This window comes from Solanum tuberosum, unplaced genomic scaffold, assembly GCF_000226075.1.
Source record: "Solanum tuberosum cultivar DM 1-3 516 R44 unplaced genomic scaffold, SolTub_3.0 scf00313, whole genome shotgun sequence".
NCBI classification, from domain to species: domain Eukaryota; kingdom Viridiplantae; phylum Streptophyta; class Magnoliopsida; order Solanales; family Solanaceae; genus Solanum; species Solanum tuberosum.
This window is the reverse complement of record NW_006239248.1, coordinates 133523-203869: the sequence shown is the minus strand read 5'-3', so window position 1 is coordinate 203869 and position 70347 is coordinate 133523. Positions and strand designations below refer to the sequence as shown.

The following is a 70347-nucleotide window of genomic DNA, read 5'->3' as shown; positions in this document are numbered from 1 at the left end:
AAAAAGAAGAAAGAAACTTCTTGGAAAAAGAGTTTCAAATGAAAAGAAGCAAAATAAAAAGAAGAAAAATTGAAAGGAAATTATGAATGAAAAAAACAGAATGTTGTGCAGTATGCCATTTGCTTAAATATTTATGGTTAGCAAATTAGTAACATACGAATATGAAAAGATAGATAACGTACATTAGAGTAATTATAATTGAATGACTTTAATTGTTGACTATCTTCAATATTTAAGTGTTTTTTTTTGTATTTTAAAATTGAAAAATGGTCAAAAAAACCACAAAAAAGATAAATATTTTTCTAGCCCTTAGAGGCATGCCACATCAGCGATTCTAGATTCAGATTTATATATATATATAGATGTGGAATTGTACATTGCTCCTAAAATGATAACCAATGTGTATATCTATTCTGTACATGTCATGTTTACTATGTTGTAACTAGGGGTGTACATATGTCGGTTTGGTTTGGATTTTCATTAAAAAATAGCGATTCTAGATTCAGATTTATATATATATATAGATTCTACCTTAAATAAAATATTTCATCGAACGCTCTTATAAACACTCAATTTTATGATTTATTAAGATTAATACATATAATATAATTAAAGAATGTATTTAGTTCAAGTGACTAGCTACCCTCCATTGAACTAAAGGGTTATTTTGTTGGAAATAACTTATTCCATTAATTTCAGGATAAGTTATCCTACCTTGTATACTCTATCGCATTACTATGAATCAAACCACATAAAGTCGGTTTTTTCGGTTTCGGTTCTTTCGATTTTTCGGTTTTTTACAACTATACGGTATTTGCATATCCACTTTGAATTTTAAAGAGAAGGTTCGAAAATATATTTATTCTGATTCAGAATAAATAATTGTATGACTATCTAATACTCCCTCTATTTCATATTATCTGAATCTTTGAATTGTGGACGTTTGAAATTTTTTTCATATTTGCCCTATCTTTTAATAAAGTTTGATATTTTCTAGGAGATAAATTACCCTACTAACAAAATTATACTATTTATGATTTCACAAACCACAATAGTAAAACGTATGATTTAAAGTATATCATTAAATATTTTTCTTGATAAGTATATTATCTCACAAATTCAATTAATAGAGAATAAGAAAAATACCTTAAATCAAATACAGAATAAAATAATATCTATATTTTATTATAAAATTATTATATATTTTATACTTCACGCGAAAGCACCACTGTATTATTATTGACATATATAGTGATATTAAATTGTGAGAATGTGGATGGAAGAAGAAGTCGCCATAAGGAAATGACACATGGGACATTGTTTACCTTGTAAAATGATTTCATTTTCAGGCACATAATTAATTTCAATGCAACGCTACGCAATTCAATGAATTTAGTGATTTGAGCTTTGGGCCCCACACCAATTCAAATTCCTCTTCAGGCGCATTTCACGTGGCCCCATTACTCCACGTCAGACAAATCAGAATCTTCCTCCAACTCTAAATCTCCACGTCAGCTCAACCCCACATACTCTACAAAAATATCCTGTACGAACCCAAGGAAACATCCCTTCCCGAGCCACACAAGAAAATTAAAAAAAGAGAAACTCTTCGCGTACCTAACACCTGTCACTCTTTTTTACCATTCAATCTCTTCTATACGCTGTCGTTTTTATATCATCTCTACCTCTTTTCCATTAAATTTATACTCCCTTCTTAGCTGAACAATTGGTGTTTTTGACTCAGTTTTCTCTCTCTCCATTTTCTCTGTTTTGCGTTGAAGTTGTTGCTGTGGTTTAATTTGTTTTGTCATTTTGGAAAAATATAGAGAAACTATGAAGAATTGTGAACTTTGTAAGGGATTGGCTAGGATGTATTGTGAATCGGATAACGCTAGTTTGTGTTGGGACTGTGATGCGAAGGTTCACTCCGCGAATTTTTTGGCGGCGAGGCATTCTAGGTCTTTGCTATGTCAGGTGTGTCAATCACCGACGGCTTGGTCGGCTGCCGGTGCGAAGCTGGGGAAGACGGTCTCTGTATGTGAGAAGTGTGTGGATGGGTACTACCATAGGGATGAAGTGGAGGAGAGTGAGAGCGTGAATGATGAAGGGAGTGGTACGGAGGACGAGGAAACTGATTATGAAGAGGATGAAGAAGATGAGGACGAAATTGATTCGGAGGGTATTCAGGTTGTTCCGTGGTCAAATACGACGCCTCCACCGCCGGCTAGTTCATCCAGCAGTGAAAATTCATCAAATGGCTGTAGAAACGTCTCTTCAAAGCGAATGCGTGAAGCTGATCCGGATCTTCATTCAGATGTATGAACTTTTCCTACCTTTTCTTATTCTTGTTTTGATATTTCTCCCTTTTTCATGAGTTTTTGAATACTTAAATCTTTGTTATCGTGGTTATAGGACGACAGCGGAAGTTCGTCATGTCACCGGAAAGTTCATACATCGCCGGCGATGGATGCAGACGCCGGAGACGAGGCAGCAGCTATTGTTGACTCATACTCATCAAAAATGAGAACGCCGGCTAAGATCCAGAGAACAGATCGTCTCACGGCTCCTAGATGCACGTCGGTAATAGAGTTTATCAGGAGAAATAATCGGCAGAGGATGAGCTCCGGTGCGGCGATCGCCGAGCTTTGTAGACTCAATAATGACTCAAGGACCATAGATCTGGAAAGCTCAGAGACATCGTAGCCGTCTGAATGACCATTCGTTTCAATCAACATTACGTGGATTCTACTTTACTTACCCTTTACCCCCAAAATCTTTTAGTCGGTTGATATAATTTAGGATAAGAGTTGTTGAATTTGTTCTAGTACTACTAATCTTCTTAGGGATAGGACCATTTGCTAGTATTTTATTTTACTGTATGATGTACTAATATGTTTAGGATTAATATTAAGATGAGAAATGCCTTAAAAACACATTTGTATCAAATATGCATTACATTCTTTTTGTTATTTCTCTTTCCCTTTTATCTGAATCATAATTTATATTAGTAACAAAAATAATCAAGTATATGCTTGTAGAGGGGAATAAACATTTTAAATCAGCAAGTATAGATATTTTTTATAATCCTGGAGTTTAGGCAGTTTGTGCTGAGTTCTGACTAATTTGTATGAGATATCTGCTGCCATTTACCAGTTCTTGGTGTTGAGTAACAAGTCCACCATAGCTTGAACAATTCTACTAAAATGTTATACTCCCTAACCCTTTCCTTTTTACTCTCTGATTCAAAAAAAAATGTCATCGGATTGTAAGTTTCAGAAGTTTTTTTTAAAAAAAAACATTGTGCAAATCTAACAATGCTACGTAAAATAAAATAAGATGAAAAGAGTAATTTTTTTAAAAAAATTTGAACTACAAGATTAAACGTAGTAGTTATTAGTTCTAGAAATTTTTAATGAAATAAGCAAGAAAGGATTTGAGAGGGACCCTTTAACCAGAAGAAACCCAACATGAGTGGTTTGTTAGAAGTATTGGTTGCGCCACTCCTTTTTAAAACCTCTAATTTAGAAATGGTACAGAAAGCTGCAAGGCCACAACAAGTTTGAGGTCATTTTATTCTCCTTTTATATTATTTAATATTTATATTTTAATAAATTAAGAAAAAAATTGGGGTGGCAAGGAAAAGTAGGAAAGAAGATTACAATATGAAAAATCGAACATTCACCAACAAGATAAAATTCAGATAGTCAACTAATTAAAATTTCTTAACGAACGATGGAAATAATAAATTTGAGAATCCATAATTTTTTCGGCAATAAGAAATTGTATGGAGGGAGTGGTTCAAATTCAACAAGAGTGGATGAATGGCTAAAAACTTTAGCAATTACTCAGTATAGTAATATAGATATTCAATATTGCCTGCGTTTGACAAACACCACATATTTTTATTTAATTTTTTGCTTTTAATATAAAAATAAATCATTCATGACTCGTTTTCAAGAAATTAGTGAACCTAATTTGTTCCTCTTTTTTTGGGGCCCACAGTTGATATATTATAATTGAGGCATCTATTCAGAAGATATTTTCATGCCTCTTTTTTTTTTTTTTATTAATATAGTTTGTAAAATATCTGGAGGTTGATAGTGGCCTTAATTTGAGGATTAATGTCCCTAATTTTGAATTATTAAGCAAACTAGTTGTGGCCGGCAATCACATCAACTTGGACAAAGCTAAAAAATTGGAGAAAGTTACTAATCTTTAAGTATATTTTATACTCCAAAATTTATTTTTATTTATTCCGTATTTGATTTGAAATACTCCTTAAAATTTAAGAAACTGTAATTAAAATGATGAAATTATAATAATATAAGTTATGTTGGAATTAGTTATGCTGAGATTATTTCTAATTGAATATTTGGTTTATTGTATTCAAAATAATATGCATTGCATAAATTTATTATTTCCATCGTTCGTTAAGAAATATATTTAATATGCATTGATACTCGTTATTTTCATCGTTCATTAAGAAATAATATGCATTGCATGAATAAATTGATATTATCTTATTATCTAAAGTATAACGAAGTAGTCATTTATAAAAGCGAGATTAGTAACTAAAAATTAAAGTAATTTATATATGTACACGTTAAAAATCAGTTACTTTAAAACCTCACTAAATTGATACTCGTTTAATTAATAACCCTCTTTAAATAATATTTTCTTCCATTTCCGATTTGGCCAATAGAAAAATCATCAATTCCGATAAGATAATATATTTCCAGAAGACCCTTATATAAATAATTAATATTATAAGCGAATAATTCTTTATAATTACAAATATATCTAAGACAATTTAGTCGAATATGACTCTATTGTGTTCTGATTTTTTTTGTTAAAATTTTAATCTAGTTGAAACGTATCATCTTCAACTTTATCACCAACATTATTTTTTTTGATGGTATCCATAATTTCTTCTAAGTTTTGAACCTCTGAACTGAACATTAATCATTTTCACCCATCCAACATGTTATTAACATCTATTTTACTAAGTTAACTGAGATCATTAATCATGACATCAAGTTCATGAAAGACCTTTCCACAAGTGGGTTCATTTAAAATCTCTGAAATTTCATCTCCAAATGAATTTTGCGATGTCAAAACACTCTTTAAATTAATAAATATTAATTTATCAATTAAATAATAACTATAAAATAATAATATTTCATGGTCTCACTTATATTAATTTAGTGAGATTTATTGTAAGTCATTTTTGTTATCATCTAAAGTACTATAGCCAAGTAGTTTTGTCTTGAATTATCGGCCATGAAAATGTGTATGACCAAAGAATGTGGCGGAGTGGATGAGATCCCTCCTCTCTTAATTAGAGGTTTCGGATCCAGGTCTTGAATATGAAAACATCACTGGTAGAGAGTGGGTCTTACCAACGAGAATTCTAATTGTGGATACCGAACATCGAATGAAAAAGAAAAAAAGAAAAACGTGTGTGAAAGAGGGGTAAGATTGTAAAATTCAAATAAATTATATGGCACTAGAGGGCAATTCTAGTTCATTTTGCACTTGTACATTAACTTGTGGCCTAGCGACTAGCGAGGTGTTGGCTTGTATATAGTTTGAGTTACAAGTTCGATATAAAAAATTGTTTGGATTTATTGGAGACTCATCGGAAAAAAAAGTCAACAATTTATATTTTATAATAAAAAGGAATGAAAAAGGTAAAAAGAATTTGTGCCTTTAAAGTTTAAACAACACAAAGTATACAAGAATAATTACAAAAGACTTTCTAGATTTTTATTTCCGTTTTTTCATCGGTAAACAATAATTTTTCTTTTCTAATTTATACTTCCATGTAAATAGAGAAGTTTGTTATTTAAGATAGCTAATAAATAGGAGATCGTTGAATAGTTTGTTACCTTTTCAACTTTTACTTTCGTGTAAATACTAATTTGTTATTTAAGAGAAACTAATAATTAGGATAGTTGGTTATTGTTATTTTATCTTTTTTCTATATATAGATGTATCCTACATAGGAATAAAGTTACAAACATTCAAAACAATTTTTTTTTAAATATTTTACTATCTTTTATATTCTTATTCAAAAATTACCTTTATATTAGCAAAATTACAAATTATAATTTTAATCACATCGCCCTCGAATTTTATCAGTAGTTTAAGATTGTGGAATAACAGAAGACTATGTACAATCACACATGAATTGTCTTTTGCTAGTCCACAATCTTCTACTACTGATAAAATATCTCGTGTGGTTATAAGGCTCCAATAAATTCAACAAAAATCAACAATAAGTAATCATAGAGATAATAATTTCAGTCTATATTTATAGAATCTGTTCATTTAATGTATTATCTAGTTATATAAACTATAGTAGTTTGAAACAACAAGGTGATTACTTACTCATTTAATTAGATTACTAATAATTCAGGTTTACTAGATAAAGAATATGTTATTTTCTTATTATTGTGTAGATATTTTTATATTTGTCGTGTATTAAACTTAAATATTAAGAAACTATTTTTTTTGTATGTAAATAAAAATTCTTGTGTTGGGTGACTCTTTTGAGAGACGAAGAAGAGTCTCCTGGAGAATAATATGTTTATCTTGTGGTGTAGAATTCATCAAACAAATTCAATGAATATGGGTTCTCATATGCTCCGGATCGGAATTTCTTTTATTCTTAATTAGAAGTTTCAAATTGAATGAGTATGAAATATTTTTTGTTAAAAGCATCCTCCTTAGAGGTGAAGTCAAAATTTTAATCTTATGAGTTCTGAGTTTTTTATAAGACAATTTCAAATATTAATAATTGGATTCTAAAATTAATATTTTTTTTATATTTAATAATACATTGAGCAAAAATTTAAACGGAAATGGACCTAATAATATATAAATTTTAATTTTAATCGATAAATTCTAATAGAAATATCAAACATTGAAAAGAAAAAAATAAGTAAGACCACTTGTGGGATATAATAACATAAGTTGATCATATCAAAAGAACTATATATATATCTTGTGGTGTAGAACTCATAAGACAAATAAAGGAGTTGATTTGAAATGGCATTTGTATTTATCTTTTTATTTTTATTATTTAAAAATAATAATTTGTGGCTATATATATAGTTGAAGCACTGTGGAAGATATTATGAGAAAGAGGTTGCCTTGTAAAATACTCTTTAAATTATGACCATCATTTTTATTTTATTATATTATATATGTGTGATTATTATGATCACTCAAACAAGAATCAAGTTTGGACCTACTCTTCAATTATGACAACTATATTTCTTCTTTCTTTTTGACGTTCTCAATAGGAACACTTGGTTCTAGTATAGTCCTTGTATATTACATATGATGATTAATAATGTCTTTTTAATTTCTACAACTTGTCTATTAAATACTCTTAAACCTCATGTCTGCCCTTTTTTGGATGAGTTTATTTTATGTTTGTTTGGAATAAAATTATAGAATAATTTATTTTGAGATTAGTTATTCTTGGATAGTAGTGTTATTTTGATATCACATTAAAGGTGTAATAATAAATATGAGATAACTAATTTCATAATAATTAGTTTTGAGATAACTTGTTCCCAACCAAATGAGTCTTAGATTCTCATTGTATCTCCTTCGATTGGGCACCATTTCACCAAACATGATTGAGAAGAATTAATCTAAATAACCGTGCAATCCTTCCGTATCTAACTCTATTCAGAAAGTAGCTTATAATATTTTCTTAATCAAAATAGAATAACTTTATCACTCACCTCCCTCCTCTTCGCATACTTTGAACTGGATAATTGGAGTATGAATAATATAATATCAGAATTTGACGGTGGATAAACTAAGAATTAAGGAAGACTCTAGCTTTAATACTATAATACTATGTAAAGAAAATGAAATTTGAATTTAACTTTAACCCTAAAAATTAGCCTATTATGTGGATAATTATTCAATACCATCATATGGTTACAATTACTCATTCCCTCAATCAAATTATAATTCATGTCATTACAACTTGAATTTTGACTTATTTTTCTATTTTTCATCCCTCAAAAATGTGGAAAAGGTGGGGAATCAAACAAAGGAATTGATTCTAAAGCTAAAAGCATTTATGCTATTGCCCTGAGAGAGGGACAAGCCCTTATCTGAAAGGGATGTTCATCTTGGTGAAGTTGACACATTTTGTATAAGAGATTGAATTATTTAATTTTATTTTCAAATATTATAAAATTATTTCATCTCTACATATATGGTGAATAAAGTTGGCACATGTTATGCAAATTAAGTAGAACTCCTTATATTATAATGCAATTTTCAGTGAAATAATTTGAACATTCAATTCTAAATCTTAAAGCAATGGATAATTAATAAGGAATATAAAAGACCCATAATTACTAATTTCTCCATTCCAAAACAAATGAATTTCTGGGGTGTGCTTTAAGAAAATTAGTTAATTACATTAGTCAAAGGTAATTTATCAATACTATCCTTTTATTTCTTCCCAAAGTTTTCTTAAAACTAGAGATGTAATTGAAAACCCCATAAAAAAGAAGGGTAATTTTGAAAAAAAATAAAAAATTAATACATTTTTGAAGTTTGAAAAATTCATTCATTTAGAAACATAAAAAGTGTCAGAAATTCATTTATTTAGTAGCGATGAGGGTATTTTTGTAGACACACACAAATAATTACGCAACATAACAATATATTTTTTTTAAATAGCTATAACTTTTGTTTTGTGTATGAAAATCACTTTTGTGTTGTTATGGGAAAAGTGAGAATGCAACTCTCTCTTTTTCTTTTCTTTTGAGTATGAAAACAACTTTTGAAATTGTTATGGAAAAACAGGTGGCAGTGATGAAAAACAGGTGGCAGTGATGACTTATGATAGATTTGTGGTGATAATTTGAAAGTGGAACAAATGTACGTCTGATATATGTTCAACGTATCACACTATATATAAAAGAGAAAAGACATTAAATAACACCTGAACTTGTCCTGAATTTTCATTAAGACACTTTAACTATGCAGACGTCCTATTAGGAGTATATCTTGTATATGTCAATGTATATCATTGTATGTCAAGTGTGTTCATGACATACACATGACATATATGATAACTCCATAATGTCCCAATCCAGAGTAACAACCATAAAATCACGTTTGCCATTCTCCATAAATCATATATGTAATAGTTTACAGTAAAGATTTACTATAATTTACAAGAGAAAAATTGGAGTCGCTATCGGTTAGGCAAAATAACTTATTTATTCCAGACATGTAAATCAAGTTAGAAATAGTACATTAAACGCACAAAAAAAAAATCGCAATGTCTCAAGAAAGATTAATGGCACTCCCGCATAGTTTTTCTAGTTCGTCTTCCAAAACCTTTTGCAGGTTTGCCTTGGTTCGTCTATAGATCCAACCTTGAGAGCTCTGATCCCAGTCAAACCTTGATGGACCGCTGCAACAAAAATGTTTCGTGAACACAATGGAGATCGGATGGGTGTGTGTCTGAATATCGAAACTTAACACAAACCAGAAAGAGCAAATGATTGTAGTATGATATACCAACTTCATCAGTAAAAGCTTAAAGAAAATTTAAAAATGGCATTGAAGTGATACTGCTATAAATATAGGGAAACCAGAGAAACAAGTGAATCTTTTGAATCCACTGGCGAGTGAACATGCTCTTTCGTGGATAAAATAATAATTCACACAGTACGTTTAAATGTTCTTCCGGGTACTTTTAATTTAACTATCTACATCTGGATATTATTTTCATAACAGAAAGCATATTACGGCCATATTGTTACAATTATGTATAGAGCAGAGTACAGGGAAAGCCCCTCAATGATATACACACTCTTTGAACTCAATGAGCCTATAATAATTGTTTGCTGGTCTAAATGTGTAAATATTCGACTCCTCATAGTTGTTTCTTAAATATTGACTACGAATCACAGATTCTTTTTTCCTAAGCATGTTACAGTCTTATATATACGCTTAAGGAAGTACAAGAAATGTTTCCAAGTTGAGGAAAAGAGAGAACAATGAAATTATAGATGGAGGTGGGACAGGGGACGTATTTGCAGACTGCATTGTGTTAGAAGGTTGATTTTTGATATGGTCCACACCAAGATTATATGAAAATAAAAAGATAAACCAAGACACATCAGAAATGCAATTACAAAGAGAGAGAGAGGCATTGGTACCTCACTGGTGAAGACATCCAAATCTGCCTATTTGGCGTCTGTTTGTTTATCACGTAGGTTCCCAGGCTCCCAAGCTTCAGCGTTAAAACCTCATTCTGAGAACAAAATCTAGAATATCAAGACAAATGCAGGACATTGAAAGAAATATATTTTAATGCTATTTTATACTTCTCACCCCATAATCCACATCGAAACCATCAATGTCAACTGAGTCCCCATATTCCTGTCATGTAGAAAAACGATGCAACTGTTAAAACAATCAAAAAATGCAGACTGCTAATCATATGTACAACACAACCCAACTCAAATTTAACTTAGCAGATTGACAAACAATTTTAACAAGAAAAGGAAGTGCGCTGCATGGGGTTAAAATCTCTTCATGGATATGAATGCATGATGCATAACCAATCTTTGGGGTAACATGTTCTTCAACTACTCGACAAAAAGTAGAGCAATTTCAAGCAGCCACTTGGGAAATTCAATCCAAATGACATACATAAGAGATTGCACGTGGATGTTTCAGAATGCTAGTTGACAGACTAATTAACTACCATCATTCTCAATTGGCCATGGAAATGTATTTGGAGAAACAAGGCCCCATTGAAAGTAAAGTGTTTCACATGGTTGGTGGCTCACGAACAGTGCCTACCTCAAGATAACCTTCGGAAAAGAGGAAGGATTATTTGTAGCAGATGTGCACTGTGTGAGAGGCACAATGAGGATGCCAATCATCTTTTTATTCACTGTGCATTCATTAGACAGATCTGGGATTTTGTTCTGAACAACATCGGGGTTAACTGGAAAATGCCAAGGACGACAAGAGAACTGCTCCAGTGTTGGTACTCAAGAAGATTTGGTAAGACAAAGATGATAAACATGAAATATCTCCCTTCGGCAGCATGGTGGACCCTTTGGAAGGAAATGAATGCAAGCATTTTTGAAAGCAAATCAGAATATGTAGTTAGTACTAAGTACAGATGTTTATCCCAACTGTTTTTTTTTTGTGTAACATGGCAATTGCAAATGATATAGAGGCCATGATAGATTTTCTGAGCTCACTACACAAAATGAAATGGAGCGACCCCTTGTAAATTCCCCACGCACCTTCTGGTTGCTGGACTTTTAATACAATACCTTTTTAACGATAGAAAAAGTCCAAGTAATTTTTCTAAGTATCAATAAATTCCTGAGGGTGAGTAGCGCAAGGCTCACGGCTCGATGGATAATAGGCCCACCCATCTAACCTTCTCCACATAAATACCCAAGCTTTTGTTTAAGAGAAGTTCCTGATACTAACTAAACTTTTGAAAACAACAAAGAAGATCCAATACAAACAAACACTAATTTTAGACTGACTAATAAACATCAGCAACCACCTTGAGTATCACAGTGCAACCGCTAAGGCCTAAGATATAGGATCATATACGAGAAAGTCCAACTAAACTTGATACAAATAAAGTTAAACTTAAGTATATTGAATACATCAGTATACCTCCAACTTATCTAGCAAGTCATGGATGGTGGCATTTGCCAGTCTGTGATACTCATCTTCCTGCAGCAGAGACCTGTAAATTTACAAATTTAGTATGACGATACAGACACATTTTCCTCAAAAAAATTCCAACTATGGAAGGACGTTCTAAGAATTACAAACAGAAAACAACCTCCATTGTAGATATTACAGAGAGAGCAACACACACACAGAGGAGAGAGCGAGAGAGAGAGAGAGAGAGGGGGAGGGGGACTAAGACAACGTTAGTTTCTATGCGAGAATCAACGGTACTGTCATAAGACACAAAAATCTAAGTATCAAGCATTGACTATTATGCAGCAAGATGGGAGCTTTAGCAATAAATTGCAAATCCATGGGACAATAGCGCAAATGTTTTATGCTGCTCTTCCTTTAACACGTAGAGAAAAGGTGTACCATTTCAATCTTCCCAAATTTACTTTTCTTTTGTCAAGCTTATCTTTACTTGTCTAGAAATGCAGTATTAGCTTTTCAGACAATATAATTTCCCCCATATAAGATCTATAGGAGCCAGGCAAAACAGTTTCAGACTTATGTGCAGTTATTTGAAGCTTCTGATGACTTCTTCTACTTTTCATCATATTTTTGTTTTACATCCACCTTAGCTTACTTTTACCTCACATTACATCAACCATGCAACACACCCTCAGTCAAAACAAACCAAAATAGCTATTCCTTTATCACGGGCAAGTGTAAATCAAACACTAAACTTCATCTATTACTCTAGTGCTGGACCACGGCTTCAAAAATCAGTACATTGACCTGCAGAATTCTTCTAGACTAATTGTATTACCTACATTCTATCCTCACTTACATTGGAAGTCGAACACATTGGAAAATCAAAGATTCTCTGAGATACAGTATAAAATGAGGACATTAAGCTGCGTAATCAAACTAAAAAACTTCATCTTTGAACATTTATGTGTTTACACCCTTTACAGTGATGCTTAACAATTACACAAAGGAGGCGGAGAGGGGAAATTAGAAGGACACGTGTTTGGTATGATGGGAAATTTTTCCTCAATGAATTTGTGTTCCACGAAAATACTAAAAGTAATTATGCCACTTACCACAGAAATCATTTTCATTTACAAAGATCCTTACTCTTATTCAATCTCACTTACTTCAAACAATGGTAAGACATGGTGGCCGAAGATTAGGATAGGAAGATAGTAGGTAGCTAAGTGTTGTCACATTTTTGTGTGGGAGAGGCAGGAGTCTAGCCCCCTTCTCCTCTCCTCCTTTTTTGAAATATTTTGTAGTTATTGCATAGTTTCTTATTCTTCAATGTACTACTATATGTTGTTGTATTTGCTTTGTATCTTGCCACTTGATTGTCTTATTCCCTTACAAACCTGCATTGGGTACATTTCTATTGAGTCAAGGGTATACGGGAAACAGTCTCTATACCTTCTATACTTCACAAAGGTAGGGGATAAGTCTGCCTACATCCTGCACTTCCCAGACCACACTTATGGGATTACACTGAGTTTGTTCTTGTTGTTTAGACATTGGTTATTGACCTTAACTACCCAAAATATCACCAAAAACTTTACCCTCACAGTAAAATACTCAATTCTCATCAACAGAAGTCCAGTTGGGTTTTTCTCCCCACAAAGAGGTTTGAGGCAGGGAGATCCACTTTCTCCTTTTCTCTTCATACTTGCAATGGAGGGTTTAAGCAGAATGTTAGATAAAGCCAAGCAATTGCAATGGCTGAATGGTTTTGATGTGGGGAGCATGATCACTACAAACATCTCTCATCTGCTTTATGCAGATGACACTGATATTTTGTGAGGCAAATAGGAGTCAAGTTCTTTATTTGAATGGATATTTTGTGAGGCAAACAGGAGTCAAGTTCTCTATTTGAATCTAACCCTTTTGATTTTTGAAGCCCTCTCAGGTTTGCACATCAATATGCTAAAAAGTGTGATCTATCCTGTTAATGAGGTGCTAAACTTGGAGGAATTAGCAGGTATCTTGGGATGTAGTGTGGGTGAATTCCCGGCAACCTATTTGGGGTTGCCATTGGGTGCAAAGTATAAGTCAACAGCTATATGGGGACGAGTTATTGAGAAGTTCGAGAAAAAATTTGCCTCCTGGAAGATGCAGTACCTATCGACAGGGGGCAGACTTACACTGATCAACAGTGTACTTGATAGTATTCCCACATACTATATGCAACTTTTTCCTATTCCTGGCAAAGTGTTGGAACAACTTGACAAGATCAGGAGAGATTTTCTATGGGAAGGGAATAGTGAGAAGCACAAGTATCATCTGGTGGAATGGCCAAAAGTCCTTCTTCCTAAACTACAGGGGGGGTTAGGGATCAAGGATTTGGCGCTGCATAATAAGTGTCTACTTATGAAATGGTTATGGAGATACACACAGGAGGAACATGTTTTATGGAAGGATGTGGTCAGTGCAAAGCATGGGATACAGAGTCATTGGTGCACCAGTCTTTCAAAAGCACCTTATGGGGTCGGAGTCTGGAAACACATATGCAAGCTATGGGAGAAATTTTCTCAGCATAAGCACTTCACAGTGGGGAATGGACTTCATATCAGATTTTGGAAAGACAAATGGCTTCGCAACACAGTTCTGATGGATGATTATCCAAGTCTTTTCAACTTAGCCAGGGATCCAGACTCAACAATTTCTCAAAATAGAGATGGAGCAACCTGGAGCATTATGTTTAGAAGGAATATGCAGGATTGGGAGTTTAATGACCTGATCAAACTACTACAGACTCTACAGAGTTTCTCTCTCAACACTCAGGCAACAGATCAGTTCAAATGGGGTACTACAGGAGACGGGAATTACACAGTGAGTGCAGCCTACAAGCAGTCAAGAGCATTTAATGCAGTCACTGACCACTGGCCATGGAAATTAATTTGGAAAATCAAGCTACCGCCCAAGATCGTCTGTTTTTGCTGGACTGCACTATATGAAGCATGCCTAACTCAAGACAACCTCTATAAAAGGAAACGCATCATTGTGAATGGATGCTACTTATGTCAGAAAGCAGCAGAGAGCAATAGGCACCTTTTTCTGCATTGTACTGTTACAGCAAAATTGTGGAACATGTTTTACTCTTTTTTTGGACTCAGTTGGGTCATGCCACATAGTATCAAAGAAGCTTATGAGAGTTGGTGTTGCTGGAAAGTTGACAGCACCATCAAACAGACTTGGAAGATGATACCTGCAGCAATTTTTTGGAGTATTTGGAGGGAAAGGAACAGAAGATGTTTTGAAGGTCTATCAACTCCTTTACATTCTCTCAAAGCGGAATGCCTTATGTGTCTGTACAGTTGGGTTAATTTGTCCTATGTAGATTCCCTGGATAGTTTTTCAAATTTTGTTGGCTCCTTAGTTTTAGCATAATTGTACTTGAGCCAGCAGACCAACTGTTTTTGCTTCTACTTTTGTAACTAATTTGCATCTTCTTGATGCCTTCAATGGAACATTTACTTCATCAAAAAAAAAAAAAATTTACCCTCACACTCTATCCTACACCTTGCACACTTACCATAAGTGATGCACCTCTCCAGCAAAACACCGGACAGACAATATTTTCCAATGGAGAACACTTTCCTCCACACCAGATGCATCTGTCCCTATTTCTACTTCTAACAATCCTCAAACCGTACACTCAATACTACTCTTCAATCTAATATTCAGGTCTACTAACATCCTAGGGCATGCCCTATTTCGCAACAGAAAAACAACTAAGATCGAACTAGTTTCAAGCAAATTGAAAATTAAGAATTCTAGATATAGGATAATCTCCGTTCTCCAATTGTTCAAGCAAATTCTATAATCACTACAAATAAAAGCAAGTAATCGGAACTAAAATTTGTTAACCTACCGGTAATCAATAGCAGCAGGACCTTCAGAAGCATCTTGGAGAGGTGACGAGCGGGAACAATAGCTTCTAGAAACTTTTGAGAGTAACGATTTGGATATAGTACCCGAAGGTTCTAGAAGATATTTATGCGTAGAAGTAGAAAGAAATGATCTTTGTATTAATGAAGAGGAATTAGGTTTGAGAGCTCTGCATAGCGATTTCCGAAGCAGAAGCAGTTTCCGTGAACAAGAAGACGCCATTTTTGCTCTTTAGACCAGTTTCCAGTTCCTTCGCCATTCTAGTTACTTTACACAAGCTGCCAACAGGCCCAAACTTATTCTTTAAGGTTTAAGCCCATCATTTTATATACTTTTTTGGGCCTTGCACACTTTGTTTCGATGATCGTTAGATATTATTTCTTAATGTAGCGTATTGTTGTTGTATTATATCATATTATACTTTTTAAATAAATATAATGTTTGGATGTATTGTATCGTTTCCCTTTATTATATAATTTCACACATTCATAGTTTGAACAATAAACCTACAAGAAATTATAGGATACGGGGTGAAGCTACTATGAAAAGGTGGAAACAAGAAATAGGTTTTTTCGTCATTATCTAACGATAGATTTAAATGATGTAACATAATAAAATTTAAGTAACAATCAAAACAAACATCGTATTTAAACTAATAATACAATACAACATATAATAACCATCCAAACAAGGTGTCAATGTTCGTCAGGAAAATTATTACTTGGTAAAAATTATCCCCTTTATTAGCCTAATCAAATGGTGAAAAAAATTACACTTTGTTTTAATACCTTTTAATTATCCTAAAAGTATCTCTATCGTTGATTTTTGCAATTATATATATTTGACATTTGACATTTGTTTAACCCAAAAAGAAAAATGTAGATATAGGTTTATGATCATTTTATCCTTACTTATGTCCTAAGAGATAAAAAAAAAATACATTTAACATTTTCTTTATTTATGTGTTATTACCTTATAATTGAAATATTTATAGACTTTAATAACAATTACTATAAAAAAAATGTTTTTTTTTATCTTGAACATGACAGATAATTTAAGAGAGAAAATAGGGAGTAAGAATTGGTTTCCAAACTAAATCTCATTTTTCATCGGTCAAAGCAACCCCAACAAAATAACTGAAACCTCACAAAAATAGTTTCTTTAAACAAAAGAACAACTATAATATATGGTATGTAACAAACTAGACAATTAATTAGTTGATAAAATGAATTCCAAAAGGCCAATTGAAAGAAGAAGTATGCTGTTATTTTTTACATGGAAATGAAAAATGAAAAAGGAGTAACAATTAGTTACTTAGTTGAAAGTTCATCAACCATAGATAGAACTAATCCCTTCAAGAGAAGAATTCATTCAAATCCAACTATATTAGGGACAAGAAGGAAATTTGGTTGTAATCGTCGAGCACAACTTTTAGCCATTGCTCATGAGTTAAGGCATCATCAACAACTATCTCACAAGTCATCATCGAAACAAAAACACAAGGTAATCATATATAGTGAAATGTTCTTTTTTATTTTATAACAAAGAAATTCTACGTCCAATGCATAATGGATATGTACATCTACGTTCTCTACTTAAATATTTCAAACTTTTGATCATGGTTGGATATAGAGGTGGATCGAGAAAAAAAATTGCTCAAGAGTTCAAACTATAAAGAATTAAACACATAAATAAATCACGGAATCCAATATATAGTATATATACATATAACAATAACAACATATTCAGTATAATCTCAGAAGTAGGTCAGAGAAGGATAAGATATCTACACACTTTATCTCTATCTTTATGAGACAAAAATGTTATTTTCGATAAACCTTCGGCTCATATAGTATATATACATAAGAAAGAAAGAAAAGACAAAAAAAGTCTTCTTGGTCGAGCTCGTGGCACCGAGCTTGCCTAGTGCGGGTTACCTCTCCTGTGTGATTTGCAATTTGTTGCGGAGTGAAGTTTTACCTTGTGCGCACTCAAAGGATAGTGGCTACGGATTTCCTTAATTATAAAAAATAAAATAAAAATAAAACTCTGCACATGTAATTTTCCAGTGAAAGGTCAATATTACTTTAGAATTTGAACTATTCCTTTTATATTGTTAATACATATTCATAATCATGTGTTGCGCTCTTATCGCTTAATCAAAAGCACTAGGATCAAGTGAAATGCTTTATTTATTTTGGTTGGTATATATTGTGTATTACTCTTGTTAATATGAGTTATTAAAATTTTGTACAGAAATGGAGATGGACAAAAAGGATTAGATTGTCATTTTCCCGTTTGTTTCATAAAAATGATAAGCAATGGAGGTATGAGAATATTGGAATACAAGGCTGCAAAGGAGCAAAAAAGAGAACAACTAATTTTTGTGTAAGTCTTGCTATTATTATTTTCTATAGTAATAAAAATTATGTGTATTTTGGAAGGGGAAAAAATCATATTGTTGGTCGGTGCAAAGAATTTAAACTTCGACTAATTTATGTCCTTTTTGTTGTGTTATACAGAATAAATTGAAGGGCTTCTTCAAGGACATTTTAGGTGTCTGGCAATTTTGTAAGCAATCGTAAATTTTAGAAATGACAAAATTAGTTCATGAAAACATGATTCATTCATAACGGATTAATAATTTGCTCACTTTGAGATGTTCAAATTTTATCCAATTCGCCTATTTTACATCACCAATCGTGATGATCTAGTATTCTTCCGTTTAATTGAATTTTTGAAAGTTTCTAATTGAAGTAAATTTGATTTTCCTGTGCAAGATATTTCAAATTCATTTTCAGCTATACACATAGTTTTTGACTTTTGTTGCTCGCACTCTTTAAAAGTTTCAACGGATGTACGTCGGGTTATCCAAAAGTAATTACTTTTTGAGAATCCGAAACCAGAAGATCATAGTTAAATGTTTGTGAACTATGGTCCACAAAATATGGTTAGTTTGATTATCAGATTTGAGAAATGCTCCTAAATGAAGTAGTAGATATACTTTTGCTTACTGTTAAACAACTACTTTCATCATCAACAATCAATTTTAAAAGAGTTAATTACTCCAAACACTTCTATATTACTAAGAAAATCCAAAAATTAGGAAATCATCAATCAGATAACAGTATTTTTATTTTTTTTAATATAGCACCATGCGATAAAATATTTTTAATGTGCATGCGTGCTTAAAAGAACATCAATTTGAAACCTCTCTGGAAAAAAAAAAATCTTACATAGATAATTATAAACCGAATAAAAAGAGTCTAAAGGTAAAAATGCCTTTTCCTTGCTCCTTTTCATTGCCGAGATACTGATGTTATGTTTTTGAATTGAAATATATGTACGGAAGCATAGGAGGACCCACTCTCTAGGTGATGTGCACGTACACCCGTTAACTTCGAAAAAGATCATGTATATATATATATATATTTATATGTATATCTATCTTGAGACACTGACAGAAATTAGGATATAACTAACAATGCATATATGAAAAGTATAGGAGTGTCATTGTGATGTTAGTAGGGGTGTACATGATCGGGTTGGTTCGGGTTTTTCAAATATCAAACCAAACCATTTGTGTCAAATTTTTAAACCAAACCAAACTAATAAAATTTGATTTTTTCAGGTTTTTCAACTTCGGGTTGGTTCGGGTTTTTCAAATACCAAACCAAACCATTGTGTCGAATTTTTAAATTTATAAATCAAACCAAACTAATAAACCTCGAACTTTTTCAGATTTTTTTATTTTTTCGGTAAAGTTTGCATACAAACATATAATTAACTCGTGCTCCAAATATTTTTTTAGTCCAACCAAAATACAATTATCTAAGGTGTTTCTTAAACAAATAACACAAAATATGAGATAAGTACTGATGATACAAAAATATTTAATAAAAAATAATAATGAAATCATCATATAAAATAAATATTGCAAAGTCATAATGAAAATGATCATAATTTAAAAGTACTAAATCATGCTAAAATAAGTTTAATAAGTATTAGTTACATTATTAAATATGAAAATTAAAATTAGATTATGTATTTTAATTGTCTAAACTAATGTAAAACTAAAGAACAAATATTAAATATTATTGTCGGTCTTAGTGTTGAATTGATTTTCTTTTTGCATTAGTATTAATTTGATTTTGATTTAAGTTTTATTATAATTATCAACATCTATGAACTATAATATTTATTGGACCATTCCAAATTCTAAGTTTTAAACTTAAAATAATATATTAAAAGATAAAAACTATGAAATAGTATAAGAAATATTTTTAAAATTATATCAAAGTAAATATCTTTATGTATAAAATAAAATTTTAAAATTACTATATAATGTCAGGTTGGTTTGGTCTCGGGTTGTTTTTTTTTAATTAAAATCAAACCAACCCAAATATAGTCGGGTTTTTTTTTTCCAATACCAAACCAAGTCAAACCAAACCACTAGTCGTGTTTTTTTTCGGTTTGACTCGGTTTTCGATTCGATTTTGTACACCCCTAGATGCTAGTACAAGCTAGAGGATCCACCCGCAAGACCTAGGTTTGAATCCAGCTAGAGTGTTTATTTCATTATTTTTATTTTAAGTTTATCTTAGAGCTCACATTTGAGCTAAGGTAATATTGGTGCACCCAAAGTCTTCAAATTCTGGGTTCACATATCACTTACGTTATGCGGTGCTTTTATTTGTGAATTTTGGATGATATGTATTTTTGTATACCAGGGCAGTAACTTCTTTTCGATTTGGTATAACTCAACTATTATCACAGTCCATCAGTTAATCATCGACCTATTTTTCAGTTCATTCCTCTCTTTCATTTTCAATTTGTATGTATATATAATTGAATTCCATGTTCTATAACACATAACCTCCTTTTTTTGCAGTAACCATAAAAGAAAAGTAAATTCATCAGTATGAGACAATAAGATTTGTTTGCATATAAATCATAGTTTTACCCCATGAATCCTAGAGCAAATAGCAACTATAGTACGTATATATATCATCTATATAGTTAAAAAGAAAGGATAAACGGTACAATAAGGTATTTGCATCTAATTCATTTGTATGTGTATATCGTATCAATTGATCATCAAAAGCAACTACATTCCGATAATGTTATAGGTGTGTTCGTATGAAGGAAAACATTTTCTTGAAATATATACTCTTATTTATTGATATTTGGTAACTAAGCAAAACATTGTTTGTCCTAAAAACATTTATATATAGATAAAAGAACACTATGGACAAGGGTGTGGTAGGCAGTGAGGTCGTCATGGGTGGCGGGAGGAAGACAAATCTTAGAATATAAAGTTAACTTATAGTGAGAGTCTTTTTTCTCAAACCGATGACTCACATGTTCAGTAATGCTAACTATTATAAAAGAATGCCACCCCTCAAATCTATCAGTTGTTGAATCTCGTACAAGTTAAGTTGCATTGACTGCAAGCGAAACATGAACACTTTAAGTATACATTGATCATGCCTTCTCACTTTGTGTATATTGTCGTATATATTATAGTAGTAGTGTGGTGATTGACCTCAATACTAATGGTGATCTCAAAGTTAAACAAATGAATGAAGCCATGATCGTATTGGAATAGAAGCACAAAGCAGTCAATAGCAATTGATTCCCATCTATCAATAGATCGCAAGTTAACTTTCAAACTCAAACCACTTGAAATTGAATTGCTGCTTCTTCTTTTTCTCGTCATTGATAGAGTGGTATTCTCCACGTTAACCCTTATGAAAAAGGGACAATCCTATCAAACATAAGAAGAAGAATCACGTAGGCATTGCAAGCCGGTAAAAAACACAAGGACCGATACTCTCAAATAAGCTTATTACACGAATCATCCAACGCGCAAACCAAAGGCAATACAAGAAGTACTAGTTCATAGTTAATAAAATTAACCCCATGCACAAATGTTGCAACCTTCTTTTCCTCAAGGATATGAATATATCCAATGAGAGAAAAAATCTTTAATATTACCTGAGTTATGAAACTATTGCCTAGTTCATGAAATTAAAGTACCTAGGAGCAAGGAGGAGGGTTGAATTTACTTTACTATGCAATCAGGTTCCTATTTACAGGCAACTACAGGAACTCCAAATTGCTGTAAGCAGTGCCATCAATCCTCGCAGTAACCAGGGTTAGGATCTGCAACATGGATGTCTCACATATTTTTCTGGGTTAGGACGAAGAAAATCATAGTCAAACAAACATGTCTCAGCATCCCAACCACTCTTGAAAACCTTTTTTCCTGATAAATCACCGAATTCTGCTACTTGCTCGATGTCGTTGCCGCCTCCTTGATCTTCCCAATAAGAGCCTACTGTGAAGTCGAGAGATTCTGTTGAAAACATTAGATGCAGCCTCAGTGCCAGAATGATGGACAAAAAAATCATCCTGATCAAATGAATGATACCGATCATCGAAAAGTTCATCTGGGTGGACATTATCATTCCACAGATCACTAAGAGGGTCTGACCTTAAAACAGTCTCATCGAGATGGTTATCCAATCCAAAATTCCTGTGGAGCCCTCCAAAATTACCATCTATTACATAATCTCCCATTACAATTGCCCCAGGCATGGCAGACCTGATTGTGCTAAACACATCGTTCAACTCTCTCTCATGCTCAAGCTTCTTCCATTTCTCTGCAAGTGAAGGGTCTACTTCTAGGGGGCGTGCTGAAGGATGCTCCCGCCTTACATGTTTCCTTAGCTTTTTGTACGTTCCAACAAACGAGCAATTTTCATGCATGCATGTTCTCTTCTTTGCATTTAGATGCTTGCGTGCAGGTTCCACAACCGTCCAACCCTTTACCTGCCCACGACAGAGTGGGCATATAAGTACAGTTGCCCCAGCTAAACAACCTGCTCCTGACGAGCAATAAGGATCATCAGTTGACAGCAACCCTGGTTCAGAGCCCTCAATTGAAGTGACTTTAGTATACGCTTTCTTGTACTGCTCAAGACAATTTGAGAAACGGCAGCTAGTGGCACACATATAAGGACGACATCCCTTGTCATAAGATGAGCACAGCAGCAGCACTGCATTGTGAGGGTGCTCCATACAAACTGAGCAAGTTGCCCCTTCCCATTCTTTCTTCTCTGATGATTTTGGCCGTTTCTCCTTTTGGTGAAGCTTTTTGCACATTCTTGAGCGGCAAGACGGCAAATCATGGTGATGGAAATCAGCTATCCGTCGCACCTTGCTTGGTTTTGTCATTTCTGGTAAAGAAGACACAGTCCCCACCCGCAAAATAAAGGGAACAAAGAAACCAATGGGATAGGGTGGGGGAGGGGAAGAGGTTAGTAAACCAGATTTTTGCTAAACAAGCAAAGCTTAAACTATTAAAACAATAACAGGAAAGAAGGAAAAGATATCATGCAAGGTTTCAAATGTTTCTCAAACTCTACATTTAGAACTTGAGCGCATTCAGATATGTTGCTAACACAGATGAATTTGCTGTCTTGATGGAAGAAAGCTAGAGGATAAAAGATGTCTTAAATCACCAAAACCTGTTTAGTGCACACAATGCTGATCCGCATAACATGAGAACTAAATTATTAACAATTTTAGGAAGTAGAGCAGGTAAATATACACCAGTTAAATGCACATGTAATGAAGCATCTCAACCACACAAGAAGAGTGCTCCATGAAAAGCCAACCCCCAGCACATGCTTTTCTTTTTGTTATTGATAAGCATGGTGTCCAGGCCAGTTTGCATGCAGTACGCACTTAGAACAATTCCACGGGATACCGCCACCTCTAACCAGTAACAGATATAAGGTAACTTTGACCACAAGGCTAGAACCAATGGGAAGAATTCACCTCCAACACATACTGGTGCTTCAAAATAGATTCCAGTGGACCATAAAGTTTATGCCTTTTACAGGTGCATTCGTTAATTCACCAACTATTCACGCCGACTTTTCGTTAAAAATCACAAAGGTACCAGAACTAAAAGTTAGAGCCTCTCTATTTATATCATCAATAAATTTAAAATAGCATACAACACTCAATCATAGGTAAAACATTTAAAGTGAAAAGAATGGGAACAATAACATAAATTCAAATTAACCAACTTCACAAAATGAAAAAGAAAAAAGATATGAAGAAAAGGAAGGAAAAGAATTGTAGTTAGCTAATTTAGATAACAAAATAGGCATCGTCTTCTATATCAATTGTCAATGCCATGATTTTGGTATAGGATTGAGAGAACAACTACAGGCTAACGTGACTGAAAAAGTTTATCTTTACTCCCTTCAACTCGATTTATGTGATGGTGCTTGACTGGGCACATAGTTTAAGAAGGAAAGAAAAGACATTGGGACTTGTCTGGTCTAAAATAAACCATAGATATTTAAGTGGCTATAAATCATCTCATTAAGGGTAAAATGGGTATTTTAAAGTCAAATTGTTACTAATTATAGAAAGGTGACATTCTTTTTGGGATTAACTACAAAAGAAAATAGTGTCATGTAAAATTAAGCCGGAAAGAGAAAAGGATGGTGTTTGGGACAACTTGTGTACACCTCAATTATTCCACCAAATACATGCTACCTTCGACAAGTACAGCCACCGGATACCGGATAACTCTGTCTAACAAAGCTTAGGAAGATGGAAATTAAACCCCGAGCTCCACTTATATTAATCACTAGGCCACACTATTAGTTGCTAGATTAAAAAAAAATGTTTTTTAAAACAAAATTGGCAAGAGCTAAATAGGCATTGCCTCTCTATAAACTCCCCTGCCAATGACATGATTTTGAAATAGGATTGAGAGAATGTCAATAGGCTAACGTCACAGGGAGTTTAATTGCACAAAATTACTGACCAAAAAAGTTTTATTTATAAAGACAGTGTTTAGGCCAACTTGTGTACACCTCGATTATTCCAACAAATACCTGCTACCTTCCACCAATAAAGTACCGGGAAACTCTATCTAATATAACATAAGCTCTCTACTGAAAACTGAATCATGATCTCCAAGAGTTTCACCCTCTTTATAAACCACTAGGTCAGACCCTTGAGTGCCTAGTAAAAGAGTCCCTTTTTAACACAAAATTGGAGAGAGAACAGTGTTGCCACCCTATCTTAATGAACATATGTCAATGCAAATTGTAAGCAAATTGAGCGTTTTAATATATAGTTTTAAAATCTTATATATCTTTTTAATATCAGGATATTTTATAGATAAGAAATACGATTCTTTTACATTTGAACCACATCCTTTAACATAGGAGCAGGGTGATACCAAATCCCCCACCCCACAAAAACATTTCAAATTTTCATCAAGCCGACGACAACAATTTTATAACCATACCCTCTACCATCTGAGAGAGCTAAGTTTAAATTATGTACTCCCTTTGTCCCAATTTTGTGGCAGCCTGTGGATTTTGAGAATCAATTTTTTTAATTTTAACCGTGAATGCAAAAATTAAATCTTGATTTTTTATTGGAATAAAATTTACAAATTTGAAACTATGTAAAATGTATTATAAGTCACGGTAATTGACAATTTAAAAAATTTGCAAGCCATTTGAAAAATATTTAGTCAAAAAAAAAACTTGTTTGACTTTCAAACCCAAAATGTGCCACATAAATTGGGATGGAGGAAGTATAAAAGATGAGCAACATAATCAGCTAGATAGCCTAGGTTGTTTAACTTGTAAAAGAACATTAAAGATCAAAATCTCTCTCAATATCCCAACTTTTGGCACTTTGCAACCCAAATATATGAAAACAACAGTAATTGTGCCTGATCAAAACTCAAATATGAGCAGCAAGGTCATTCAAAACTAGGAGAATATTGATCCTCCAAATTGTGTTCAGGGATCTTCATCCTCTAACTATGTTTTTAACAATTTATACAAGATATCCACAACAAACTGAACAGAACAATAGAACATAATAGCTCAATTGTAACAGTTAATAGCATCATCATCACTTCAAACAAGTACTTATGTCCCAAACTCGCCCTTTCGAACAGGATTCCCATTTATCCTCTTTTCAATTAAAGAGAACTAATAAGATATTTTCAAACAGATTAACCATTGCAATACATAGAAAAACAAGCCAGAAGGTCCTATTTAAAAACATCCAAACAAGAAAAGTGACCAATTTTCCGATTCCAACTATTAAGTAACACTCTCAGGTAATGTTATCCATAACAAGCCTTTTTGCTAACTTCACATTACCTTGAGAGAGTTTTAGAATATGTTAGGTAAATAAATGCATAGTATAGAGACAAAAAAACAACACAACCTATAAACACTACCAAAACTTAATCAATAAGCAATCTACTCAGAAACGAGAAATAAAAATCAATCTGCTCCATTTAAACACAAACATTTACATAACTAAATCAATTAAAGCAGGAATCAACCAATCGAAATCCGGAAAACGGATACTTAGTAACAAAAACAGATCAGATCTTGAACAAATGTACCTGAATACCGTAACGAATCGATTACAGGTTAGGTTTATCTGCACTTTTGTATATAGACCCGATTTGAAGAAGAAAATTTGTATGGAGGAGAGAGAAGGAAGGAGAGAGAAAGTGTGTATGCCCTACTCTCCTCGCTCCTCTAATCTTTCCGGAAGATTTGAGGGTTTGCGTCCAACAATTGCTTTCTCTCTCCAGTTTTCGCTACTTTCTGCTGTGGGCTTACACTATATCTGTGCAATTTACAGTGACGGGTCGGGTTGCTTCCTGTTTTAGGGCAGAAAAATACATAAATGAGTTTTAAAATTTAATATTTTTAATCAGCATTAAATATTTATCGAATTTATAGTTTAGATTTGGCGAGAATATAAGAAAAAAAAGATTTCCACCTGAAATAAAGTTCTAATATATCCTAAGATATACAATCATAAAAAGAAATTATACCTTAAAAAACTATACCTCCAAATGTCAATTTCTCCAAAATTTCTTTTCTTTCGTAAATATTGACGGAGATTAAAAATAATAACTTCTGATAAATTTACTTAAAGGATCAAATTATTTGGTGCCTACTCAAGAAATATTTTAAACCTGAGTATAAAGAATAACTTTTGTTATTTTCTCTAACTTAGGGATTCCCTTGGATGTAAATGCAACATCAACATAGTGGAGTCATATTTAACACATTGTGACGCCATTATTTCATCGTGGTGACTTTTTCACTGAGGAATATGTACCTCTATTATATTAATTAATAAATTTAGAAATTATCGTAATTTAATTAAAGTATATTTACTAAAATATGATTTTATATTATTGTCAGTGATGTTAAAATGTCCCCATTAAAATGTCAGATTTTGAACCTGATAGCACTTACAATTCAGACCCAATATCACTATTAACTAGTTCAAATTTTAGTAGTTAATAATGCTTCCATAGTAATATTATTTGTAAAATAGTGTATACTTGAGAAAGCTAAAATAAAAATGAATCATTTTCATTCTATCTAAATAATATATAGCAGAACCAAAACTATTGTTTTTTTTAATAAAAAAAAGTTGCAATCTTTCAAAAATCAACGCATCTTAAATCTGTTTAGACAATGAACTCTATATTCTTGAGCGCATTTCCCCAAATTATTAGATCTTCAACATGTTTATACCCTTCGTTGGCACATTAGTTTATCTCTCTCCCCGGATATGATTGATAAAGGAGCAGATACCGTATACCAATATAATTCTTTTTCAAATTTTCAAAGCTAGCGTATTATCTAATAAACTTACTTTTGTTATGTCCATTATCCCTGAAAAACGAACAAATTCTCCAAAAAGTTTATAAAATTTAAAGGCATTTGATGCTTCTGAACCAATTCAAAAAGATTCCCCAAAGAAATCATTCTTGTACTGTAATACTTTTGGACGGCTTCCTCGATTTTTAACTGGTAAAGTGATTTAAAACTAATTTCATTTTCTTAAAAACCTGTTAGTATATTCTTTCTCCAAACATCTATACGACATACTATCCTATTAAACCCATACTAGTTGAAGTAATCTGTTATTTATCAAACAAATTGGAGTTTTTTTTAAAAAAAAATGTGAGTAATTTAGAGTGAATTCTTTTTTGATGTTTTTCAAAAACCTGAATATTCCAAAATTCTGAATTTTTCAAAAATTTTTATAGTCAAACGTGTTTTTCAGAGTTAAACACCCTCTTTATTCACATGATATCAGAACTAGACTCTTCTTTGTTCTTGGTTTATCTAAGGTGAATCTCCATATTATTGTTCATGCTCCAAATGTTCATAAATCTTTCTTCATATCAACCAGGCTTAACCTCACTTCTAACTTACCGAATCTCGATCCCCCAAGTTATATGGTCACGCTCCAGATATCCAACTCTAGACATGCAAGATTGTTGTTGTTCCACAGTAGTTGACATGTGTTCACTTCTATCAACTAGCTTTTGAGGTTGAGTCAAAGACAAAATACGCACTTTCCTCATGGAGGCAGAGTTTTTAATTTGATCAAGTACCTTTTTCTTTTCCTTTAAACGTGAATCAAAATCCCAAAGTTGATTTCTTTTTTCGTTATTCCATTTTATCAATTTGCAGAGAGGGAAATATAACTAGTTAGGCGTATGACTAGTCCCACATCGGTGTGGCAACATATTTGTCTGTTGTTTATTAAGTGAACAACTACGGTTTAAGGACACGACCCTACTTGAACAGGATCTGTTCTATAGACTCGTACCACTTCTAAGGAGACAGGAAATCAAGTATGGTTGATGAAGCGTGGCCATGTGACCAGATGGTCTCCTGGCTGTCTGACAGACTCCTCAAACTTTTTGTTTGTTCCTCTTTCGTTTTCCGAATACTAGCTTTCTATTTCAACACTGTTTGCTTCCATTTTCAGCTACTCTTTGATGATACTTTCTGACTGCAATTTAGAGTTCTTGGTCCCAAAAAGAAAAATAAAGTCTTCGTTGAGTAAGAAGGCTAGTAGCTAGAAAGCGACTTAAGAATGGTTCTTCAAGCTATTCGACTTACATAAACTCAAGGTTGTGATTCAAGCGCAGAAAGAGAGGAGAAGCTCACTGAACTTTAATGGTTGATAAATAATATGATTGTATTGTAGTATTAGAAGACAAGATAGTCATTGAGTTGTTTACTTACATAGTATTAGAGCTGCTAGGAAGCTTATCGTTTGGTAGAGTGTATAAAAATAATGTTAAATTGAGTGTATTAGTAATGCTTGCATTAGTTATACATAGATTATTTTTAAGCATTGTTTGGTTTGATTCATTAAAAATAGAATGCATTGCATTAAAAATAATAATTTACAAAAATACCCTTCACTAATATGGTGGAAAAGATACAAAAAAGGTATTAAGGGGCAATTGAGTTAATGCATGCATTAAAACCATTGCATTGTTAATACCTAGAAATCCATGGTATTAGCAATACACACCTTAATACACAATAGGGTGTATAACTAATGCTTGCATTAGTTATACATAGGCTGGAAAAGAGCATCAAACAAGGCATACACAAGGCTAATGCATGCATTAGTTTTTTTAATACACTCTACCAAACGAGAGTATTACAGTTAATGTAATGGTATTTTCCACCTGAAAGGCTGACTTGAATTAATCCAAACTGGATGTCTGGCACGATCCAACTGTTGAATGTATGTAAATTGAACAATAGTAATATACAGAAGTAACAATCTTTGTATAGCTATCACTTGTGTTATTGCTGACAAAGAAGGGCAGCACCTACGAAACTTTATGATCAAATAAGCTTTGCTTTGCACTTGGCATATCACACCCTGTTACTGATGCAAACAATCTGTACACATGCCTAACTTGTAGATAAAATATAATAGGAGAATAACCGAGTTCCTGATAGTCAAGGATCCTTACAAAAACATGTGAGCCAAAAAGTGGATCATGGCATATGAATCCTCAACATTTTACAGACAATACTGGGAAAAACAACCCCCTTCTTCAGAATGTATTAGAATAATAAAATACACACAGGAGTGAAGCACTAATACGCAACCCACACATCTTCATCCTTACAGCTTCAAAGCTGCAACCTTATCTAAAAACCAAACTAATTCTCCTTCGGGTGAAACCATCTGCACAGGCAGCAAATCAGAACTTATATCATCACCTAGTGATTTATACACTACATCTGCCTTCCCAGCACCTACTATAGCAAGTGCAATATTTGCAGATGAGTTTATTACAGGGAATGTAAATGTAATCCTGTTCGGTGGAGGTTTTGGAGAGTCTTTGATGAAGGTGACCCACTTCTCTTTCTCATGGACAAGAGGATGCCCGGGAAACAAGGAAGCTACATGTCCGTCTGGACCCATACCCAATAGCATTACATCAAATTTTGGAAATACACTCTCTTTAGAGATGTCAAGAATCTTGCTCTTAATTAAGTGCCTTAGACAAGTCTCGTAATCATCTGCCGCAGCCTCTGCTGATAATGCATCATTTATGGCATACACATGACCAGCAGGAATAGGTATCTGCCAAAGAGAAGTAAAGGTGAGGTTAGAAGTTTGGTAGAAAGAATTAAAGATGTCAACTGAGAATAATGATGAAGTAAGAGTTATCATCATTCATAATAAGATCAAACAATGTAGGCAGTTCACATGTGAAGCAAGTACTATGAGCAATTTGAAATCCAAAAAGATGCCCTTGGCAGTTATGCATCACTAAACATCTTTTCTGATACAAATTGGATAATTTAGTTCACAACCATCTTTATTTAAATACTATGTGCTTAAGAGCTAGTCAGACTGCCAAAAAAGAATTAAGATGTCAAGGCAACCCAACTTGTTAGAGATAACAAAGAGCCTTTAACTGAAAGTAAGTAGGTCAACATTGAGGGTGCAATTCAAACCCACTTATTCATCCTTATATTAGAAGAAATTCAACAAAGTCAACATAAAGTGTCCAATTGATCTTATCGGCAGCTCCACATGGTATTGAGTTGGGCAATCTTTGCTCTTTAAGTTTCCCAACATGCATAATTGACAATTGTGCTTAAGCTATAATTACTTTTCAGTTGATCCTCCCTCAACCCCACTAAACTCTTCTAGCTACAAAAATCTCCAAATCATTTCTCATTAAGTAATCTCTACCATTGTAAATGTTTGAAAAAAGGGACCTCAGTTGTTGTTTAAGGAGGGCTTCAGGGGTTGACAGGTTCTATAAGAAGTAATTTTGTATCAGAATTTTGTGAATCAATGTTTTCTAAAAAAAAGTGAATTTGAACCTGTTTATTCCAATACAGTGCAAGATTTCTTTTAATTTGTTGCTTTTACATGAATTACGCAACATCATCACATATCTTAAGAAAATGTAATCTAAAACTTATTTAACATACAGCTTCTCCACACAGTTGGTTCCATGATAGATATGATCATGTATACCAATAGCTTGTCTTTGTCACATATCACCAAACCACCCCCCCCCCCCCCGAAAATAAATATATATATTTATATATATATATATATAAGTAGAGATTGTTTCTTCCATCCATATAGGTAGAGATAGTTTATTATTTGATCTATTGAACAGAGAGTGCACAAAATGTGTTAAAGATAAGAAATCTAATGTGAATTACATATTAACAGGGAACATCATATCATTTTAGTTCTCACTAATACATTAGCAGGCTTATCTTACTCAACTTCTTAATCTATGGGACTGCAGAAAAAGACATGTTTATAGTATGCATGACTTGCATTCCTTGTTACCGCTGGCCTAACGCCCTCACATAATTACTTTCTCAACTGATTTTCCCAAATATTTCATCTGGAGTTGATGAATGAGAATCTAAATAACTCTAGATGTATTCTCCATCAATACTGTGCACTTTAATCTCTGTTCACATTTCCCCCCCTAAAACTTATTTCTTAAGGAGATTGAGACCATCAGCATAGCTCGTAACTAGAAAAAAAATAACTTTTTTTATAACCTGGTGTCGGGGAGCCTCTACTAATACTTTGGGGTATCTGATTGAACAGATGAGAAGAAATCACTAGTGCAATAAACCTACTGCGTCCCACATTTTGACCGGGCAAACAAGCAAAAGATCACAAAAGTTGGGGGAAAAATAACAAATAAACAGAGGAGAGGTGAAATATAATGGGTAGAAAGCTAATGAAGAAACTACAAAGTACACACTGTGGCAGCACTACATAAAATCAATATATTGTAGGAAGAGCAGCAAATATACCTTGGATAGAAAACCATCATAAGTAAGCAAATAATTGCTGTCAGGATGATCCCTTGGAACCACTCTCTCATCCACCCAGAAAACGTGCCATTTGGACCAGTCTATTGAATCAAAATATGGTGGCTCCACCAATTTCCTGCAACAAACAACAGCAACCCAAAAAAAATCCCCAAAATGATACTTCCTAGTAGAAACGAAGAGAATTAATCAATCATTACCTGAGAGACTTGACAAGTGAACCACCGGAAACAACCACAGTAAAAGCATCTCTCTCCTTACAAAATTTCTCCGATAAATCCGCAGAGTACTTCGCTAGAGCCACAGCAAGTTCCTCCTCGGAATCGTACACTTTCACTTCCGCTTTACTTTTCCCGGTCATTTTCTCAGCCATTGATGATTTTGTTCTGAACTGAGATCTCGAAGAATTTGTACTCAACACTGAGTTTCTCCGATGCAGGTGGGAGCAGAAAAGTGGCTTTCCAGCAACGGACGGAGAGGTCAACGGAAGAGTTCGTCGGAGAGGAGAGAATCGGGTAGGTGAGATGTGCAAGTTAGCAGAGAGAGCGGGAGGAGAGGAAGCTAAGTTCAGTGCGCACTCTGCCATGTTAAATAAGAATGAAGAGACTTGTCCATCGGCCTTGCGTCCAACAATTGCTTTCTCTCTCCAGTTTTCGCTGCCTTCTGCTGTGGGCTTACACTATTATATATCTGTGCAATATACAGTGATTTCATCTTCCTGTTTTAGGGCAGAAAAATACATAAATGAGTTTTAAAATTTACTCCTTTTTAATCAACATTGAACATTTATCGAATTTATATGTTAGATTTGACGAGAATAAAAGAAAAAAAAAAGATTTCCACCTGAAATACTAAGAAAGTTCTATTATATTCTAAAATATACAATCACAAAAAAAAATTATACTACACACTAATATAAGATTCAAAGATTAGTCGAAATTATATCTTAAAAAACTATACCAGACTTTAGAAATAAAACAGAAATAGTAACTATAAGAATTATACCTGCAAGGCTCCAAATGTGAGTTTCTCCTAATTTTCTTTTTCTTCAAATCTAAGTATCTAGCCCATGGGATTTGGTAAATATTGACAGAGATTAAAAATGGGATAGGGTGGGGTAGGGAAAGAGGTTAGTAAATCAGATTTTTTCTAAACAAGCAAAGCTTAAACTATTAAAACAATAATTGGAAAGAAGGAAAAAGATATCATGCAAGGTTTCAAATGTTTCTCAAACTCTACAGTTAAAACTTGCGCGCATTCAGATATGTTGTTGTTAAAACAGATAAATTTGCTGCCTTTGATGAAAGAAATCTAGAGGATAAAGATAACTTAAATCACCAAAACCTGTTTAGTGCACACAATGCTGATCCACATAACATGAGAACTAAATTATTAACAACTATAGGAAGTAGAGGAGGTATATATACTGCAGTTAAATGCACATGTAATGAATCATCTCAACCACACAAAAAAGATTGCTCCATGGAAAGCCAACCTCCAACACATGCTTTTCTTTTCGTTATTGATAATCGTGGTGTCCGGGCCAGTTTGTACCATCACCTCTAACACATACTGGGTGGTTCAAAACAGATTCCACTGGACCATAAAGTTTATGTCTTTATAGGTGCAATCGTTTATTTGACAACAATTCATGCCGACTTTTTGTTGAAAATCACGAAGGTACCAGAACTAAATGTTAGAGCCTCTCTATTTTTTATTTTTTATTTTAAAATAGCTTACAACACTCAATCATAGGTAAAACATTCAAACATAGGTAAAACATTTAAAGTGAAAAGAATGGGACCAAAAACATACTTCATAAAAAAATGGGAACAATAACATATATTCAAGTTAACCAACTTTGCAAAAAGAAAAAGAAAATAGATATGAAAAAAGGAACGAAAAGAATTGTAGTGAGCTAATTTAGATAGCATAATAGGCATTGTCTTCTAAATCAATGGTCAATGACATGATTTTGGTATAGGATTGAGAGAACTGCAGGCTAACATGAAAAAGTTAATCTTTACTCCCTCCAACTCGATTTATGTGATGGTGCTTGCCTGGGCACATAATTTGAGAAGGAAAGAAAAGACTTTGGAACTTGTCAAGTCTAAAATAAACCATAGATATTTGAGTGGCTATAAATCCTCTCATTAAGGGTAAAATGGACATTTTAAAGTTAAAATGTTACTAAATATAGAAAGGTGTCATTCTTTTTGGGACTAACTAAAAAAGAAAATAGTGTCATATAAAATTAAGACAGAAAGAGTAAAAAAGATGGTGTTTGGGCCAACTTGGTACACCTCAATTATTCCACCAACTACATGCTACCTTCCACTAGTACAGACACCGGATAACTCTGTCTAACAAAGCTTAGGCAGATGGAAATAAAACCCGAGCTCCACTTATATTAATCACTAGGCCACACTATCAGTTGCTAGATAAAAAAATGCTTTTTAAAACAAAATTGGCAAGTGCTAAATAGGCATTGCCTCTCTATAAACTACCCTGCCAATGTCATGATATTGAAATAGGATTGAGAGAATGTCTATAGGCTAACGTCAAAGAGAGTTTAATTGCACAAAATTACTGACAAAAAAAGTTTTATTTATAAAGATTGTGTTTAGGCCAGCTTGTGTACGCCTCGATTATTCCATCAAGTACCTGCTACCTTCCACCAACAAAGTACGGGAAACTCTATCAAATAAAACTTACGCTCTCTGCTGAATATTGAACCATGATCTCTAAGAGTTTCACACACTTCATAAACCACTAGGTCAGACCCTTGAGTGCCTGATAAAAAAGTGCTTTTTTAACACAAAATTAGTGAGAGAACATTGTTGCTACCCTATCTTAATGAACATATGTCAATGCAAATTGTAAGCAAATTGAGAGTTTTAATATATAGTTTTTAACTCTATTATACCTTTTTATTATCAGGAGATTTTATAGATATGAAATACAATTCTTTTACCCTTGAACTACCATCCATCTCTCCTCTTTTCAGTTAAGGAAAATTAATAAGACATTTTCTAACAAATTAACAATTGCAAACCATAGATAAACTAGCCAGAAGGTCTTTTTAATAAACTTCCAAACACGAAAATGGACACATCTTCCAAATCCAACTATTAAGTGAAACTCTTAGGTAAGGTTTTCCATAACAAGTCTCTTTGCTAACTTCGCATTGCCTTGAGAGAGTTTTACAAAATGTTATCTAAATAAATGCATGATATATAAATGAAAACAACCCAACCTATAAACACTACCAAAACTTAATCAATATACAATCTACTCAGCAACGAGAAATAAAAATCAATATGCTCCATTTAAACACAAATATTTACATAACTAATCAATTAAAGCAGGAATCAACCAATCGAAATCCGGAAAACAGATACTTAGTAACAAAAACAGATCAGATCTTGAAGAAATGTACCTGAATACCGTAACGAATCGATTATAGGTTAGGTTTATCAGCACTTGGAAGAAGAAGAAAAATTGTATAGAGGAGAGAGAAAGTGTGAAATGCCTTACTCTCCTCGCTCCTCTATATCTGTGCAATTTACAGTGATTTCATTTTACAGGTCGGGTTGCTTCCTGTTTTAGGGCAGAAAAATACATAAATGAGTTTTAAAATTTACTCCTTTTTAATTAACATTAATTATTTATCGAATTTATATGTTAGATTTGACGAGAATAAAAGGGAAAAAAAAATTCCACCTGAAATACTAAGATAGTTCTATTATATTCTAAAATATACAATCACAAAAAAAATTATACTACACACTAATATAAGATAAAAAGTTAAAAAACCATACCAAACTTTAGAAATAAAACAAAAATAGTAACTATAAGAATTATACCAGCAAGGCTTCAAACGTGGGACTCTCCTAATTTTCTTTTTTTTCAAATCTAAGTATCTAACCCATGGGATTCAGTAAATATTGATAGAAATTAAAAATATTAACTTTTGATAAATTTAACTTGAAGGATCAAATTAGTTGGTACATACTCGAAAAACTATTTTAAGTCTGTCATTAAATGTAAAGAATTATTTCAGTTATTTCCTCTATTTAGGGATTTTCTTGGATGTAAATGCAACAACATCAACATGGTGGAGTCATATTTAACAAATTGTGACACCATTATTTCATCGTGGTGACTTTTTCATCAAGAAATGTGTAACTCTATTATATTAATCAATAATTTGGAAATTATAGTAATTTAATCAAAGTATATTTATTAAACGATGATTTTATATTATTATCAATTTCATACTGTTAAAATTTCACATTTTGAACCTGATAGCACTTACAATTCAAACTCAATATCACTATTAACTAGTTCAAATTTTAGTAGTTTATAATGCTTCAATAGTAATATTATTTTTAAAATAGTGTATACTTGATAAACCTAAAATAAAAATGAATCATTTCCATTCTATCTAAATAATAATAGCATAACTAAAATTATTGTTTTTTTCGAAAAAAGAAGTTACAATCTTTCAAAAAGCAACTCATCTTAAATCTGTTTGGACAATGAACTCTATATTCTTGAGCGCATTTCCCAAATTATTAGATCTTCAACATGTTTATACCCTTCATTTGTAGGAAAATTGACACATTAGTTTGTCTCTCTCCAGATATGATTGATAAAAGTATCGTATATCAAAACAGTTCTTTTTCAAATTTTCAAAGCACGCGTATTATATAACAAACTTACATTTGTAAGTCCATTATCCCAGAAAAAGGAACAAATTCTCCAAAGAGTTTATAAAGTTTATAGGCATTTGATGCTTCTGTACCTGTTATACTTTTGGACGTCTTTCTTTTAACTGGTAATGTGATTTAGAACTAATTCATTTCTTAGAACCAGTTACATTCTTTCTTCAAACATCTATACAACATACCCATACTAGTTGAAGAAATCTGTTATTTGTCATACAAATTGGAGCCTTTTTTAAAATTGTTAACTTTTTGATGTTTGAAAAAAAAAAACCTGAAAATTCCAAAATTCTGAATTTTTCAAAATTTTATAGTCAAACGTGTTTTTCAAAGTTAAACGCCCCCCTGATTTTGTTCACATGGTATCATGACCAGGTGATGGTTTTAACCAATAGAACAAGGGGGATATGTTTATGGCACTAGGAGTGATGAAGGAAAGGCTATCCTAAAGATAGTGACAGATTTGACCAAGATCCCAACTTATTTGGGATTGAGGCATAGTTGTTGTTGTAATTGTTCAAGTGACACAAAACATAAGTAAATTCTCTTCAACTGATTGTGTGAATTTATAACTAAAACAGATATCAATAATTAGATGGCAGAATTTTTTGCTATCTCAACTGAAACAATGGCAGGAATCAAGGTGCACAGGTAGCATTTTGAAATTCTAACACTACAGCTGATCAAGTGACTATCATAAGTAAAAATAGATGACAAAGTAACCATTGGAACGTACAACAAGATTTCAAAGCCTCCTGCCTAGATTGAGAGGTGAAGCTGACCCCGAGGAAGAGGGAAGCGTTTGTTTCACAAACGGATGCTCCAAGAGCTGAGTAGCAGTTGGACGGGCACTTGGATCCACTTGCAGACAGTGATTAATGAAATTGCGTGCATCTTCTGAAAGGGTATTAGGCACAGCTGGAGGTACCCCCTTCCCAATATGAAACAGTACCTGCATTGGCTGTTCTACAAAATATACATGATCACTCTTCAAAAATAGTGAATTTGCACACATCAGCATCTCCACAAAGAAGGTGTTCAATCAAAGAAATCTTTCTTATCCCCCCACCCAACTCCCTCTTTTTTCATTTTTATATAAACACGTTAAAGACAGTTGCACAAGGATAACATTTTCTAAGTTGACCATAATAAGAAATATAACGAAAGGAAACCTCATAAACTAATATAGCATTTGACAGGAGAACAGTTATTGCTCATGTATTATGAGGTAACTTCCAACTTACAGACTCTTATTCCTCGTTCGAAAATCCACACACACACACACACACCTTAAACAGTGGTCTTCCACTAATCAAATATAACTTGCTAAAGATCACTTAACATAGCACAGTAACATAAACAAACACATTTCATGTGAGAACATAGATCCCAAACATCTACAGCTAATGGTGCACACCTCCAAAAAATTATCCTCCTTACAATAACTGGAAAAAGAGAAGACCAAAGTAAATAGTAGGTCGAAGGCATGCGTAATTCCACAATTCAATAGCCATTTCATTTAGGTACAAATACAATTTGGTTTAGACAGCTTAATTAAGTATTGATTTATACTCTATATGTTTCAACAGATCATTCCAATCATCATTTCTGGAATAGGCCTTGTGCACATCATCCAATCAAAGTGAATAACCAGGTATCAAATTTCAAAAATAATAAGTAATAAGTAATATTTAGCATGAATTAGCCCACCAGATTAAGGGATAGTGTATTAGACCCTCAGCCTCATGTGGCAAAATGAATACCATTTCAGCAATAACAGTTGTCTAGATTTTACCAATAACAAGTACCACAACAAGCTATTTCAGGAGGATTAGGAGGTTATGAGTTCAAAGCCATTGATGAGCATGTCTGACCAATCAATATTCAAGGAAGGAAAAAGAATATGAAGTTTGTGGTAACATACATTATCTAAGTGGGAGTAAGGAAACTGGCGAGTAAGCATCTCTAGGACAGTGCAGCCAAGGCCCCATTTATCAGCTGCAAGTCCATAACCTGGGTTCTCCCTGTTCACAACCTACATAGAAGATGGGATTCAAATTTTAAAAAATGAAATAAATAAGTGGATGTGTTAACAACCCACAATAAAACTACATGGTAAACAAAATTTTGCAGTGGTTCACTCATACAAACTTGAACTATCTATAGATATTAGATTTTCTACCATATGTATTACTAATTAGTGATATAAGTGCATTGTTTCATCTAGAAATACTCCTATGACTTCCTTTTTGGATACACATGAACCCAAAAAGAACACTGAAGAATTCATTCTGCAACCTCAAACTCAGAATAAATAGACAAGTTATTTAGATTTGCTTGTAGAAGTTGTAAAGAATAGAGAACTCGAGCTACTACAAAACTATTTGGGCTTAAATTTTTGGATTCAGGAGGAGAAGACCAATGAAATGTCACATCTAATATTTAGATATAGGCCAATACATTGATAAGAAGGTAAATTAAGCAAGCTGACAGAAAATTAACAAGTCAGGCAAACCTAAGATCTACATATGCAATGTGAACCACCTCTATCACACATCCACACACCACTAAAAATCTGCATCACCTATTTTCAAATTGAGCTTGACATACAGGCTCAATCTTTAACAAAGGAGGAAACAATTTTCCTCACACTAGATATGAGATCATAGGTTTGGCCCATCACCCATGAGGCATACGCTAGAAGCTGCTATCAATAACTTGGTTTTGAGCTTTTGAAACTGCAAGAAACAAACCAAACAAGTTTCTCTGGCTAGCAGCTTGACACACAAATCATTACACATTGGGTGACTGAGAAACCTTGTCGAGTAGCTATTTTCAATATCTGCCTACAAGCACTAGTTCACTCAAAAGGATAATAATAACTAGAGCAACAACTCAAATTCATATTTAAACAGTTCACCATGTGAAAAAATTAACACTATAAGCTAAGACCACAAGACTCTTAGTGTGCGTGCCAATTGCGGGTTCTTTCAAAGATTACTAAATCCTGTTTCTCAAAGCTGAATGGTAATTGCTAAGAAGCAAGTATGAGAACACGAGACTCCTGTTGCATGCGGCAAGTACATGTTTTCCCAAAAGAGTATTATATCCATTTCTTGATGCTAATTGATGATTGCTAAGAAACAGGAATGAAAGAACCCCAAACTCATTAATGTACTCGGAAGCTAAATTTAACACACTTAAAATTTGATTTCTGTTATATTACGTTGCAAAATGCACCAACATTGATGTTCTTTATCACACCAAAGCAGTCCCCTATAAAGATTTGCAATATTACATATATATTTAGATTAGCCGATTTCCTTTTAATCATCAAAAGACAAATCAAAGCTTACCTCAGGAGCCATCCAGAGTGCAGTACCCTTGAAAGACTTGACAACATTCAACTTAGTAGCCTGGATGCATGTCGAATGAATCCACTTATCAGAAATTGTGACATACAAAAAAGATTAAAACTCCAGGAAGTTTGGAAGACAATAAAAGCATCAAAATGAGAAAGAAAAAATAAAGGACAAGAATGCGATGAAATGACAACCTTTGCAAGGCCAAAATCAGCAAGCTTGACTGATCCATTAGCATGCACCAATATATTAGCGCATTTAATATCTCTACAAGAAAATAAAATAAAGAAAATCAATATCCTAAGTTATTGTGCAGGCATTTTCAAAGATTTGGGACCCACCACTTTCAACTGCAATCAAGATACGAACAAACATAAAAACTAAAGGAAAACAATTTTCATGTAAATCCTTCTTTTAATAAATAATTTTTCATATAGATAATTGACTCGTAAAAATTGTTTAAAGGGCCACCTTCTCAGCAATCCTTCACAAATCACAATTCAGGAGCCTTTTCTTTACAAGTACAAATTAATCACATGCTAGCATGAGTATGCTCAAGTTTCTAGATCATTTAACCTTACAATTTCTCATCTTCCTAAACTTAAACAACAAACCAGATGAGAAAACAGTGTATAAAGACATGCAGTACCACAATAAATAAATAAAAAGTTCATAAAGATATTCTAGAGTCTTTGAAAGCAGATGAGAAAAGTGATCGACCACGGTCAATTAAATAAATAGGCATACTGAATTCAAAAGATTCACTTAAATCTCATTAACTTGCAACCATCCGCAAACAACTTACACCCTTCTTCAAAAGAGACAGTAGGCTTAACTCCTAAGTTAGTTCAGTATCCAGTGTATCACAATAATAGACATAAGACATGGGAAACAAATAATTAAAATTGGTAAAAGAGATCTAATACAGATAAAAAGAAGGGGCAGTATAGAGAGCAAGAATTTGTTGCTCTGATTTGTCACCTGTGAACCATATTCCGGTCATGCAAATACTTCAAACCATGTAAAATCTGTCTTGTGTAGGCAGATACTTGCGAATCTCGAAGGTGACATTTCTGGTAAAGATTCAACAGAGATCCTTGTGTAACCAGCTCAAGAAAGATGTACAATTTCGAATCATTCTGCAAAAAATTTAACCAGGAGTGAAGAAAAAGATCAACTACAGAGAGAAGATTGCTAGACAATGCAAAGGAGATCGAAGTGTTAAGACCTATTATCCAATTTAGTCATGGTACTGAAAAACGTGACAACCGAAGTGAATTTTGAAAGGAAAGACACAAGACAGAAAATAAACAACAAACTGAAACCTAAGACAGTATTTCACATTTAAACTGCCAAAAGTGGAGGATGAGACATACAGATCAAAGAAATTTAGCAAGGTAAGCATTTCTGCATATAGGATCAACATGTACGGATAAAATGTGCACTCTTCAGACTAAAGGCTTTTATATAAAAAAGTAATCATTCACAGGGAAATAATTAGAACAGTTCTTCAGAGGGGAGCCATTTAAAGCAAGCAGAAGCACAAAATTGAGAAGGCATTACCTTGTCAGTTCCATAATATTGGACTATGTTCTCGTGTTCGAACTGTCTAAGAACTTCAATCTCCTAAAAAGCCAAATTAAAAAGAAACATACGCAAATCAGTGAAAATTCCACAAAGGTAGAACATAGGCCACCAAGAAGCACAAAGGAGAAAGCATGAGAATCTAGAAATATAATGACAATTTCATATGCTCATAATAGTAGCTTCCTTCATCATTCAAACTTATTTCATAGATCTTATAAAAGGATGGTCCATTTCTAGTCCAAATACCTCTTCTTTGTTCCACTTCTATTAACTTTTTACTGGAGGTGTGTCTCCAAATTCCAGCACAAATAAGTAGTTTTTGGATAAACTCCAGCACCAACAAAAATATTGTACAAACCTGCTCAAGTTGGTATAGACTTTCCCTTCCCCCATCACCTTGATCAAGTAATGACACTTCCTTCACGGCAAAAAAGAAACCATCACTGCAGCAATGTGAACACAGAAGGTTACTTTCCAATAGAAACTGTGAAAGCAGGAAAGGTTAAACAAGCCATAAAATTCTAAAATATAAACACATTAGAAAGACCTTTAAATTGGTGGAAATAAGAGAGAAGGTTCACACTGAGTATGCCAGAAAACTATAATTTTTATTAAAAAAATTGATAATTGTGGTGTCCGGGTCAGCTTACGTGCACCTTGACTAGTTCCACCGGATACATGTCACCTTCCACCGGCAACAGGTATCCACTGGGACAGATGGGAAGAAACCACCTAGAGTTTTTGTCTTTGCTGAGATTGAAGCCAGAAAAACTATAATTTTATGAAGTACATATCAATCTTTTGTTTCCTTTGTGTGCTTTATCCAATTTAGTCATGGTACTGAAAAACGTGACAACCGAAGTGAATTTTGAAAGGAAAGACACAAGACAGAAAATAAACAACAAACTGAAACCTAAGACAGTATTTCACATTTAAACTGCCAAAAGTGGAGGATGAGACATACAGATCAAAGAAATTTAGCAAGGTAAGCATTTCTGCATATAGGATCAACATGTACGGATAAAATGTGCACTCTTCAGACTAAAGGCTTTTATATAAAAAAGTAATCATTCACAGGGAAATAATTAGAACAGTTCTTCAGAGGGGAGCCATTTAAGGAAGCAAGCAGAAGCACAAAATTGAGAAGGCATTACCTTGTCAGTTCCATAATATTGGACTATGTTCTCGTGTTCGAACTGTCTAAGAACTTCAATCTCCTAAAAAGCCAAATTAAAAAGAAACATACGCAAATCAGTGAAAATTCCACAAAGGTAGAACATAGGCCACCAAGAAGCACAAAGGAGAAAGCATGAGAATCTAGAAATATAATGACAATTTCATATGCTCATAATAGTAGCTTCCTTCATCATTCAAACTTATTTCATAGATCTTATAAAAGGATGGTCCATTTCTAGTCCAAATACCTCTTCTTTGTTCCACTTCTATTAACTTTTTACTGGAGGTGTGTCTCCAAATTCCAGCACAAATAAGTAGTTTTTGGATAAACTCCAGCACCAACAAAAATATTGTACAAACCTGCTCAAGTTGGTATAGACTTTCCCTTCCCCCATCACCTTGATCAAGTAATGACACTTCCTTCACGGCAAAAAAGAAACCATCACTGCAGCAATGTGAACACAGAAGGTTACTTTCCAATAGAAACTGTGAAAGCAGGAAAGGTTAAACAAGCCATAAAATTCTAAAATATAAACACATTAGAAAGACCTTTAAATTGGTGGAAATAAGAGAGAAGGTTCACACTGAGTATGCCAGAAAACTATAATTTTTATTAAAAAAATTGATAATTGTGGTGTCCGGGTCAGCTTACGTGCACCTTGACTAGTTCCACCGGATACATGTCACCTTCCACCGGCAACAGGTATCCACTGGGACAGATGGGAAGAAACCACCTAGAGTTTTTGTCTTTGCTGAGATTGAAGCCAGAAAAACTATAATTTTATGAAGTACATATCAATCTTTTGTTTCCTTTGTGTGCTGGGCGATCAAACCAATATCTTCTTCACGCAGCCTGACTTTTGTAAATGATGTAAACATTATCATTCAGACATGCTCAGTGCTTTGCACAATCTGTAATGCTTCTGTAGCACTTTCGTAGGGCTACCTTCCTATCAATAAAAGCTTACACTAATCTATCAAGAAAATCCAACTAGTTGGACTCATCAATAAATCATTATTGCAGAAGAGAAAAAAGACAAATTTTCTTATTAACCATTAAGTTCTCTGCTATGGTCAGATTAACCAAATTATTATGTATCTTGAATCTCATCAAGATAGTAAAAATTCACAAATATACTTCCCTTTATCTAACAGTGTCCTCTCCTAACTGTAGCCAATCTTCTTCTTTTTTTTTATAACAAGAAAAACCCGAAGCCGCTACCCTTTGGGTGATCATAGGGTAAAACCCCGCTCCTATGCAATAGCTCGCAAACCACATAAGAGAGGTAACCCACACTAGGCAAGCCCGGTGCGACGAGCTCGACCCAGAAGGCAAACCCCTTGCTTTCGCTGTCAAGGGGTTTCGAACTTGAGGAGGGTAACTGTAGCCAACCTTAAATTACACTGTATATTCATACAATACATATTCAGCACTGAACGTCAAGTAACTATTTTCTTAACAATGGAATATCTTTTTGAAATATAAAGTTTCTTATACCTTAAATTGATTAATGATAATTAGATAACAGCTTCCATTACCAAATCCTCAGAAATATATTACTTCCTTAAGATTTAGAATCACAAATAACATCTTGTATTATCTTGATACATCAAATACTACATAAGCCTTCATTCCTTGAAGCTCTATTTAGTAGTTCCACTTTCGAACAGACAGATGTGCTTGCCTTCAATATAAACCGAGGCTATGAGAAATCTGTTTCCTGGTCTATTAATTTTGAGATAATGAGATTTTGCACCAAAATCACAGCCGAGAAAAGTAGCTGTAAACGAAAAATTTGATCCACCATATAAAGAACCCCATAATAAAGGGGTGTTTGTTTCTAGAAAATCATGCTAAAAATTGGAAAGCAAAAAAAAATAATGAAGAAGAGTCATAGCATTGGGCTTACTGTGAAATTCCTTCATAGACGGATCCAAAAGATCCACATCCTAGGAGACCACCCTTGTCCCATCCTGTAATGAAGCGTGTGAATCTCCCATTCGGTGAGATGATTGACATACTCTCTGTCGTGCCGCTGGAAGAATCGTCATCATTTGAAGTATTGGCAAAAATTACTGACCAAATAATTTTTATTTATAAAGACAGTGTTTAGGCCAACTTGTGTACACCTCGATTATTCCAACAAATACCTACTACCTTCCACCAATAAAGTACCGGGAAACTCTATCTAATAGAACATAAGCTCTCTACTGAAAACTGAATCATGATCTCTAAGAGTTTCACCCACTTTATAAATCACTAGGTTAGACCCTTGAATGCCTAGTAAAAAAGTCCCTTTTTAACACAAAATTGGAGAGAGAACAGTGTTGCCACCCTATCTTAATGAACATATGTCAATGCAAATTGTAAGCAAATTGAGCGTTTTAATATATAGTTTTAAAATCTTATATACCTTTTTATTATCAGGATATTTTATAGATATTAAATACGATTCTTTTACATTTGAACCACATCCTTTAACATAGGAGCAGGGTGATACCAAATCCCCCACCCCGCAAAAACATTTCAAATTTTTCATCAAGCCAACGACAACAATTTTATAACCATACCCTCTTCTAACTGAGAGAGCTACTAACCATACCCTCTACCATCTGAGAGAGCTAAGTTTAAATTATGTACTCCCTTTGTCCCAATTTTGTGGCAGCCTGTGGATTTTGAGAATCAATTTTTTTAATTTTAACCGTGAATGCAAAAATTAAATCTTGATTTTTTATTGGAATAAAATTTACAAATTTGAAACTATGTAAAATGTATTATAAGTCACGGTAATTGACAATTTAAAAAATTTGCAAGCCATTTGAAAAATATTTAGTCAAAAAAAAAACTTGTTTGACTTTCAAACCCAAAATGTGCCACATAAATTGGGATGGAGGAAGTATAAAAGATGAGCAACATAATCAGCTAGATAGCCTAGGTTGTTTAACTTGTAAAAGAACATTAAATATCAAAATCTCTCTCAATATCCCAACTTTGGCACTTTGCAACCCAAAAATATGAAAACAACAGTAATTGTGCCTGATCAAAACTCAAATATGAGCAGCAAGGTCATTCAAAACTAGGAGAATATCTCCAAATTGTGTTCAGGGATCTTCATCCTCTAACTATGTTATTAACAATTTATACAAGATATCCACAACAAACTGAACAGAACAATAGAACATAATAGCTCAATTGTAACAGTTAATAGCATCATCATCACTTCAAACAAGTACTTATGTCCCAAACTCGCCCTTTCGAACAGGATTCCCATTTATCCTCTTTTCAATTAAAGAGAACTAATAAGATATTTTCAAACAGATTAACCATTGCAATACATAGAAAAACAAGCCAGAAGGTCCTATTTAAAAACATCCAAACAAGAAAAGTGACCAATTTTCCGATTCCAACTATTAAGTAACACTCTCAGGTAATGTTATCCATAACAAGCCTTTTTGCTAACTTCACATTACCTTGAGAGAGTTTTAGAATATGTTAGGTAAATAAATGCATAGTATAGAGATAAAAAAAACAACACAACCTATAAACAATACCAAAACTTAATCAATATGCAATCTACTCAGAAACGAGAAATAAAAATCAATATGCTCCATCTAAACACAAACATTTACATAACTAAATCAATTAAAGCAGGAATCAACCAATCGAAATCCGGAAAACAGATACTTAGTAACAAAAACAGATCAGATCTTGAACAAATGTACCTGAATACCGTAACGAATCGATTATAGGTTAGGTTTATCTGCACTTTTGTATATAGACCCGATTTGAAGAAGAAAATTTATATAGAGGAGAGAGAAGGAAGGAGAGAGAAAGTGTGTATGCAGTATGCCCTACTCACCTCGCTCCTCTAATCTAATCTTTCCGGAAGATTTGAGGGTTTGCGTCCAACAATTGCTTTCTCTCTCCAGTTTTCGCTGCCCTCTGCTGTGGGCTTACACTATATCTGTGCAATTTACAGTGATTTCATCTTACGGGTCGGGTTGCTTCCTATTTTAGGGCAGAAAAATACATAAATGAGTTTTAAAATTTAATATTTTTAATCAGCATTAAATATTTATCGAATTTATAGTTTAGATTCGGCGAGAATATAAGAAAAGAAAAAAAAATTCACCTGAAATACTAAGAAAGTTCTATCATATCCCAAGATATACAATCATAAAAAGAAATTATACCTTAAAAAATTATACCTCCGATCCAAATGTCAATTTCTCCTAAATTTCTTTTCTTTCGTAAATATTGATGGAGATTAAAAATAATAACTTCTGATAAATTAGCTTAAAGGATCAAATTATTTGGGGCCTACTCAAGAAATATTTTAAACGTGTCATCAAGTATAAAGAATAACTTTTGTTATTTTCTCTAACTTAGGGATTCCCTTGGATGTAAATGCAACATCAACATAGTGGAGTCATATTTAACACATTGTGACGCCATTATTTCATCGTGGTGACTTTTTCACTGAGGAATATGTACCTCTATTATATTAATCAATAAATTTAGAAACTATCGTAATTTAATTAAAGTATATTACTAAAAGATGATTTTATATTATTGTCAGTGTCATACTGTTAAAATGTCCCCATTAAAATGTCAGATTTTGAACCTGATAGCACTTACAATTCAGACCCAATATCACTATTAACTAGTTCAAATTTTAGTAGTTAAAAATGCTTCCATAGTAATATTATTTGTAAAATAGTGTATACTTGAGAAACCTAAAATAAAAATGAATCATTTTCATTCTATCTAAATAATATATAGCAGAACCAAAACTATTGTTTTTTTTTATAAAAAAAAGTTACAATCTTTCAAAAAGCAACGCATCTTAAATCTGTTTAGACAATGAACTCTATATTCTTGAGCGCATTTCCCCAAATTATTAGATCTTCAACATGTTTATACCCTTCGTTGGCACATTAGTTTATCTCTCTCCCCGGATATGATTGATAAAGGAGCAAATACCGTATACCAATACAATTCTTTTTCAAATTTTCAAAGCTCGCGTATTATCTAATAAACTTACTTTTGTTACATCCATTATCCCTGAAAAACGAACAAATTCTCCAAAAAGTTTATAAAGTTTAAAGGCATTTGATGCTTCTGAACCAATTCAAAAAGATTCCACCAAAGAAATCATTCTTGTATTGTAATACTTTTGGTCGGCTTCCTCGATTTTTAACTGGTAAAGTGATTTAAAACTAATTCATTTCTTAAAACCTGTTAGTATATTCTTTCTCCAAACATCTATACGACATACTATCCTATTAAACCCATACTAGTTGAAGTAATCTGTTATTTATCAAACAAATTGGAGCTTTTTTTAAAAAAAAATGTGAGTAATTTAGAGTGAACAATTTTTTGATGTTTTTCAAAAACCTGAATATTCCAAAATTCTGAATTTTTCAAAATTTTATAGTCAAACGTGTTTTTCAGAGTTAAACACCCCCTTTATTCACATGATATCAGAACTAGACTCTTCTTTGTTCTTGGTTTATCTAAGGTTAATCTCCATATTATTGTTCATGCTCCAAATGTTCATAAATCTTTCTTCATATCAACCAAGCTTAACCTCACTTCTAACTTACCGAATCTCGATCCTCCATGTTATATGGTCACGCTCCAGATATCCAACTCTAGACATGCAGGATTGTTGTTGTTCCACAATAGTTGACATGTGTTCACTTTTATCAACTAGCTTTTGAGGTTGAGTCAAAGACAAAATACGCACTTTCCTCATGGAGGCAGAGTTTTTAATTTGATCAAGTACCTTTTTCTTTTCCTTTAAACGTGAATCAAAATCCCAAAGTTGATTTCTTTTTTCGTTATTCCATTTTATCAATTTGCAGAGAGGGAAATATAACTAGTTAGGCGTATGACTCGTCCCACATCAATGTTGCAACATATTTATCTGTTGTTTATTAAGTGAACAACTACGATTTAAGGACACGACCTTACTTGAATTGTTGTTGTTCCACAGTAGTTGACATGTGTTCACTTCTATCAACTAGCTTTTGAGGTTGAGTCAAAGACAAAATACGCACTTTCCTCATGGAGGCAGAGTTTTTAATTTGATCAAGTACCTTTTTCTTTTCCTTTAAACGTGAATCAAAATCCCAAAGTTGATTTCTTTTTTCGTTATTCCATTTTATCAATTTGCAGAGAGGGAAATATAACTAGTTAGGCGTATGACTCGTCCCACATCAATGTTGCAACATATTTATCTGTTGTTTATTAAGTGAACAACTACGGTTTAAGGACACGACCCTACTTGAACAGGATCTGGTACCACTGTATCCTTGATTTCTAAGGAGACAGGAAATCAAGTATGGTTGATGAAGCATGGCCATTGACCAGATGGCCTCATGGCTGTCTGACAGACTCCTCAAACTTTTTGTTTGTTCCTCTTTCGTTCTCCGAATACTAGCTTTCTATTTCAGCACTGTTTGCTTCCATTTTCAGCTACTCTTTGGTGATACTTTCTGACTGCAATTTAGAGTTCTTGGTCCCAAAAAGAAAATAAAGTCTTCGTTGAGTAAGAAGGCTAGTAGCTAGAAAGCGACTTAAGAATGGTTCTTCAAGCTATTTGACTTACATAAACTCAAGGCTGTGATCCAAGCGCATAAAGAGAGGAAAAGCTCACTGAACTTTAATGGTTGATAAATACTATGATTGTATTGTAGTATTAGAAGACAAGATAGTCATTGAGTTGTTTACTTACATAGTATTAGAGCTGCTAGGAAGCTTATCGTTTGGAAGAGTGTATAAAAATAATATTGAGTGTATTAGTAATGCTTGCATTAGTTATACATAGATTATTTTTACGCACTGTTTGGTTTGATGCATTAAAAATAATAATTTACAAAGATACCCTTTACTAATATGGTGGAAAAGATACAAAAAAGGTATTGAGGGGCAATTGGGTCTTTAATTGAGTTAATGCTTGCATTAAAACCATTGCATTGCTAATACCTAGAAATCCATGGTATTAACAATACACACCTTAATACACAATAGGGTGTATCAGTTATACATAGGTTGGAAAAGAGCACCAAACAAGGCACTATTAATACACAAGGCTAATGCATGCATTATTTTTTTTAATACACTCTACCAAACGAGAGTATTACAGTTAATGTAATGGTATTTTCCACCTGAAAGGCTTACTTGAATTAATCCAAACTGGATGTCTGGCACGATCCAAGTGCTGAATGTATGTAAATTGAACAATAGTAATATACCGAAGTAACAATCTATGTATAGCTATCACTTGTGTTATTGCTGACAAAGAAGGGCAGCACCTACGAAACTTTATGATCAAATAAGCTTTGCTTTGCACTTGGCATATCACACCCTGTTACTGATTCAAACAATCTGTACACATGCCTAACTTGTAGATAAAATATAATAGGAGAATAACCGAGTTCCTGATAGTCAAGGATCCTTACAAAAACATGTGAGCCAAAAAGTGGATCATGGCATATGAATCCTCAACATTTTACAGACAATACTGGGAAAAACAACCCCCTTCTTCAGAATGTATTAGAATAATAAAATACACACAGGTGTGAAGCACTAATACGCAACCCACACATCTTCATCCTTACAGCTTCGAAGCTGCATCCTTATCTAAAAAACAAACTAATTCTCCTTCGGGTGAAACCATCTGCACAGGCAGCAAATCAGAACTTTTATCATCATCACCTAGCAATTTATGCACTACATCTGCCTTCCCAGCACCTACTATAGCAAGTGCAATATTTGCAGATGAGTTTATTACATGGAATGTAAATGTAATCCTGTTCGGTGGAGGTTTTGGAGAGTCTTTGATGAAGGTGACCCACTTCTCTTTCTCATGGACAAGAGGATGCCCGGGAAACAAGGAAGCTACATGTCCGTCTGGACCCATACCCAATAGCATTACATCAAATTTTGGAAATCCACTCTCTTTAGAGATGTCAAGAATCTTGCTCTTAACTAAGTGCCTTAGACAAGTCTCGTAATCATCTGCCGCAGCCTCTGCTGATAATGCATCATTTATGGCATACACATGACCAGCAGGAATAGGTATCTGCCAAAGAGAAGTAAAGGTGAGGTTAGAAGTTTGGTAGAAAGAATTAAAGATGTCAACTGAGAATAATGACGAAGTAAGAGTTATCATCATTCATAATAAGATCAAACAATGTAGGCAGTTCACATGTGAAGCAAGTACTATGAGCAATTTGAAATCCAAAAAGATGCCCTTGGCAGCTATGCATCACTAAACATCTTTTCTGATACAAATTGGATAATTTAGTTCACAACCATCTTTATTTAAATACTATGTGCTTAAAAGCTAGTCAGACTGCCAACTAAGAATTAAGATGTCAAGGCAACCCAACTTGTTAGAGATAACGAAGAGCCTTAACTGAAAGTAAGTAGGTCAACATTGAGGTGCAATTCAAACCCACTTATTCATCCTTATATTAGAAGAAATTCAACAGAGTCAACATAAAGTGTCCAACTGATCTTATCGGCAGCTCCACATGGTATTGAGTTGGGCAATCTTTGCTCTTTAAGTTTCCCAACATGCATAATTGACAATTGTGCTTAAGCTATAATTACTTTTCAGTTGATCCACCCTCAACCCCACTTAACTCTTCTAGCTACAAAAATCTCCAAATCATTTCTCATTAAGAAATCTCTACCATTGTAAATGTTTGAAAAAAGGGACCTCAGTTGTTGTTTAAGGAGTGCTTCAGGGGTTGACAGGTTCTATAAGAAGTAATTTTATATCAGAATTTTGTGAACCAATGTTTTCTAAAAAAAAGTGAATTTGAAGCTGTTTATTCCAATACAGTGCAAAGATTTTCTTTTTAATTTGTTGCTTTTACATGAATTACCCCGCCCCCCCCCCCCGAAAATAAATATATATATTTATATATATATATATATAAGTAGAGATTGTTTCTTCCATCCATATAGGTAGAGATAGTTTATTATTTGATCTATTGAACAGAGAGTGCACAAAATGTGTTAAAGATAAGAAATCTAATGTGAATTTACATTTTAACAGGGAACATCATATCATTTTAGTTCTCACTAATACATTAGCAGGCTTATCTTACTCAACTTCTTAATCTATGGGACTGCAGAAAAAGACATGTTTATAGTATGCATGACTTGCATTCCTTGTTACCGCTGGCTTAACGCCCTCACATAATTACTTTCTCAACTGATTTTCCCAAATATTTCATCTGGAGTTGATGAATGAGAATCTAAATAACTCTAGATGTATTCTCCATCAATACTGTGCACTTTAATCTCTGTTCACATTTCCCCCCCTAAAACTTATTTCTTAAGGAGATTGAGACCATCAGCATAGCTCGTAACTAGAAAAAAAATAACTTTTTTTATAACCTGGTGTCGGGGAGCCTCTACTAATACTTTGGGGTATCTGATTGAACAGATGAGAAGAAATCACTAGTGCAATAAACCTACTGCGTCCCACATTTTGACCGGGCAAACAAGCAAAAGATCACAAAAGTTGGGGGAAAAATAACAAATAAACAGAGGAGAGGTGAAATATAATGGGTAGAAAGCTAATGAAGAAACTACAAAGTACACACTGTGGCAGCACTACATAAAATCAATATATTGTAGGAAGAGCAGCAAATATACCTTGGATAGAAAACCATCATAAGTAAGCAAATAATTGCTGTCAGGATGATCCCTTGGAACCACTCTCTCATCCACCCAGAAAACGTGCCATTTGGACCAGTCTATTGAATCAATATATGGTGGCTCCACCAATTTCCTGCAACAGACATTAGCAACCCAAAAAAAATCCCCAAAATGATACTTCCTAGTAGAAACGACGAGAATTAATCAATCATTACCTGAGAGACTTGATAAGTGAACCACCGGAAACAACCACAGTAAAAGCATCTCTCTCCTTACAAAATTTCTCCGATAAATCCGCAGTGTACTTCGCTAGAGCCACAGCAAGTTCCTCCTCGGAATCGTACACTTTCACTTCCGCTTTACTTTTCCCGGTCACTTTCTCAGCCATTGATGATTTTGTTCTGAACTGAGATCTCGAGGAATTTGTACTCCGATGCAGGTGGGAGCAGAAAAGTGGCTTTCCAGCAACGGACGGAGAGGTCAAGGGAAGGGTTCGTCGGAGAGGAGAGAATCTGGTAGGTGAGATGCGCAAGTTAGCAGAGAGAGCGGGAGGAGAGGAAGCTAAGTTCAGTGCGCACTCTGCCATGTTAAATAAGAATGAAGAGACTTGTCCATCGGCCTTGCGTCCAACAATTGCTTTCTCTCTCCAGTTTTCGCTGCCTTCTGCTGTGGGCTTACACTATATCTGTGCAATTTACAGTGATTTCATCTTCCTGTTTTAGGGCAGAAAAATACATGAATGAGTTTTAAAATTTACTCCTTTTTAATCAACATTGAACATTTATCGAATTTATATGTTAGATTTGACGAGAATAAAAGAAAAAAAAAAAGATCTCCACCTGAAATACTAAGAAAGTTCTATTACATTCTAAAATATACAATCACAAAAAAAAAAATTATACTACACACTAATATAAGATTCAAAGATTAGTCGAAATTATATCTTAAAAAACTATACCAGACTTTAGAAATAAAACAAAAATAGTAACTATAAGAATTATACCTGCAAGGCTCCAAATATGAGTTTCTCCTAATTTTCTTTTTCTTCAAATCTAAGTATCTAACCCATGGGATTTGGTAAATATTGACAGAGATTAAAAATGGGATAGGGTGGGGGAGGGGAAGAGGTTAGTAAACCAGATTTTTTGTAATCAAGCAAAGCTTAAACTATTAAAACAATAACTGGAAAGAAGGAAAAAGATATCATACAAGGTTTCAAATGTTTCTCAAACTCTACAATTAAAACTTGCGCGCATTCAGATATGTTGTTGTTAAAACAGATAAATTTGCTGCCTTTGATGAAAGAAATCTAGAGGATAAAGAAAACTTAAATCACGAAAACTTGTTTAGTGATCCACATAACATGAGAACTAAATTATTAACAATTATAGGAAGTAGAGCTCCATGAAAAGCACAACCTTCAACACATGCTTTTCTTTTCGTTATTGATAATCGTGGTGTCCGAGCTAGTTTGCACGCACTTAGACTAATTCAATGGGGTACTATCACCTCTAACACATACTGGGTGCTTCAAAACAGATTCCACTGGAACATAAAGTTTATGTCTTTTATAGGTGCAATCGTTTATTTGACAACAATTCACGCCGACTTTTCGTTGAAAATCACGAAGGTACAAGAACTAAATGTTAGAGCCTCTCTATTTATATCATCAATAAATTTAAAATAGCATACAACACTCAATCATAGGTAAAACATTTAAAGTGAAAAGGATGGGACCAAAAACATACTTCATAAAAAAATGGGAACAATAACATAAATTCAAGTTAACCAACTTTGCAAAAAGAAAAAGAAAATAGATATGAAAAAAGGAACGAAAAGAATTGTAGTGAGCTAATTTAGATAGCATAATAGGCATTGTCTTCTAAATCAATGGTCAATGACATGATTTTGGTATAGGATTGAGAGAACTGCAGGCTAACATGACTGAAAAAGTTCATCTTTACTCCCTCCACAAAATTTGAGAAGGAAAGAAAAGACTTTGGAACTTGTCAAGTCTAAAATAAATCATAGATATTTGAGTGGCTATAAATCCTCGGTAAAATGGGCATTTTAAAGTTAAAATGTTACTAAATATAGAAAGGTGTCATTCTTTTGAGACTAACTAAAAAAGAAAATAATGTCATATAAAATTAAGACAGAAAGAGTAAAAATGAAGGTGTTTGAGCAAACTTGGTACACCTCAATTATTCCACCAAATACATGCTACCTTCCACTAGTACAGACACCGGATAACTCTGTCTAACAAAGCTTAGGCAAATGGAAATAAAACCCCGAGCTCCACTTATATTAATCACTAGGCCATACTATTAGTTGCTAGATAAAAAAAATGCTTTTTAAAACAAAATTGGTAAGTGCTAAATAGGCATTGCCTCTCTATAAACTACCCTGCCAATGTCATGATATTGAAATAGGATTGAGAGAATGTCTATAGGCTAACGTCAAAGAGAATTTAATTGCACAAAATTACTGACAAAAAAAGTTTTATTTATAAAGATTGTGTTTAGGCCAGTTTGTGTACACCTCGATTATTCCATCAAGTATCTACTACCTTCCACCAACAAAGTACGGGAAACTCTATCAAATAAAACTTATGCTCTCTGCTGAATATTGAACCATGATCTCTAAGAGTTTCACACACTTCATAAACCACTAGGTCAGACCCTTGAGTGCCTGATAAAAGGGCGCTTTTTTAACACAAAATTGGTGAGAGAACATTGTTGCTACCCTATCTTAATGAACATATGTCAATGCAAATTGAGCGTTTTAATATATAGTTTTTAACTCTATTATACCTTTTTATTATCAGGAGATTTTTATAGATATGAAATACAATTCTTTTATCATTTGAACTACCATCCGTCTCTCCTCTTTTCAGTTAAGGAGAATTAATAAGACATTTTCAAACAAATTAACCATTGCAAAACATAGACAAACAAGCCAGAAGGTCTTTTTAAAAAACTTCCAAACACGAAAATGGACACATCTTCCAAATCCAACTATTAAGTGAAACTCTTAGGTAAGGTTTCCCATAACAAGTCTTTTTGCTAACTTCGCATTGCCTTGAGAGAGTTTTACAATATGTTATCTAAATAAATGCATGATATATAAATGAAAACAACCCAACCTATAAACACTACCAAAACTTAATCAATACACAATCTGAAATATAAAAATTCCACCTGAAATACTAAGATAGTTCTATTATATTCTAAAATATACTATCACAAAAAAAATTATACTACACACTAATATAAGATTAAAAGTTAAAAAACCATACCAAACTTTAGAAATAAAACAAAAATAGTAACTAGAAGAATTATACCTGCAAGGCTCCAAACATGAGACTCTCCTAATTTTCTTTTTCTTCAAATCTAAGTATCTAACCCATGGGATTCGGTAAATATTGATAGAGATTAAAAATATTAACTTTTGATAAATTTAACTTGAAGGATCAAATTAGTTGGTGCATACTCGAAAAACTATTTTAAATCTGTCATTAAATGTAAAGAATTATTTCTGTTATTTCCTCTATTTAGGGATTTTCTTGGATGTAAATGCAACATCAACATGGTGGAGTCATATTTAACACATTGTGACGCCATTATTTCATCCTGGTGACTTTTTCTCCTAGAAATGTGTACCTCTATTATACTTATTAATCTATAATTTGGAAATTATAGTAATTTAATCAAAGAATATTTTCTTATAGATGATTTTATATTATTGTCAATTTCATACTGTTAAAATTTCACATTCTGAACCTGATAGCACTTACCATTCAAACCCAATATCACTATTAACTAGTTCAAATTTTAGAAGTTTATAATGCTTCAATAGTAATATTATTTTTAAAATAGTGTATACTTGATAAACCTAAAATAAAAATGAATCATTTCCATTCTATCTAAATAATAATAGCAGAACTAAAATTATTGTTTTTAAAAAAAGAAGAAGTTACAATATTTCAAAAAGCAACGCATTTTAAATCTGTTTGGACAATGAACTCTATATTCTTGAGCGCATTTCCCAAATTATTAGATCTTCAACATGTTTATACCCTTCGTTTGTAGGAAAATTGACACATTAGTTTGTCTCTCTCCAAATATGATTGATAAAGAAGCAAGTATCGTATACCAATATAATTCTTCTTCAAATTTTTAAAGCTTGCGTATTATCTAACAAACTTACTTTTGTAAGTCCATTATCCCAAAAAAACGAACAAACTCTCCAAAAAGTTTATAAAGTTTATAGGCATTTGATGCTTCTGTACCTATAATACTTTTGAACGTCTTTCTTTTAACTGGTAAAGTGATTTAAAACTAATTCATTTCTTAAAACCTGTTATATTCTTTCTCCAAACATCTATACAACATACCCATACTAGTTGAAGAAATCTGTTATTTGTCATACAAATTGGAGCCTTTTTAAAAATTGTTGTAACTTTGGAGTGAAAACAATTTTTTGATGTTTGAAAAAAAAACCTGAAAATTCCAAAATTCTGAATTTTCCAAAAATTTTATAGTCAAACGTGTTTTTCAGAGTTAAACACCCGCCTGATTTTGTTCACATGGTATCATGACCAGACTCTTCTCCATTCTTGGTTTATCCGAGGTTAATCTCCATATTATTGTTCATACTCCTTCATAAATCTTCTTCATATCAACCAGGCGTAACCTCACATCTAACTTGCCAAATCTTGGTCCCCCATGTTTTATTGTCATGCTCCAGATATCCAACTCTAGACATGCAAGATTGTTGTTGTTCCACAATAGTCATGTGTTCACTTCTATCAACTAGCTTTTGAGATTGAGTTAGACAAAATACGCACTTCCCTCACAGATTCTACCATCTTCCACATAATTATAAAGACACTAGCAGCTTCTTTTACCGCTAGCCCACAGCTTGTTCCGAGAAAATTGAAATGCAGTACACATTAGATTTTTACAACACAAAGGACCAAATAAGTAAAAAAGAAAATAAACAAGAGGGGTAGGAAGCAACAAATGGGCCTCTTCTAGTGATATATACATTTCAAATGGGTACTCTATCTTTACATCCCATACCGGCTCAAGCACTCAACTATGAATTAAACTACATATACAACACAATACCCCGACCTCTTCTTTCCTTCCATGGTGGAGTGGGAGAGAGGCGCCGGGAAGAGGAAAGAACCGAGGGGGTTGGGGGATCAAAATTACACTGCAGCAAAGGCATTGACCACGATTGCAAACAGCTCTCGATGTGGTTTCAAAAACATCAAATGTCTGAACTCAGTGTTCGAATACAGATTCTAGGACACGCATCCATTTAAACCCCCTTCAAAATTTTGAGGATCCAACAAGGAAGAACAGAGCTGCAGGAAAAATTACATAAATATATCTTAGATTAACTAATAAAGTACAGTGAGACCAGTAGATTGTAATAAAACATCAAAGTCCATCCAAAGGCACATAGTAGAAAGAGAAAGGTGATAAATGACTATGACAAGATCGTGGCCCTGATAAGCAAGAGGGAAAGGAGTCATATATATTTTCAGAACAGAGCATTGTTATCATGTTCGTCAGTTTTTCTTTTTCATTTTTTTTTATATTGGTCCTCGGCCCAGCTTACATGTCCCTCCAGTATTCCACTAAATACATGTACCTTGTGCCAGGTAATTCAGCCCCACCAAGACTTGGGACACTTGGAGAGAAATTACTAAGTCACTTTTGTCGGAGTTAGACCCTGGTTTCCGAAGTTTGCACCCTACACAAGGCCATACCGTTGGATTATTATCATGTTTGTCGGTGGAAGTGCCCTTTCACATGAGTCAACGTACTTGAGAAAGCAACAAGCTAAACCACACAATGTCTTTGCAGAATGGGCTAGGAAAGGAATGTACTCAGAATGAAGGAGGGGCGCAATGAAAGGCTAAATATCAAAGGTCTTTCCAATAAAGGGACTAAAATCTCAAGAGGACTGGAAAACCTGCTTGACACATTACCCTCCTCTCTGAAGTCCAAGAAATCGGTCCCCTATTGCACACAGGTCACATGGCCCAACTCAATGCTTGCACAGGGCGAACCAGAATCTGCCAAGCAAAGCCCTACCATCTGGATTCGCCCAATGGTCTATCAATTAATGCACCCACCAGGATCAGGCCCTCATAACAAGGGGTGTCTAAATCACCGGGGATTCTCATAATATCAATAATTTTAGACTTTTCTTTTCTTCATCAAAGCAGCATATTCATTAATGAGGTACCTTTTATTACAAGTAAATGTATTATTAATGAGGTACCTTTTAGCTTCTCCCAAAAAATTGTAAAGTTTTTGCCCAGTTTTTGGCTTTTGAAATTACCCCCTGCGGGATGTAAATCCCACCTCATCAATCTTTAGCTGATGAGTTTTCTTATGTGAATACAAAGTTACTTTTATAAAAAATAAAAAATAAAAAAATCTTATCCCTAAAAAGTCAAATGTTTCAACCTTATATAGAGTATACTGTGATTCTCTCAAACAAATTTAAGCATTTTAATAGCCACTTTGAATTAGTAGTTCAGTTTTGCTTGAATACTTCTCAATTCTATAGGTTCTAATAATATCTAAAATCTGGAGACTAGTTGATTTTATCCTTGCAAACAACGAAGAAACTACATATTCGGACACAGATGGATATTAATGGAACATTTTGCTTCTTTTACATTGCCATTCACTTTTTGATACACTAATGATTCAAGTGACCAACACATCTTCATTGGGAGAGAAATAAATGGTCATGTGGGTAAAAATAGTGATGGTTTTAACCAATAGAACAAGGGGGATATGTTTATGGCACTAGGAGTGATGAAGGAAAGGCTATCCTAAAGATAGTGACAGATTTGACCAAGATCCCAACTTATTTGGGATTGAGGCATACTTGTTATTGTAATTGTTCAAGTGACACAAAACACATGTAAATTCTCTTTAAATGATTGTGTGAATTTATACCTAAAACAGATATCAATAATTAGATGGCAGAATTTTTTGATAACTCAACTGAAACAATGGCAGGAATCAAGGTGCACATGGTAGCATTTTGAAATTCTAACACTACAGTTGATCAAGTGACTATCATAAGTAAAAATAGATGACAAAGTAACCATTGGAACTTACAACAAGATTTCAAAGCCTCCTGCCTAGATTGAGAGGTGAAGCTGACCCCGAGGAAGAGGGAAGTGTTTGTTTCACAAACGGATGCTCCAAGAGCTGAGTAGCAGTTGGACGGGTACTTGGATCCACTTGCAGACAGTGGTTAATGAAATTGCGTGCATCTTCCGAAAGGGTATTAGGCACAGCTGGAGGTTCCCCCTTCCCAATCTGAAACAGTACCTGCATTGGCTGTTCTACAAAATATACATGGTCACTCTTCAAAAAATAGTGAATTTGCACACATCAGCATCTCCACAAAGAAGGTGTTCAATCAAAGAAATCTTATCCCCCCACCCAACTCCTCCTTTTTTCATTTTTATATAAACAAGTTAAAGACAGTTGCACAAGGATAACATTTTCTAAGTTGACCATAATAAGAAATATAACGAAAGGAAACCTCATAAACTAATATAGCATTTGACAGGAGAACAGTTATTGTTCATGTATTATGAGGTAACTTCCAACTTACAGACTCTTATTCCTCGTCCGAAAATCCACACACACACACACACCTTAAACAGTGGTCTTCCATTAATCAAATATAACTAGCTAAAGATCACTTAACATAGCACAGTAACATAAACAAACACATTTCATGTGAGAATATAGATCCCAAACATCTACAGCTAATGGTGCACACCTCCAAAAAATTATCCTCCTTACAATAACTGGAAAAAGAGAAGACCAAAGTAAATAATAGGTCAAAGGCATGGATAATTCCACAATTCAATAGCCATTTCATTTAGGTACAAATACAATTTGGTTTAGACAGCTTAATTAAGTATTGATTTATACTCTATATGTTTCAACAACAGAGCATTCCAATCATCGTTTCTGGAATAGGCCTTGTGCACATCGTCCAATCAAAGTGAATAACCAGGTATCAAATTTCAAAAATAATAAGCAATTAGAAATATTTAGCATGAATTAGCTCACCAGATTAAGGGATAGTGTATTAGACCCTCAGCCTCATGTGGCAAAATGAATACCATTTCAGCAATAACAGTTGTCTAGATTTTACCAATAACAAGTACCACAACAAGCTATTTCAGGAGGATTAGGAGGTTATGAGTTCAAAACCATTGATGAGCATGTCTGACCAATCAATATTCAAGGAAGGAAAAAGAATATGAAGTTTGTGGTTACGTACATTTTCTAAGTGGGAGTAAGGAAACTGGCGAGTAAGCATCTCTAGGACAGTGCAGCCAAGGCTCCATATATCAGCTGCAAGTCCATAACCTGGGTTCTTCCTGTTCACAACCTACATAGAAGATGGGATTCAAATTTTAAAAAATGAAATAAATAAGTGGATATGTTAACAACCCACAATAAAACTGCATGGTAAACAAAATTTTGCAATGGCACACTCATACAAACTTGCAAAACAATCTATAGATATTAGATTTTCTACCATATGTATTACTAATTAGTGATATAAGTGCATTGCTTCGTCTAGAAATACTCCTATGACTTCCTTTTTGGATACACATGAACCCAAAAAGAACACTGAAGAATTCATTCTGCAACCTCAAACTCAGAATAAATAGACAAGTTATTTAGATTTGCTTGTAGAAGTTGTAAAGAATAGAGAACTCGAGCTACTACAAAACTATTTGGGCTTAAATTTTTGGATTCAGGAGGAGAAGACCAATGAAATGTCACATCTAATATTTAGATATAGGCCAATACATTGATAAGAAGGTAAAATAAGCAAGCTGACAGAAAATTAACAGTCATGCAAACCTAAGATCTACATATGCAATGTGAACCACCTCTATCACACATCCACACACCACTAAAAATCTGCATCACCTATTTTCAGATTGAGCTTGACATATAGGCTCAATCTTTAACAAAGGAGGAGACAATTTTCCTCGCACTAGATATGAGATCATAGGTTTGGCCCATCACCCATGAGGCATACGCTAGAAGCTGCTATCAATAACTTGGTTTTGAGCTTTTGAAACTGCAAGAAACAAACCAAACAAGTTTCTCTGGCTAGCAGCTTGACACACAAATCATTACACATTGGGTGACTGAGAAACCTTGTCGAGTAGCTATTTTCAATATCTGCCTACAAGCACTAGTTCACTCAAAAGGATAATAATAACTAGAGCAACAACTCAAATTCATATTTAAACAGTTCACCATGTGAAAAAATTAACACTATAAGCTAAGACCACAAGACTCTTAGTGTGCGTGCCAATTGCGGGTTCTTTCAAAGATTACTAAATCCTGTTTCTCAAAGCTGAATGGTAATTGCTAAGAAGCAAGTATGAGAACACGAGACTCCTGTTGCATGCGGCAAGTACATGTTTTCCCAAAAGAGTATTATATCCATTTCTTGATGCTAATTGATGATTGCTAAGAAACAGGAATGAAAGAACCCCAAACTTATTAATGTACTCGGAAGCTAAATTTAACACACTTAAAATTTGATTTCTGTTATATTACGTTGCAAAATGCACCAACATTGATGTTCTTTATCACACCAAAGCAGGCCCCTATAAAGATTTGCAATATTACATATATATTTAGATTAGCCGATTTCCTTTTAATCATCAAAAGACAAATCAAAACTTACCTCAGGAGCCATCCAGAGTGCAGTACCCTTGAAAGACTTGACATCATTCAACTTAGTAGCCTGCATGCATGTCGAATGAATCCGCTTATCAGAAATTGTGACATACAAAAAAGATTAAAAACTCCTGGAAGTTTGGAAGACAATAAAAGCATCGAAATGAGAAAGAAAAAATAAAGGACAAGAGTGCGATGAAATGACAACCTTTGCAAGGCCAAAATCAGCAAGCTTGACTGATCCATTAGCATGCACCAATATATTAGCGCATTTAATATCTCTACAAGAAAATAAACTAAAGAATATCAATATCCTATGTAATTGTGCAGGCATTTTCAAAGATTTGGGACCCACCACTTTCAACTGCAAACAAGATACGAAAAAACATAAAAACTAAAGGAAAACAATTTTCATGTAAATCCTTCTTTTAATAAATAATTTTTCATATAGATAATTGACTCGTAAAAATTGTTTAAAGGGCCACCTTCTCAGCAATCCTTCACAAATCACAATTCAGGAGCCTTTTCTTTACAAGTACAAATTAATCACATGCTAGCATGAGTATGCTCAAGTTTATAGATCATTTAACCTTACAATTTCTCATCTTCCTAAACTTTGACAACAAACCAGATGAGAAAACAGTTCATAAAGATATACAGTACCACAATAAAAAAAAAACAGTTCATAAAGATATTCTAGAGTCTTTGAAAGCAGATGAGAAAAGTGATTGACCACGGTCAATTAAATAAATAGGCATACTGAATTCAAAAGATTCACTTAAATGTCATTAACTTGCAACCATCCGCAAACAACTTATACCCTTCTTCAAAAGAGACAGTAGGCTTAACTCCTAAGTTCGTTCAGTATCCAGTGTATCACAATAATAGACATAAGACATGGGAAAAAAATAATTAAAATTGGTAAAAGAGATCTAATACAGATAAAAAGAAGGGGCAGTATAGAGAGCAAACATTTGTTGCTCTGATTTGTCACCTGTGAACCACATTTCGGTCATGCAAATACTTCAAACCATGTAAAATCTGTCTTGTGTAGGCAGATACTTGCGAATCTCGAAGGTGACATTTCTGGTAAAGATTCAACAGAGATCCTTGTGTAACCAGCTCAAGAAAGATGTACAATTTCGAATCATTCTGCAAAAAATTTAACCAGGAGTGAAGAAAAAGATCAACTACAGAGAGAAGATTGCTAGACAATGCAAAGGAGATCGAAGTGTTAAGACAGCTTATCCAATTTAGTCATGGTACTGAAAAACGTGACAACCGAAGTGAATTTTGAAAGGAAAGACGCAAGACAGAAAATAAACAACAAACTGAAACCTAAGACAGTATTTCACATTTAAACTGCCAAAAGTGAGGATGAGACATACAGATCAAAGAAATTTAGCAAGGTAAGCATTTCTGCATATAGGATCAACATGTACGGATAAAATGTGCACTCTTCAGACTAAAGGCTTTTATATAAAAAAAGTAATCATTCACAGGGAAATAATTAGAACAGTTCTTCAGAGGGGAGCCATTTAAAGCAAGCAGAAGCACAAAATTGAGAAGGCATTACCTTGTCAGTTCCATAATATTGGACTATGTTCTCGTGTTCGAACTGTCTTAGAAGTTCAATCTCCTAAAAAGCCAAATTAAAAAGAAACAAACGCAAATCAGTGAATATGCCACTAAGGTAGAACATAGGCCACCAAGAAGCACAAAGGAGAAAGCATGAGAATCTAGAAATATAATGACAATTTCATATGCTCATAATAGTAGCTTCCTTCATCATTCAAACTTATTTCATAGATCTTATAAAAGGATGGTCCATTTCTAGTCCAAATACCTCTTCTTTGTTCCACTTTTTTTTTTTGATAACCGAGAAATCCGTCTGTGACCCGCCCTTTGGACCAATCACAGCCTTCTAAACTCGGTGGATAATGGGCCCGCCCCTCTACCCTTCTCCACTTAAATACCGGGCTTCGCTTTGCATGGTGTGGGGCTTGAACCTGCGACCTAAGTCACAAATCCTCCACCTTTTGCCACTTGAGCTAGGCCTTGGGGGCATTGTTCCACTTTTATTAACTTTTTACTGGAGGTGTGTCTCCAAATTCCAGCACAAATAAGTAGTTTTCGGATAAACTCCAGCACCATCAAAAATATTGTACAAACCTGCTCAAGTTGGTATAGACTTTGCCTTCCCCCATCACCTTGATCAAGTAATGACACTTCCTTCACGGCAAAAAGAAACCATCACTGCAGCAATGTGAACACAGAAGGTTACTTTCCAATAGAAACTGTGAAAGCAGGAAAGGTTAAACAAGCCATAAAATTCTAAAATATATACACATTAGAAAGACCTTTAAATTGAGACCTCTTGCTTTCACTGGCAAGGGGTTTCGAACTTGAGACCTCTAACAAGGATGTCCCAAGCCTAAACCACTGGGCCACCCCGAAGGGTAACTGTAGCCAACCTTAAATTACACTGTATATTCATACAATACATATTCAGCACTGAATGTCAAGTAACTATTTTCTTAACAATGGAATATCTTTTTGAAATATAAAGTTTCTTATACCTTAAATTGATTAATGATAATTAGATAACAGCTTCCATTACCAAATCCTCAGAAATATATTACTTCCTTAAGATTTAGAATCACAAATAACATCTTGTATTATCTTGATACATCAAATACTACATAAGCCTTCATTCCTTGAAGCTCTATTTAGTAGTTCCACTTTCGAACAGACAGATGTGCTTGCCTTCAATATAAACCGAGGCTATGAGAAATCTGTTTCCTGGTCTATTAATTTCGAGGTAATGAGATTTTGCGCCAAAATCACAGCCAAGAAAAGTAGCTGTAAACGAAGAATTTGATCCACCATATAAAGAACCCCATAATAAAGGGGTGTTTGTTTCTAGAAAATCATGCTAAAAATTGGAAAGACAAAAAAAAAAATGAAGATGAGTCATAGCATTGGGCTTACTGTGAAATTCCTTCATAGACGGATCCAAATGATCCACGTCCTAGGAGACCTCCCTTGTCCCATCCTGTAATGAAGCGTGTGAATCTCCCATTCGGTGAGATGATTGACATACGCTCTGTCGTGCAGCTGGAAGAATCGTCATCATTTGAAGTATTGGTGAAAGAACTGGACTGAGACAGTAAGCTACTCACTCCTAATATCCTCCTATTACTGTTCTCCTCATCCTCCTCATCCTTCATATATTCTTCATCTCCATTGACAACCTCAGATCTACAAATCCCATGACCCGCGATTCCTGATTCCCTATGATCTTCAGGGCCAAAGGCCCTAAAAATATCCCAAGTAGAGCATGCATCATCAACAATTGGCAGTGACATGACCGGTGGAGGAGTGAGAAGAGGCGGCCTTAAACCCCTGATCCCTCCTCCACCACCACCTCCAAGTAAACTTACAGGTTTATTTCCATTCGAAACAACTCCGTTCACTGTAACACCATCATCTAATCTAGTATCCGCTCCAGACACATCACTAATCACTCTAGCAGCACAAACAACTCCACCTCTGCCATAATTTAACTCGGCTGACTGAACTTGCTGCTGAATTACATCACTAGTTTTAGAACTATCCGAATATCGACAAATATCCTCCTTAATTAACTTACTACCTAGATCAATAACCCTTCCAGAACCCGAACACTGACTACCTCCCCCTCCACAACAACTGCCGTTACTATTAACATCAATCACATGATTATCCAAAGAGGAGCGCACAATCATAGCATCCCATTCATCCGTAGGGATAGCGAAATCATCAGGACCAGAAAATCCCAACTTTTCAAAAAATTCAATAAACTCACCATTTTTTCCTTCGATTCGAAAGCTCTTATCCCCGCTGAACTCAAGCATAGAAGGTTCGTAGTCGATATTCTTCCGAGCGTTCAGCCGCTGTAGCTTCGGCTTCGGCTTGACGGAGGATTCGGCGCGTTTTTGCTTAGAATCGACGCGCTTCTTGTGAGCAAAGATTCCTGGCAATCGATGCATTGCCGGATTCAGCTCGATCCATGTATTAGTATTATAGCAGCGGCGGAAATCGGAGAAAATTGCAGAAATTGGGTATTATAGGGTTTTTGCCGGGAAGATTGGATAGAGGAAAAAGGGAAAGGGGAAGGAAAAAAAGAGAGAAATGAGTGGTAAACGCCGTCCGTCAAATGTAGGACCGAAGGAGACACGAAACGCGGTGCTTATGGTGGAGTGCGGAGTGATTGAGCTACACTTTTTTATACTAATTTATTTTATTTTTAATTTGACACAGTGGATTTCATAAATTTCACGTGTCATGATTGGGTAATGTGAATAAACTATTCCCATTAATTGGTTTGGTACAATGAACCAGTCCCATTAGTTCTCCTAATTTGTTTATTTTTTTAATTAAGCTTGAAATAATCTCGATCATCCCGCTACAACAACTCATGTAGCTTTCTTTAATTTTATTAAATGATGAAATGTCATATCTTTTCTTTTGTCGTGGGTAAGGGAAGATGGAAATCGAAAAATCAAACAAACATAAACGGACAAAAAAAAATTAACTTGATTTAGTAGTATTTAACTAAAATAAGGTCAAATGTAAAATTGAAAAATATTTTACAAAGGAAAAAAGAAAGGGAGAACAAAACGAAGTGTTGATTGAATTTATAGTAAGGTCAAAATGATCATCCTGGCCTGACCGCCTCTGGCTGATGAAATGCCACAACAGCAGATAGGTAAGAGGTGACAAATTTTTATTAATAAACAAAAATATCGTAATGCAATTAAAATATCATCGTGAAGGAAAAGTATAGGGATGGAGCGGTTAGTTAGTACTCCCTCCGTCCCATTTTATGTGGCAACATTTGACCGGGCACGGAGTTTAAGAAATAGATAAAGGCTTTGAAATGTTTACCAAATTGCCCTTAAAAAAATAGACTTATTTTTCTCTCTCCTAATAAATGTATTGGAGTACTCTTTTCAAGATTAAGTGGAACCAAGAAGGATAAAAGATGAATTGTACCTTTAAATACTTACCAAATAAGGAAATGTGACATTCTTTTTGGGAATGACCAAAAAGAAAATGTTGCCACATAAAATGAGACGGAGGGAGTACTTAATATCATAATTATTATATAAGCAGTCAGAATATGCTACTGTATGTAAGAAATTTTAATATTATAATATTAAAATAAATATCTTTATTTTGTACGGTATGATTGAATTTCAAATGCTAGCGGACTTGTATGACCCGCAGCCTATGCCAGGTTTGCGAGAAATATGGAGCTTTTTATTTTGATTTTCTATCTCCCAAAGGCTTCAATTATCACACAAGAAATTTCAAGGAAAGAAAATATATCTCCTCTCCCACCCCCAAAAATAAAAAAAATACACCCTCCTGCTTTTCATGTTACATGTTAAAAATATTTAATCAAAGAGACAATTTATAAATAATATATGCAGAGATTATAAAAAATACATGCAAGTATAATATAATTGTCACGACCCATATCGTCGTGATTGGCACCCACACAAACCCTCCGGTGGGAGAACCATTACTACAACCCAAAAAAATTAATTTTATGAAAACTAAGGCATTTAAAAATACGGAAATAGGTTTAAATGACAATAAAAATGGAGTTCTCATAAACTCCAAAGGTTTAAACAATTAACTAACCAAACTAATGCGGAAATTCAACCCCTAGAACCTGAAAGTCATTGTACCAAAACTCTACTAACGACAAGTCTAAGAACAAGGGGTACAACCCCGAAACTAAACAACACTTTAAATAAATAGTTTGAGTCCGAAAAGAGTGGACTTAAACAAGAAAGATCCATGGCACCCTGAAAGAACTAACTCACCCTTGAATTTGGGCACGCTCAATAGTCACCTAGCTGAGGTCTATCAATAGCCGTCTGAAGATGCCCTGTACTTAACAAAGAACAAGCAAGTACAGTATTAGTACACAACTACAGTGTACTGGTAGGATCACGTTGCTATCCCAATAAGTGAAACACATGCAAGTAACAACAACATTATAAACAGGCATATACCGAACATATACAATATTAGTCATCTTTTCAGGATCAATATAGCATTCTACGTTCTCAATAATACACATTGGTTATCATTTTAGAGCAACAACAATCTTACAACCTCAATCACCATTAGATATGAACGTAATCAACACAAGTAGATACACAACACAATTCAATGGTCCTCTCACGGAACCCAATTCAATGGTCCTCTCATGGAATCCAAACCCAAACTGTTAGTGTACCAGTTTGTGGTATCCGATCCAATATTTATGTCGAAACGTGGCAATCGATCCCATATTTATGCCGAAACGTGGCAATCGATCCCATATTTACGCCGGAACGTGGCAATCGATCCCATGTTTATGTCGGAAAGTGGCAACCGATCCAAGTTAGTGTGTCGGAACGCAACACCCGATGCATTCAATAAATCACAATCACAATATATATTCTTACAATCATATAACAAGAGGTGATTCATGGCATACAATTATTCAATTATCCTCATTCACGATGAGGGTGATCAATAATGCAGCATTCACATATGCATTATAATGAGCAATTACAAACATATATCACACCAGCATGAAATCACAACCATCACTTACCTCGAATCCAAGCTTGAATCCCCTAAGGCACTTGAATCTTCCCTTTTCGAATTATTCTCGCTTGTTCGTGGTCTAAAAATATACAATTAACGCAATGATCAATAAACGAGGCCTAATTACCCGGATCATAATCAATAGTATCAACCCTAGGTCAAACCTTGATCCCCAGACCCAAATTAGGGCTTTTTCCACCATACTTCTCAGATCAAAACTCTTCCCCATCGATAATAAATAGGTTCTACGGATCAAAAAATGGATTCAGGGTGTTAAAATCTTACCTTTAGCCTCAAGAATAGTGAAAAATTGTCAAAAACTCGTCTGGGGTCGCCTTCTTAGCTCTAAAAATCGAAAAGTGTCAAATAAGATCGTTTAGGAGTTTATTAGCGACTTTCAGTCACGTATGGCCCGCTACAAAGGACCCATCCCGCTACAGCACCCAGAATCCCGCTACAACGGCATCAACGGAGACAGAATGTACCCGTTCACGCTAAGATCATTTTTGAGAGTTTTACTCGCCCAAATTTTATTCCGTAAAGTGGTACAAGTTCCTTATCGTCTTAGCTATCTACTAATGTAGTCAAATTCACAATTAGATATTTCATTTATTTCTAGGTTTCCCTACACCTTAATGACTCCGATTTCATCCAATTCTGGACTTGGCTAGGAATTTCAAGTTACTACCAAAAAGTTTTCTGGTCCCAATTCTTTCTTCATTGACTTTTTCATAACAACGGAATCAAGTCGTTACACATTTACTTTTTGTCCTAATTTCAATCAAGTTCTTTCAATTTTTGGGGAATTTATTGATTCTTTCAAAATTATTATTTCTAATTTTGAAGTTATATGAAAATAAGATAAATTAATTGATGATACCTTCAAAATTTTGACTTTTCTTACAAAAATAATTGATTTTGTTATCATTAACTCAACAAAGTTTAAAAAATAGTATGATTCTTTTTTTAAAAAAAATCACTGAGGGAATGAAATTTAACTAAAGAAGAAAAAAAGAAAATAGGGAGGGACACAACTTGACGTGGGTGGGGAAGGATGGGAGTGAGAGGTGAAGAAGAAGAAAGAAAATGAAGGGAGGAGGTTAGCTTGAAGTGGGGGTGGGATGGAAAGTGAAGTGAAATCAAAATAAAAGTAATAAAAATAAAGAGATAAGTGTAAAAAAATACATCTAAACTATTCCCTTTTTTTTTAGTTTCAAACTATCACTTATTAGTTTGAGAAACACACATCAGTGGTGTGTGTAATACTCTCTCTTTTATTTGAAAAAACCTTGACACATGATATTGCGCATGGATAAAATATTTCATCCTGACAAAAATTAAATAATAAACTATTAATATTGATTAAAAATTAAAGATTAAAGTATTACTATCCCCCAAAAAATGATTTTAAAAAAAATAAAATTTAAATTATTTTTCTTACCCAACTCCTCCGCCCTCTCCCCTACCTCCAACAATCCCCCGTCCTTTTTTTTATTTATTTCTTTTATAAAATATTTTTATTAAATTAATACTTAC

At 33.9% G+C, this 70347-nt stretch overlaps 6 protein-coding genes and 1 pseudogene across 9 annotated transcripts; 1 reads left to right on the top strand and 6 right to left on the bottom strand.

Moving 5' to 3' along the window:
• The first annotated feature begins 1701 nt into the window (after positions 1 to 1701).
• LOC102600093 (zinc finger protein CONSTANS-LIKE 3-like) lies at positions 1702 to 2925 on the top strand. Its single transcript, XM_006360477.2, has 2 exons — positions 1702 to 2316; positions 2413 to 2925. The coding sequence occupies exons 1-2, from the start codon at positions 1834 to 1836 to the stop codon at positions 2701 to 2703; spliced, it is 774 nt and encodes a 257-aa protein (XP_006360539.1). The 5' UTR covers positions 1702 to 1833; the 3' UTR covers positions 2704 to 2925.
• A 6211-nt stretch (positions 2926 to 9136) lies between these two features.
• LOC102599759 (frataxin, mitochondrial) lies at positions 9137 to 15904 on the bottom strand. The gene is made up of 5 exons (XM_006360476.2): positions 15608 to 15904; positions 11701 to 11773; positions 10384 to 10431; positions 10209 to 10303; positions 9137 to 9457 (listed from the first exon to the last, which is right to left on the bottom strand). The coding sequence occupies exons 1-5, from the start codon at positions 15844 to 15846 to the stop codon at positions 9328 to 9330; spliced, it is 585 nt and encodes a 194-aa protein (XP_006360538.1). The 5' UTR covers positions 15847 to 15904; the 3' UTR covers positions 9137 to 9327.
• A 5531-nt stretch (positions 15905 to 21435) lies between these two features.
• LOC102598895 (uncharacterized) lies at positions 21436 to 26309 on the bottom strand. Its single transcript, XM_006360473.1, has 2 exons — positions 26090 to 26309; positions 21436 to 22865 (listed from the first exon to the last, which is right to left on the bottom strand). The coding sequence occupies exon 2, from the start codon at positions 22861 to 22863 to the stop codon at positions 21901 to 21903; it is 963 nt and encodes a 320-aa protein (XP_006360535.1). The 5' UTR covers positions 22864 to 22865; positions 26090 to 26309; the 3' UTR covers positions 21436 to 21900.
• Positions 26310 to 29442: 3133 nt separating this feature from the next.
• Positions 29443 to 35401, bottom strand: LOC102599432 (probable 6-phosphogluconolactonase 4, chloroplastic). Of its 2 annotated transcripts, XM_015314886.1 has the most exons (5): positions 35299 to 35396; positions 34575 to 34652; positions 32060 to 32577; positions 31842 to 31977; positions 29443 to 30123 (listed from the first exon to the last, which is right to left on the bottom strand). In XM_015314886.1, the coding sequence occupies exons 3-5, from the start codon at positions 32443 to 32445 to the stop codon at positions 29659 to 29661; spliced, it is 987 nt and encodes a 328-aa protein (XP_015170372.1). In that variant the 5' UTR covers positions 32446 to 32577; positions 34575 to 34652; positions 35299 to 35396; the 3' UTR covers positions 29443 to 29658. The 2 variants fall into 2 exon arrangements, with proteins under 2 accessions (XP_015170372.1, XP_006360537.1); XM_006360475.2 differs by lacking the exon at positions 34575 to 34652 and having other exon boundaries at positions 35299 to 35401.
• Positions 35402 to 37124: 1723 nt separating this feature from the next.
• Positions 37125 to 46687, bottom strand: LOC102597910 (mitogen-activated protein kinase kinase kinase 1-like). Of its 3 annotated transcripts, none has more exons than XM_015314888.1 (9): positions 46572 to 46687; positions 44622 to 44747; positions 43072 to 43156; positions 42690 to 42752; positions 40930 to 41087; positions 40143 to 40215; positions 39943 to 40002; positions 38511 to 38621; positions 37125 to 37547 (listed from the first exon to the last, which is right to left on the bottom strand). In XM_015314888.1, exons 2-9 carry the CDS (start codon positions 44729 to 44731, stop codon positions 37332 to 37334), a joined length of 876 nt encoding a protein of 291 aa, XP_015170374.1. In that variant the 5' UTR covers positions 44732 to 44747; positions 46572 to 46687; the 3' UTR covers positions 37125 to 37331. The 3 variants fall into 3 exon arrangements, with proteins under 3 accessions (XP_015170374.1, XP_015170373.1, XP_006360533.1); XM_015314887.1 differs by having other exon boundaries at positions 44622 to 44736; positions 46435 to 46686; XM_006360471.2 differs by having other exon boundaries at positions 46435 to 46685.
• Positions 46688 to 50138: 3451 nt separating this feature from the next.
• Positions 50139 to 53109, bottom strand: LOC102598227 (probable 6-phosphogluconolactonase 4, chloroplastic). Its single transcript, XM_006360472.2, has 3 exons — positions 52609 to 53109; positions 52391 to 52526; positions 50139 to 50801 (listed from the first exon to the last, which is right to left on the bottom strand). Exons 1-3 carry the CDS (start codon positions 52977 to 52979, stop codon positions 50334 to 50336), a joined length of 975 nt encoding a protein of 324 aa, XP_006360534.1. The 5' UTR covers positions 52980 to 53109; the 3' UTR covers positions 50139 to 50333.
• Positions 53110 to 57316: 4207 nt separating this feature from the next.
• Positions 57317 to 66413, bottom strand: LOC102598563 (mitogen-activated protein kinase kinase kinase 1-like; annotated as a pseudogene).
• Positions 66414 to 70347: the final 3934 nt, after the last annotated feature.

Excerpts from the sequence above, each read along its gene's own strand:
- LOC102600093 (XM_006360477.2), top strand. The coding sequence starts at position 1,834 with ATGAAGAATTGTGAACTTTGTAAGGGATTGGCTAGGATGTATTGTGAA. Across the intron at positions 2,317-2,412 it reads ATCCGGATCTTCATTCAGAT|GACGACAGCGGAAGTTCGTC; the intron begins GTATGAACTTTT and ends TCGTGGTTATAG.
- LOC102598227 (XM_006360472.2), bottom strand. The coding sequence starts at position 52,979 with ATGGCAGAGTGCGCACTGAACTTAGCTTCCTCTCCTCCCGCTCTCTCT. Across the intron at positions 52,527-52,608 it reads TCACTTATCAAGTCTCTCAG|GAAATTGGTGGAGCCACCAT; the intron begins GTAATGATTGAT and ends TGTCTGTTGCAG. Across the intron at positions 50,802-52,390 it reads ATGATGGTTTTCTATCCAAG|ATACCTATTCCTGCTGGTCA; the intron begins GTATATTTGCTG and ends TCTCTTTGGCAG.
- LOC102599759 (XM_006360476.2), bottom strand. The coding sequence starts at position 15,846 with ATGGCGTCTTCTTGTTCACGGAAACTGCTTCTGCTTCGGAAATCGCTA. Across the intron at positions 10,432-11,700 it reads ACTTGCTAGATAAGTTGGAG|GAATATGGGGACTCAGTTGA; the intron begins GTATACTGATGT and ends TCTACATGACAG. Across the intron at positions 10,304-10,383 it reads GTTTCGATGTGGATTATGGG|AATGAGGTTTTAACGCTGAA; the intron begins GTGAGAAGTATA and ends TTTTGTTCTCAG.
- LOC102599432 (XM_006360475.2), bottom strand. The coding sequence starts at position 32,445 with ATGGCAGAGTGCGCACTGAACTTAGCTTCCTCTCCTCCCGCTCTCTCT. Across the intron at positions 31,978-32,059 it reads TCACTTGTCAAGTCTCTCAG|GAAATTGGTGGAGCCACCAT; the intron begins GTAATGATTGAT and ends TGTTTGTTGCAG. Across the intron at positions 30,124-31,841 it reads ATGATGGTTTTCTATCCAAG|ATACCTATTCCTGCTGGTCA; the intron begins GTATATTTGCTG and ends TCTCTTTGGCAG.
- LOC102598895 (XM_006360473.1), bottom strand. The coding sequence starts at position 22,863 with ATGACAAAACCAAGCAAGGTGCGACGGATAGCTGATTTCCATCACCAT.
- LOC102597910 (XM_015314888.1), bottom strand. The coding sequence starts at position 44,731 with ATGTCAATCATCTCACCGAATGGGAGATTCACACGCTTCATTACAGGA. Across the intron at positions 42,753-43,071 it reads GTCTATACCAACTTGAGCAG|GAGATTGAAGTTCTTAGACA; the intron begins GTTTGTACAATA and ends TTGGCTTTTTAG. Across the intron at positions 38,622-39,942 it reads CACTCTGGATGGCTCCTGAG|GTTGTGAACAGGGAGAACCC; the intron begins GTAAGCTTTGAT and ends TCTTCTATGTAG.